The following is a 72089-nucleotide window of genomic DNA, read 5'->3' as shown; positions in this document are numbered from 1 at the left end:
ATTTTCTAAAGTCCAGTTCACGATTTCCAAAGTTTCCCTTTCTTCAAGAATATTTTCCAAGTTAGAAAATGATTTTTCAAGTATCCCCATTTTCCAAATATTTTCAAATATTTGAAGCATATACTATGTTTTCAATCTGCATTTTCAAAAATTCATAGCACATGTCTGATTCTTTGTGCATTTAAGAATAGAACCACGATTTAGACAGTTGAGTAAAGCAAAGCATAAGGTTGATCTTTGGTTTGATTACCTCTGGTTATGGTGCCATGAAGAGTTGAACCTCGTACCGATAGACGAGTCCCATTCTACGGAATTTTCCCATATTTTAAAATAGAGGTAAGTTATTTTTAAAATCTGTTTCAAAAGGCTAGTTTGACTTGCAAAAGTAAAATTTTATAATGATAACAGGTTTGGTGACCGTGATGGGACATGTCTTCGCCTGATCAAACTTGTGCTTTGCTCTATTCAACTTGTCAAAATCGTGTTCTATAATGTTAGCTTTATATCTTGTGAACCCAAGAGCCTAAAATCAAACTCAGCTGACATGGATTGCATGTAGGCTTAGGTATGGTTTGGTAGGACCGATTGAGGAGGCATTATTCATGTTCACATAGACTTAGGTCAAATACAATCCTCCTCAATCTAGGAATTGCTTGGAAACATTGTTTGCTTCTCAAATTTTTCAAAAATCTACTTCTTTAGGTCATTAGAGCCTTATGTTTTCTTGCATGTTGATCATATTTCAAAAACAACCCCACCTATTTTTACCTAGCCACCACGTTGCTGGGCTTTCTTCCTGAACCATAGTTTGAGACAAAGCCTCACAACTGGTCAATCTATTTGGGTTGATCCCCTCTGCCACGCACCAAGGGTCATAGTCCAAAGTATATCGGCAGACGCTCAAGGATGTTGGAAAACATGAGCCTAGAACCAGAGAAATTCTTTTATGCCACGTACATCAAACCTCGGCTAGAGTATATCGGCATAGCATGATTAGACACAGATGATCTGAGCTTTAGAGTTAGGATTAGGATCCTACAACTATTTCAAAACTTGTGCATCTAGAGTCAACTTTTTAAAGAATTTTGTATGAGCATACTTGACTGTGTAGGATGTGATTGAATGCATTTTTTTTAATTGTTTTCCTTTATTCTTTTTGTTTCCTTATATTTTTCTATAATTTTTCAGAAATTATTGGACGATTTTTAAAATCCCCGATTTTCCATTTATTTTCATGTATTACCTAACATTCCCTTTTATTTTCTCAAACCCTAGACGATTTTTGCAATTCCTCTGCTTTTTCTCAAAACTCCAGGCAATTTTCCCTCCCTCCTTTCTTTTGAATCTCGAACTTTCAGCATTATTTTGATTCTGTCTGTGTTTTTTCTCAAGTCTTGTTTTGATCTCCTCTTTATTTTCCAGTCTATTCTGATGGCATCCAGTCAGCTTGATTTCATCTTTCTTGAGGGTCATATCTCTTACGAGGTGCGACAAGGTCTCTCTGATCATCAGACTCTTAACATCAGATATTTACTTCTCCGGTGGTACTATTCTTGGCTAAAAAACTTCTCTCGTATGTTTCTGGAGCATCTAAGCGATTGCGGATTGTAACTTGCATCATTAGTGGGAGAGGTGATCATTAATGGGAATTTGGTTCAAGGATTAGCAGAGTGGTGGAATCCGTGTACCTGTACCTTCTGGTTCTCGTGGGAAGAGGTGACTCTACTACTGAACGGATTTTTAGAGATTATGGATCTATCTGAGTCAGCTGGTCAGTCAGAAGATCCATTAAAGCAGCAGTTTTTTATCAATGTCAAGGGACTTAACCCCCGAGATGCTTCAGCCCAAATAACTAGACGCAGATCCTGACCACTAATAGAAGTCTATGAGACTCAGTGTGTTGACTTGTTCAAGTTGTACCGACAGTATAGAAATTTTGAACAAGTCGACTCCTTATCCCGATCAACATAAGAAAGGATACAATATGCAATTATTTTCTGCACAGTAGGATTAGCCTTCTTCCAGGATGGATAGAACTACGTTGACATCAGAGCAGTGTCACTTTTGCAAAGATGGAGAAGTCGGCAGACCAACCATCTCTCGATCGCCATGGCCGCACTCGCCTTCTTATACCATGGATTGACTCATTTCATGCTCAAGGATTCGATCTTAGTAGAAGGGTGCATCTATGCCTTGCAGTATTGGTTCTTTCGGCATGTGCCAACTCGAGCCAGCTCATTCAAATATAACAGTAAGAAGCCACTACCTACCTCTAGGTACAGATTCTTGATCGAGAACCTCCATGAAGAACAAATTGTGTGGGACTACTTTGACCGTCTGGAGTCACCCCCTCGATACACTTATGCATATGGCAAGCAATTCAAATTGCTCAGACCCTTCTTCTTCGTCTATTACCAACAAAAGCGATGTGTCAAGCAGTTCTCGCAGAGGCAGAAGCATATTAAGGCTCAATTATTATCAAGCAGTGTGCCAAAGTTTGATCTAAAGTCTGCTCAGTGGTTCAGCTGGGATTCTTTTGTCACCCTTACGGTTTTTCTGGTCCTCGAGTGTCTTCCAATTATCTTGAGTGATGGCAGATCATTTGTCTGCCCCCTCTTTGTTAAGTTTATTATTAATAAAATCATTTTCGTTCAACAATTCTCATTTTATCATGGTTTGACGACCTCGCTTAGGTAACAAGGCATATTTTAGTTGTTTATTTCTTTTACAAGAATAACAACACAGTTGTCGTAATTTCAGCGATGACCTAATCCTTGGTAATGGGATATTCTTCAAATTGTCAACCTGATCTTCATCAAATATTCTTCCTCTATTTGTTTTATCCCAAATCATTCTTCAAAGTCTAATAATTCATCTTATTCTGCAGAGAGCATTTGCAATTATATATGGTTCAGACAAGGTCCGACAAGAAAACCGCACTCGTCCAGCACATCAATGACTCTTTCGCATCTGAATAAGAAATGTCATCTCCATGATCTGCCAGAGATCAGGGCCAGCAAGACAATGATGATGTTGATCCTCAGATGTATTCATTGTTCTGAAATATGATGAACAAAATGTTGACCGAACAGGCAGAGGCTAGTTCAGTCAAGATCCCCAGCAAGAAGAAGGTTAAAGGTCGTACAGTGAAGAAGCATCTGAAAATCTCAAAGAAGCGAGTTCAGCACGAGGATACCTCTGACGAATCTGAATCAGTGCAAGACTCCAATGAAGAGCGTGAGGCTCAACAGGCATTTCGAAGATCAACTCTGGAGCATAAGTCAGTGAACAAATCCAATGAACAATCAGGGGATGATCTGGTTCAAGCACAACTGAAGGAGATGGCCAAGATGGTTAAGGATATGCAGGCCCGTGACAAGGGCAAGAAAGTTTTCACAAGTGAATATTTTTATGATGGTTTAGACGGGGATGACAATCTCAACAATCTTTCCAGAAAATTTATCAAGTTTGATGGTTCTGGTGATCCTAAAGCCCACCTCGTCATATTTTTCGCCGAATGTGCCAAGGTCAAGTGAAACAATCGAGCTCTATTCATTTGTTTCCCTTACAACCTAGAGGGAACAACTGCTAAGTGGTATTTAGAATATATCAACCCCATCGAGTTGAAGGAATTCGACAAGGTGGTCAACCTTTTTATTGAACAGTTCTTGTTCAACACAGAAGCACTTCCTACATTAAACCATCTCTGCAATCTTAAGGAGAAGGATAATGAAAAAGTCAGAGACTTGATCCGCAGATGGAGGGGTATCTGCAATAAGATAAGAAACCTGATCTCGAAGGAGCATGCACTCCAAATTATCTTGAACAACTTCTCACAGCCTCTGAGAAGCCTTATTTTCGCCTCACCTTCCAAGTCTTTTATTGAGCTTACTGAATGGGCCGAATGGTTCGAGATGGAAATGGAAAACAGAGTCTACGATGGCATTACTTTCATAAAAAATAGTCAGGACTCGAGGAAGAAGACAATTTTCACTTTCTCCACCAATTCTAGCAACAATAACGCCAATAATAGCAAAGGAAGCAAGGACAACCATACAAGTTAGAAGGAGAAGTCTTCTAAGTAGAACGACAAGCATGTTCAGTCCAACTCTAAATAGAAAGAAAAGATAAAGTATGATGGTTGGGGTAACGATCGCAAGTTCACTCCTTTAAATCATCCGCTCGAAGAGGTTCTTGAATATATACTGACCAAGGAGATGGTCAAGCACCCAAAAGTCCCTGATCCACACATTGTTATAGGAAAATTTAAGCATCAATTCTGCAAGTTTCACCAGACAATGGGTCTTGACACTAAACATTGCTTTGTCTTCAAAAACATCGTTCAAGACTGCATTGACAAGAATCTCCTTGTTGAAGATAAAAAAGACACCAGTCAGTCGTCTTGATTGAGCTTTTTCTTGATCATTCAAGAAACTGACAATGCCAATGCTTTCTTGTTTCTCATCTTGCTTTTGTCATTTTCAAGGGATGATGTAATCCCGTTTTTCTTTCCTTGATTTGTCATTCTCCATTCAATGCGTCAATAATATTATCAATTTTCTTCATAGCTTGACACCATCCTTTGTACTTCTCCTTCTTTGCAAAATGTCTACTTGCGAGGAGTGACCTCTTTTAGAGCACCTTCCAAATCAATCAAGAAGTGCATCGTCAATCTTTCCCTTGTTATCTTCAAAGAAAGATTGTCAAATATCAATTACTTATCGTTTCGTCCAACATCTTAGTCCCTAGTTACACTGGAGTATTTTTTAAAAATTTATCTTTACTTTAAAATGTCTTATATGCAGGCAAGATCAAACAAAATCTTTCATCTGCATTCATTTGCATCTATCTGCATTCATTTGCATTTATTTGCATCCATTTGCATTTGCATCAAATCATTACTCATTCAGGATAAGGGATACATTCTGAGACTCCCGGCAGTTGTCCAGGTCATCGTGAGGGTGAAGATTGAAAATCTTTCATCACAATCAACAAGCACTTTCAGAACACCAGTCTTTTTCGAATTCGACCTTTGGGTCAAACCTTTTATCTAAACCATTTTTGCCAATCATATCAAAATTAACCTTCGAGTTAAACTGATCCTAAATCCGATTTTTACTGGTCAAACTCTCTAAATCCAGTTTTTACTGGTCGAACTATTCCAAAATTCAGTCTTTGCATCGATTGAGCTTTCAAGACAATTTTCAAATCCAACTTTCAAGTTGGTCCAGTTTTCTTTCAATGATCCGAGCCCCGTCTCGAGTTTCCCAACTTCCTAATTCGGTCTAGTTTTTTCTTCGGGATTCGAGTTTCGACTCAAATCTTCTTTCCTTTAAATCTTAATCTGGTCTAGTTTTTCCTTTAGGATTCGAGTTTTGACTCAAATTTTCTTTCCTTTAAAATCTAATTGGTTTAGTTTTTCCTTCGTGATTCAGGTTCGGAGTCGAATTTTTTTCCTTAAAATCTGAATTGGTCTAATTTTTCTTTGGGATTCGAGTTCCGACTCAAATTTTCTTTCTTTAAACTCCAAACTAGTCTAGTTTTCTTTTGAAAATTTGAGTTTTGACTCAAATTTTCTTTCCTTCAAATTCAAGAATTCGTCTAGAAGATCCGAATTTTGATTCAATTTTTTTTTAAATCCAATTTGTCTAGTTTTCTTTCAAAGATTTGAGTCCCGACTCGAACTTTTCTGTCAAACCTAGTTTTTACACTGGTCCTGTCAAATCCAATTTTTGAATTGGTCCTTTCACCAAAATTCATCTTTGCTTTAGTTCTTTTGTCGAACCCAATTATTGTGTTGGTCCTCTCATCGGGTTCAGTCCTTATTCTGGTTCCGCATTAAGATTCAGGTTCGATACCAAATTTTCAGACCTTCGGGTCAATCATTTTATCAGAGAGACCTCCGGGTCGCCCGTGTTTATCAATCAGAGAAAATATGACATTTCATAAAGAGATGTTCATCTTCATGACTCATATGATTCATTATTGTGATACCGGATAGCATGTGAACCCACATGAACAACTACGTCGAGATAACGGTATGAACCTCGATTTTGTGTCTTTTTGTGTCAATAAGTCAAGTGGGAGAATGTTACATTCCGGATCGGGTCCAACTGTACGTGTGACCCAGTTTGACACTAATGAAGGTATTAGTAGGACATTAGTGGGAATTAGTGACGAAAGGGCTACTTGAATGTGAAAGGGTTCATATTCAATATGGCATGTGAAGGGTTCACATGCATGAATGTCATGTATGTAACACCCCCCCCCCCCACACACACACACACACTTTCCTCCCCCTGTAAATTGAGGCATGGCTGCTTGATGAGAGCTACCAAGGTGTCCTCAGTTTTTTCATTGGGTTTAGGGTCCTGTTCACCATCGACTTGATGGCCTGGCCTCATCGTGGGCGTCAATGCTCTCTCGTCCATGGCTTCAACCGGTATGAATGTTGTTACTTTTACATTCAGGTTATGATTTCACATGAACGCCAACATGTCCTGCTTAAAATAGACATAAATATAAAATAAACAGCTGCTGGAGATAAAAGTTTATTACAGATTTTATCTTGGGACATTTATCTTTTCTATTTTATTAATCTTTTATTTGATGAAGTCTTCATTGTATTCCTTTTCTGACAGTAATTTTGACTGGAGTCGTTCTACAACTTTTCCTTTTACAGCTTGTGTTTAGCACTGATCTCAAGAAATCTTTCACAAAATTAGCATTCCTTCAAAAGAAAAAGTTGGTCATTAATTTCTTGTTGAAACTTGCTGATGGTTGGCAACCTAAAAAGAGAAGTTTTGAGAATGTGGTTGGAAGTGCCGCAGAGCTTGTGAAGCACCATAAGATCGAAGGCCTTTATCTTATCTTATATGGACGGTTGATGTCATAAGGGACTCCATTCTTGTACAAGTATTGAAGGTTTGGGATATTTTGCCTCCATCTGGTATACCAAAACTTGTCAAGCGGCTTGAGAGCATCTTTTTGATGATTACCGACATCTATACAAATTATTGCTAGGCAAGAAATGTTGAAAGGTACGTAAATTATGCATATTGGTCTTTTTTATGCTTTAAAAATTTATCGTGTGTGCATTTAAATTTTGCTTCATTATTTTCTTTGGATAAAAAAGATATATTCTTTTTAGCTGATAACATTCAAAGAGGGTGCATATCGTTATTCTAAGGGAGGAATAATTCATATAAGGAGCAATGCTGGCCATATCATTTTCAAATTTTACTGTATCTGCAGTTTGCTTAATGATCATTCCTTAGTCAGATAAATTATATGTTTTTTTTAACATGAAACAGATGAGCTCCATGTATTCTATTGTCTCCATGTTTGAATGATTGTCTCTTACTTCTATGTTTATTTAAATTCTTTTAGGAAATAGTGTATGTTTTGTTTTGGTTGCACCTTGGAGTTTGTTACCAACAAATCCCAAGGGTCCCAGTTCTGCAAAGGGTTTGGTGGTATCCTTCGCTATCAACTTGATATAAGATCGTTTGATGACCTATCCGATGATGGAGAAGTGTACGAGGATATAGATTAGCAATTAATTTATTCAAAACAGGGCTTGTGCAGGGTTATCCTGTGCTGGCCAAAGCATTGGTTGTCACATGATTCCCATTTTTGTAGTTACGAATCTCAAAGTCCTGTATCTTGTTCTTCTTATCCTTATTCTTTTGTATTTGCATACTCTTTGAGATGGATGAGTGTGAAACAGGCATTCATGGACATTTTGAATGTTTCAAGTGGATTCAGCTTTAATTTGTTCTTTAAAAATTAGGGCCTAAATTAAGAATCATTCCTTCTGTATTCGGCTCCAGTTCATGTTGAATTTAAAGTTGTCATTTTCATACGCATCTATAGATGGTGCATTTATTGAGCATTTTATTTCAAATTTGGTTTTGATTCGTTGTGCTAAATCACGACAGATGTGGCAATCAATTGCATGTGGAGATCAATGCAGCTGGACAAGCAGTGCCAATGGGTTGGTTGATGCATCTTGATGTGACAACATGCTTTCTTGACAATTCATCACATTACAGACTTCTTTAAATTAGGGCCGAGTTGTAAGTCTGAACTTGGCTAGAAGAATAGCAGTTTTTGCTGTCAAATTTCTATTGAAATGTAGCAATTACAATAAAATCTTGCATTCTTGTATTTTTGCATTACTTAGAGATGCATTTAAGTCATCTTGTCTATGTTTTTTTTTTTCAGCTTTTGTGCTTGCTATTTTGAGGTTACAAACATGGTAGGTGGAATTGCAGTTTCAAACTAGCTCTTTACTGTAGTTTGTGGTAGATGCCACTCATCAGTGGTTGGTTCCCCGTCCCAAGTATTAGATGTTCCTTGTGAGGTGAATTTTGTAGCTTCTGAGGACTGGTTTATTACTTGTCCATAATCATCATAATCCTACACCAATATGGCTTTACTGGCTATTCCTTTGAAAACTAGTGAAGTATGCTAACCCTAACCTATCATAGATAGGATGGAAAAACAAGCCTAACCAGAGTGACAGTATCTGCAGAAAGCTGAAAGAAGAGTCGAATTTAGTTACTTCATGTTTTATACTGTAGACAAAAGGTGTTATACAGAATTTTACTATTTCCAACAGGGTAGTCTGTAGAAAACTTCTTCAATTTTATGATCCTGAGGGTTGATAATGATAATGATGGTTGATGATAACAGAATTATTTTTTTCCATATTTTGCCTGTGGAAACTGCGTCCAGGATTGGAGACAATGTCGCCATCCCGAGCGGCGTAAAACGCCTGGGCTAGTTGTCTCAGATGAGTGTTAGGGTGATAATGTTGGTAAGTGTGAAAAAAAAATGATGATAATGATGAAGACCAAGTTTAAAGTGATGCCAGATGATACTAGTATCATCTGGTTTAAGCATGTATGTTCCTATTTTTTTACCAACGGGAGCTTCGCTTGTTTGGTAGGAGCAGCTAGTGCACGTCACCTTGTGTTGGGACGTTGCACGTTCAAATCTTAATGATATAGTTGTATAATTTGTAGGGGTCTCACTACTCCCAGCCAGCCTTTCAAAAAAAAGTGTATGTTCCCATTTTCCGAAGGAGTCTGATCTGTGTAGGCTCCAAAAGGCAATACTTACAAGTAAATGATGTTGCGTTTGGTTTGGACGGGTTTAGTTCACTGAATAGAAAAAGTGCTTTTTTTTGGTCTCTCTTTTTTTACCTGATGAAGATGGAAACCATCAGGCTTGGCTCGGTTACCATAAAGACCAGCCCGAGCTGGTTCGCATGAAAATTACAGGCTACTTTTTTGCAACTAAAAACAATGGGACTCAAACAGCTGACCTCTACCTGCCATATCCACTAACCAACTGTGCAATACATGTTACACTAAGCGCTATATATTATTTCTCCGCGAGCTGAACACCACGAGTTTAGGCTCGACTCATTTATGCTTAACGAGCAGCTCGTGGCTCGGCTTACCATCCACACAATTTGATCACAAATGAGTTCGGAACAACCCGAACTGAGTGGATCCACGAACTGCACGGTTTGCTTCCCATCCCTCTATTTAGTAAGTCTTTACAAACAAAAGGCTGATACAACTTACAGGCACGTTCGCTTGTGGTGCGTATTCATGCGCAGGCTTCTAGTGTTCAGCAGAAGCAGTCATGTTATTTGAGACCTTGAAGGTAGGGGTGGCAAAACCTGACACGACCCGCCAACCCGACCTGCCAACCCGCTTCTTAGGCGGGTTCGGGTTTGGCTTAAACGGGTTCATGTCATAAACGGGTCGACCCACTTAACCCGATTATTAAAACGGGTCGGGTTCGTGTTAGGGGTATGCCAACCCGCCAACCCGGCTGACCCGTTTAATAAATGGGTTAGGCAGGTGGGTCAACCTGTTTACCCGAACCCGACCCAACCTGTTTATTAAACGGGTTAACCGGGTCGTGTCGAGTTACCCGTTTAATAAATAGGTCAGGTTCGTGTTTGCCACAGCCGACCTGTTTAATAAACGGGTCGGGTTCATGTTGAGGTATGCTGACCCACCAACCTGCCGACCAAACCCGATTGCCACCCCTACTTGAAGCAGGCAAGGATTTATCTTGGAAAAAAAAAGACCTACCAATACTGATAACCATGCTATTTGTTGTGGTATTTATAGCAGTGACGACAATCCTTACGGATAGCATTTGGGAGATGATTTAGGCATCTAGGTTCTAGGGTTTGAAAAGTGTGGATGCAGGTGCTATCTGGGGTCTCGGGTCTTGTGATATGTGATATCACCAAATTTTGATGATATTTCATATGTACCACCGATTCAGTGGGCCTGCCAAGAGGAACAGATGTGTGGTACATAAGCAATATCAATAAATCGCCAAAATTTGGTAATATTGCAGATTGCTTGTTCAGTTGTCCTGTGTAGACGTAGGTCAGCCTTTTCCAAAAACCTTGATGTCCTTTATGTAATTATTAGGGTGTGTTTGATTGAATGTTCAAGATTCCACAGAACACATGTTGTGTCTGTTCTGTAACAACTACAGCATTAGTTTAGACTCAAATAGGAAATCATGTTTTTTCTACTAGAAAATAAATAAACAGCAAGAAAAATAAGTCAAAATAAACCATAAATTCAAAGAAACTATAAATAAACCATAAAATTAATTATAAAAGATACTAATTCAAACCCTAGACAAAGAAAAAAAACTCTAATTAAAGAAATTTGATTCAAAGTCCTAATCAAAAAAATTTCTTATTTTTTATATTTAATTCAAACCATAAAATTAAAATCAAAGAAAATCCCTAATTCAAACCCTAAATCAAAAATCTTGAATTTGAAACCATAATTCAAACCCTAATTTTAAAATTCATAATTCAAACCCTAATGAGATAGAGAAGAACAAGGACTAAGGGGACTGAACTCAGAAACATCATAAATCTGACTTGATTTACATCCAACCCATAACCAATTTAACGCGTTAAATATCCGACAATTTGAAACTTGAAGCCTCTAACCTGAATGGATATCAAATAAATAGTATCTCCAAACTTGAACCCAGTTCATATTGGTTTGGGTTTGGGTCCAATTTCAAACCTGACTCAAAATCGGACATTATGAAACCTGATGCAAACCACCACCTACACTACACAGTCAATGGGCTGGGTTTTACGACAAATATGTAGCTTTAGACCATTTATCTTCCGAACCATCCCAGACCCTTACATATTTGTATGTTTTTTTGCTTAATCCAAACCTGAAATATCATTGTTTATTCACTAAAAAATATGCTTTTGATTGAATTATTTTAACAAGAATTCTTGATTTTTAGTTAATCAAGTTTTTTGTGTAATATGAACCGTTATTTTTTTTTTGTTAAGTTAAAAATACATTTAAACATAAAAAATGTTTAAACTGATACATGTTTTCTATAAAAATAAAGCTTAAAAATCATGCTTCCATGAGTTTAGATTAAGTGAAAAGCACATGCAAGTATATTTTCTAAAAGGTTTTGAGATGGTCTGGGAGATAAATGGTCTGGAAGCTACACATTATACTCGGGTTTTAGTCGTTCCAACACTCTTACTGGGCACAAATTGGACTTGCTTGCACATAGGCAGATATGATGAGTTAATCCAGCTGGGTTTGATGGACCAATATGTCTCAAGCCGGTCCTGGCTTGAGCCTATGCAAGCCGGACCCATTTCCGAACCAAGGTCCCAATTATACCCACCTTGTTTATGTTTAAAATCCTTCCAATTAGTTAGGGGTTATAGTTGAACATGGGTGTAACTAAGCCCAGAAACCTTTAGAGCTGATGCGGTTGTTTCAAGCCTACTCTTAGTGTTGACCCTCCACGACTGATCTGAGTCTGACTCATGAAAACATCACATCCTATGTTAGAAATATCGTCGATATTTTGAAAATATCAGGATAAAATCAATAGATTTGGGAAAGCCGATATAATATAAAAACACACACTATTTTCAAAATATTGTTTCTTTGCAAATGTCATGTTTTTTATCAATATATTAACGTGGTAAAAGCGTATTTTTCTGTAATTGATATTTTTGCATTTTTACACACGATGATATTTTTTTACCCAAACATTTAAAATATCATAAGATTTTCACTTATCGAGATTTAGCTGAGAACAAGATTTGCACGTGGGTGTCAACCGATACCGAAACTAATAAGATCTAGGTTTAATATTAAATAAAGAGGTTCGACAAAGAATATGGTTTATAAAATTTCATACCAGAGCCGAGTCTAACCAAGCCCCCAAATACTAGGGCTGGTAAACGAACCAAACTTGGGCTGTTCGGGCTGGGAGGTGCGCTTCATCGCGCGTTTGATCGTGCTGGATGCCACGAAAATCAAACGCCAGCATTCCGCAGCGTTCATGGAACAATGATTCACCGTTCGGCATTCCGTGGTATCCGTGGAACGATGATTCACCGTTCTACACACCCTCTGTTACCCTACCCTGAGAACGGGACAGGGGGAACACCAATTAAAAAAAGTTTGGGTGGAGGGGGGATTTAACCCCGCCTCTCTCTCTCTCTCTCTCTCTCTCTCTCTCTCTCTCTCTCTCTCTCTATATATATATATATATATATATATATATATATATATATATATATATATATATATATATATATATATATATATATATACCAGACAGTAAGGCCAGCAGCAAAGGCCTTCGCTCTCTCTCCCCACTTTTCTTCTTAACTTCTTCTTCGTTCATATCACTATCTACCCCTCTTTCTCCCCCTTGTTATTTTTTAAAGAACTCTCTCCTCCTTGGTTCCTCATTTTTATTTGAATAGCATTTTTTTAATTTTCTTTGAGTAGGGCTTTGAATAAAAAAAATTTAATTAAGGCTTCTTATAATTAATTTGGTTAGGGCTTTTCTTGTATTTGATTAAGGTTGTTTTTTTTATTTTATTTTATTAGAGTTTGAATTAAAGCTTTTATATTTAATTTTATGGTTTATTTGTGGGGGGTGGGGGGTTATTTTATGGTTTATTTTTCTTGCATATTAGGATTTTTGGTTTATTTATGATTTTTTTTTTGCATTTGAGGGTTTTATGATTTATTTATGGTTTAGCATTTGTATATAAAAAAATAAATTTTTTTCCTCAATTACTCAAAATTTAAACATTTTTTTGTACTTGGATCTAGTTTGAGATCCATATTCGAGACTAAAATCCATAATTTTGTTTATAAACTTTCATAATTAGATCCAATATAACGCTGATTAAAATATTTATATATTAAAAATATATCAAATCGTATTTTTTCAAATTTTAGACATTTTTTATTTTATAAATTCATATCGAACTAAAATCCATAATAAACATGTTAAAACACTTATATGGTGGGGCAAACCAAAGTCGAACAATCCAAAATGAAGTTATCTGACCCATTATCGTTATGTGTCTCAGTTGTCCCCACAACATAAAAGTCAAATGCCGAACAAAAGAAACACAACTCTTTGTCCAATCGAAACAAACGGTAGACATAATACAGTTGTTACATATCAGACATAACATGTGTTTTGTCTGTTACGTTATGTTGTTTCATCCAATCTTGGACAAGCAATCAAACACACCCAAAAGATACACCTCATCTTTATCTTAGCTTGTGTCAAGCAAAGCAAGACAATAAGGAGTTGCTTTAAAAAATATTTAAAGTATTTTTTAAGCTTAATAGTAAATAAAATATATTATGTATAATATATATATATATATAATGTATAAAAAATGATTGTATTGTATGTTAAAAATGATGTGTTGTCCTAAAAACCCCATAATTTATGATATTCTCCTCATATCCAAAATTGCAAATAGCCAACATTAGAATGTCTCTTTTACCCTTCACATGCGCGTAACTGATGAAGTTCACACGATATATCATTCCGCTCTTCGGGTGCCACATTTGTCCGCTTAAAATGAGGTTCAAAAGTTTTTTTTTGTGGACAAAGTTCGCATAAAATTATATATGAACTTCATGTCAAACTTGAACAAAATGAGGAAGTCCACATATATTTTATATGGACTTCCTCAAGTCCGCCTATATTTTATGAAGACTTCCTCAAGTATGCGTATATTTTATGTGAACTTTCTCATCCTCGCCTATATTCATTGTTTGCATATTTAGGATTAATAGTCTATCTTTGAGATGGTGTTTTTTCACAATCGTTCAACAGATCAAGATAATCTTAGTGGCAATGAAAAGTTAACATTCTGATTTGTCTCTTTCTTTTCTTTCATTTTTTTAGATTTTTGATGCATGTAGATAGAAAACAACATAGAACAGACGAAAAATGTAAAACTATAAAGGGTGCAGAGCATGTTTCTATTCCGGTTTTGGAACTCATAAATGAAAAACTTAGAAGGGTTTTTGGTTCTAACTCAAAACATGAAAATCATAAGTTTGTGTCTTAGCTTTTCAAGACTGTAAAAACATAAGTTTTCAAAATTTGATCACAGAGATACAAATATGAGAACAAAGATTATTCTGTAAAAAACAATCACATATTTGGGAGGAAGTTCACATATATAGGAGAAGTTCACATGTGTGAAGGGTAAAAAGGTCTTTTCCAAATTTAGATATTTGTGATTTTGAACATTGGGGGAGAATATAAAAAATTGTAGGGTTTTTAGAAAATACATCAAATTACTCATATAATACAAGTATCTTTCATATAATATATGTATAATAAATATATAATATATAATATATAAAACAAGTTGAGCCAAGTCGATCTTGTCATGTTCGTGCTTGGCTCATTTACCTTAATGAGCTAGCTCATAGCTCTTTCATCGAGTTGAGTTGAACGACGAGTTGCTTATCTCGTTTCCCAATCTTACCAAGTACCATCTTGCAATTTTTTTTTTGTGTAAAATACATAAAAGCATTGTTTTACTCAGCATCTAACAAGTCTAGTTTATGTAATCCTCATATGAAGCAGTGTGATTTTTAATGTGGTAGGTTTGATTGGACCCGTGTTTGGACAAGCACCTCAAAGTTGGATATGGGTCCAAACTCATCAGGGTCAGGTGAAGCTCTGACCCGTTCACACCCTATTACCTAGTTCATAGGATATGACCCACTTTTACAGGATCTGTCACAAAGGCACGTGGAAACAAGAGCACGTGAAGCTGATTCGACTCACAAGTTTGGGAATTTTTTGGCAAATAGGACACATTTTTTAAATTTTTAATCAATAAAAGCTATTTTTTTATATTTTAATGTTAAAAATATATGTTTATTGAAACAAACTTTAAATCAAAACATTAAAAAAACAATAAAATGGTATTCAAATATTTTATGTACATGTATGTGCCTACCTGTCGAGTGTGTCTGCTCGTGTCGCCAAGAACATGGCACGTCTGTATGCCCACAAGTACAACCTAGATTACCACATTCTTGTTGGGAGGGTGTAATCAATCCAACATGGGATCTTGCTCTGCCTGTTCTAGTCTCTATTGATGACCCAACATATTTTTCTCCAATTGCATTAGAGGGGTAGATCCATTCTACTACATTTGAAGGGTCATGCCTTCTGCTCAATCAGTTTCATATCGAGGGACTGTGGCAAATCCGCCTGCAACTAGATCCAATGTTAATCCCTGCAATAAACTCAATTGATCGAGTTTAAGTCTCATCTTACCAGCCCAAGAGACCCATTGTTTCAGAAAAGGGAGAGGAGTTGTTGCAAAAGAGACTAAGGATTGGTTGTTGCTGAAGAAACAAAGAGATTGCACTTGATTGATGAAAGGACCCATATGCGTGGGATGAGAAGTTCAAACCTCCAACAAAACAATCAGAAGAGAAGGAGAAAACCATCTTTGTCTTTTATACCATTTATATATCAAATTACTGAAATTTATACTTAAAATTGAAAATGGCGGATTAAAGCATTTATATATCAAAACATATCAATTCATATTTTTACTCAAATTACTCAAATTTGAAACATTTTTTGTATTCATGTAATATCCAAAAAATTTGATAAATACTTAATTGAAAACATAAAGAAAATTTTGAAGTATATTTTGTTGTTTTCGAGTTTATCATTGCATTTGTATAGAAATTTTGAGAAGGACAGTCTTTATTTAGTAAAAATCGAAGTTGAAATGAGTTCAGGATATGCCCGATAAGTTTTGAGGGCAAAACAATCATTTTAGAAAATTTATGAGGACACTTATGACCTGAAAGTCATAGTCATCCATTATAGTGAAGGTCATTAATTTTTTACTTAATGGTTTATTAGTATATTCTTTCTTTTGGGGATGTATGAAGAAATTTCATTATATTAAGAGGGTATTCTTCAACCTAGTTATCCTAACTAAACTAAAACTTAGTTAGCGAAACCAGCCACTAAACCTAACCAAACTATATTAGATTCCTATTGAACATGGATTTAATCTAACTAGGATCCAATCCAGACCCAAATAACCGCTTCTAAAACAGCCAATTGTTTTTGCACCTTGGATTTCAAAAGGAAAATACATATTCACTTTCCTCCCTCCACTTGCTCTCTCCCCTTTTGCATGTGTAGGCCCTCCTTTGCCACATGTCTCACCTCACCCCCCTTGCATGGCTATAAATACAAAATGTCTCTCCCTATTTTCATCTCATTCCCTCACTCTCACTCATGTGCACCTCACCCTACCATTCTTTCTTCCTCCCTCTCTCCCTTTCATCACAACCCTAACTTCCTCTTTTGGTAGTTGCAACCACCTCTTTGATGAGCCATCACCTTAGGTGGTGGTGCTGACCCCAACCCAGCCTTCTTCTCTCCCTTTTTTGCTTCCTCAAACAGCCCCTCCACCACCATTGGTGGTGTTGCCCATCCAACGTCCTAGCCAATGCCACCCACAACTCATCTTGTCACTACTCACTTCTACCACCATCTACAATATTTACACCACCATTGCCGCCCATTCCAATTGTTTACCGCCACATTCGTTAGGACTATTCATACTGCCCTTACCTACTCCATCACAACAATAAACCGCTTCACCTTCGTAAAAAATTTAGAGCTTCTTTCAGGTAGGTATTCTTATGCATATTGCCTGAAATTATGTGAGATAAAAATGTGTGTGTGTATGTTTGTAATGCACACCTTCGTCACGTGAAATTACCTTGAAAAATTAGTAAAAACTTCTGATTTTGAATAAAAAAACCATATTGTAAAGCTTAGAAGTCGATTCCTGCAGGCCAGGGTTGACCCTTCTTTACTTCACATAGTGGTTAGACAACCCAAGAGTCGACCCTTGCATATGAAGAGTCGACCTCTTGCTGGGAATGTCAATTCTTTTGAAAAAGAGTCGACCCTTGTTCTGAAGGGTTGACCCTTGCTAACTTTGCTCACAGTTTTCAAACACGAACTCATAAGGGTCGACCTTTGGTTCTGAATGATCAGCCCCTACTTGTAATGAATATCAAAGACCATGTAAGGGTCGACCCTTGATCCTTATGGGTCGACCTCTACTTAAAGAAGACCCAGGTGGGTCGACTCCTTGCTTCCTAGGAGTAAACTCTTACTGAGTATAAGACTTGGGGTACTTAGAAATCAACTCTTCTGGAAGAAGAGTCAACCCTTGTATTTGTGTATCGATGACTCTTCTAAGAAGAGAGTCGACCCTTGAGTGTTGTGAATCGATCCTTGTAAACAAGAATCAACCCCAAATCATTGTGAGTTTAACCTAGAGTTGGATGAGCCGACTCCTAGCTTGTAAAGACAACTCCTTTAACCCTAAATGCATGTATATAATGATATGTCCCTAGGTAAATGATGTATACATACTGGATATGTACTAAATATTGTTGGCTCATATGGAGCTCGTGGTTCAAGAAACCAAACTGAGGTCTTGATCGCTATAAGGTGTAGCATGTGTTTGGTACTAAGACATGTAATGCATTCATATACCGATGTTAGCTCTATAGCAAGTTTGAGGTTATGAAGAACCCTTGTGGGTGCAAAGATACACATGTTTAACATGCATACCTAAATAAACAATAAAACCATCACTGGCGAAATGCTCAAATGGTTCAAGGTACTAGAGCAAAAACGAATAGTTGTGAGATAGAAAACCATCATAACCATTACGTGTGCATAAGCTATCTTGGAGATGATAGGTGGTACAAACCTCGAGTGACCTCAATAAATTGGTAATTTATAAAAGCAAAGCATCCCAATGGATCTCTATTCATTTGAAGGTTAGGAGGCCAAAACTATCAATGTGTCATAGGTGATAGTGTCTATCTAATGCAGTTAGTTCATGATGCATTATAATTCTTGTCAAGCGAGAACTATCTTGTGGTCATGGGCTGCCCGCTTGGACTCTTGTGTAGAAAGACCTTCAAACAATGTAAAACACCATAGTATAATAAGCGCCCAAAGTGTTCTATTCTGTTTTGATGTCACATTCCTTGAGTACTCGAGAGAACCTTCAAATCAAGAGAAACAAAAACCTTTCAAATCAAACAACTTTGTATTGATATACGTTCAATTAATCTATACCTATTTATAATCAATGTTTAACCTGTACGAGTTTAAAGTAAGTTTATGAATGAGGTCATACTGAATGATAGCATATTAAATTGCTTTTGTCATATCGTTTCATAATTGTTTTATGGATTTTTTCCCTGCTATCTGAATGAGTATATATGTTTGAATGTCACGTAGTTCCTTGTGAAATTGGTATATATACCTACTAAGCTTTCACTAATATGACCCTTTAAAGGAAATACAAGTGAGCAATGACCTCTTCGCAGTGTAGGCCAAGATGCGAGTCAGGGACGACAGACCAAGACTCCTAGGTTCATTGTATTTTTTATATTTTGGCTTCATTTTGTTGATAAATATGTTATTATTCTCTAACTTTGAAAATATTTAAACCTTGAAGCACATTTTTTGAATGTTAATTGTTCTTGTTTTATTTCCCTACATTTAAATTACTTGATTTGTTGAAACAACTAAGGGGTTGGGATTCTAAGTGGAATCCTCATTGTTAAACCAAGATTCATACTCTATTGGGGAGTTGGATCTAAGCCTACACAGTTCACCTTTCTCTTGTAATAGAGTTTGCTAATTTAGGCCAACCAAAATGATTTTTCGTTGTACTTTAACCTCGTTCTACGTCACCAAATAAAATTTTAATTTTTTCTTAAATTTTTTAAGTTAAAAAACTTGAGGTGTTACAATTCAAATCCAATCCGAGATTCATATTTGGGGATAGAATCAAACATAAAAATGTTAAAACACAAAGTGGGGTAGACAGAGTGATACCAAAATGAAGTTATCAATGTGTATATAAAATTCAAACACAAATCACGAAGAACACATATTCTCGCGTTAAATATATATTTTTTAAGAGTAAAAAAAAAAGAGAATGGAGGAAGGAAGGCGTTCCGACTCGTGGCTGTCGACGAACGCACGTGCGACGGTCCCCCCGGTTTTGAAAGGAGTCGTGCTTCCCTCGCTGCAGAGTGGCAGCTGGCGCGCGCTCCGCCACTACTGCATCAGCAGCTCCCCTCCGGTGATGAACCTCTGCTTTGGCCATCCCCGGCCCCTCTTCCCCCACAAGCGGCACTCCGTAGAGAACCCTAACTCCCTCCTCCCTCTTCTCTTTCTCCGTAACAAACTCACCGTTCCAGTCGTCCCTCTCCTTCTTCTCAGAAACCACAGAGCTTTACAGACCAGACCACTCAGAAACAATGGGAATGGCAGACTCTGGAAACCCGAAGAAGAAGAAGAAGAAAAAGAAGAAGAAGCGGAGAAGGCGGTGCAGTGCGAGGTGGATGTGATCTCGTGGAGGGAACGCAGAGTCAGAGCTTCGATAACGGTCTCGACCGACGAGCAGACCGTCTGGGACGTTCTCACCGACTACGAACGCCTCGCCGATTTCGTCCCCAATCTCATCGGCAGGTTGTTGTTGCGTTTCTTTTACGGTCCTTTTTCGATTCTTCTGTTCGTTTTTTGTTCGCTGAATCCGTTTTTTTCCGGCAGCGAGAGGATCCCGTGTCCGCACCCCGGACGGATCTGGTTGATGCAGAAGGGCATGCAGCGGGCGTTATATTGGCATATCGAGGCCCGGGTGGTATTGGACCTCCAAGAGCTTCCTAATGCTGTAACTCTCTCAACCTTTTCACATGACTGCAACGGAGAAACCTGCCTCTAACGCGTTCTGTTGTTTATGAAAAATTGATTTTTCTGCGAAATCTCAAGAATTGTTCAAACAGGCAAGCTATTTTGAATCTTGTGAATCGGATACTATTGCACTCGGAGTAGGACTCTTGAGCTTTCATTTGGATGTGCTAGTTAGTGTATGCATGATTGTCTGGAGGAAACGTGTGAGGTACCTGACCAGCACGCCGGAAATCCCTAGAGTGATTGAGGTGTGTAAAGATAAGTCATTGAACCACCATGATTAACTGTAGAAGCAACTATGCAGGTAGATCATTCGTTGTAAAATAAAAACTCAGTGGTCTTTTGTGGAATTAATCGTTAATAATTAGTTGTAAAAGATGGGATAACCCTGGTTAAAATTGGAAACTGAGACCCTTGGCTCAGATATTGTATTTTTTGCCATTCCAACTGTTAACAGAAGGCAGTGAAGTGTGTAGTGTAAGTATTGTAACAAATTGTAGAGAAAAAACCCAGTCTTAATCTAAGATGGAAAATTAATTAAAGATAAGAAAAAACTGAGAAGCGTGTCAAAGTTTTTGGTGAGATGAAGAATAAGTTCTCTTTGCTTTTCTTCTGTGTTGTTTTTGGTGATACCAAACTAGAACATGAGTTTCTTGCTTTTGTACTTCATTCTCCACATTTGCATGTCCAACCAACTGCATCAGTATTTATTTGACTTATTTAGTTTGATACCTTTCTTCAATTTCATATAATGTGTTTCTTTTTAATGTTTAAAAACTGAAAATGTTAAGCACCAGTACTAATTCTCCTGCTGTTTTACTAATGGAAGCATATTTTGTCACAATTAAACCGCTGATAATAGCTAAAGCTTCCAAGATATAAGTGTCAGAGTCCATTCCAAGTATTGCTTTGTTCTTTTTATATGGCCATCTTATTGCCTAGAAAAAATGTCTAGATTGATTTACTTTGCCTTTTCCATTCATCTTTATTGCACAAGAGTGGAAACTTAAAACTTGGGAAGTGTGTATGCATGTGTGTGCTTGTGTATGTGTGTGTCTTCATGAATGTCATATATTTATATTTTTATAGGCATGTAACACACACATATGCACAATCACGCACACTCGAACATAGTTTGTGGACTTTTTCACTAAATACTCTTGAATGAGTTTGTGATTTTTTTTTGTTTTTTTGCTTTAATTGAATATATTTTGTTGTTTTTTTGTGTAGCTTTAAACAAGAAGACATCATGATTTATTTTCATGTTTATTTTGTTGCTTCCGTGTTTGTGATTTGGAACTTGGGCATCAAACATTTTTGCATATGTCCAACTTTAGTCATGGAGAAAGTAGATTATAGTTTACCTGGTTCAATATGCTATAGGAAACAGGTAAGGAGCTACATTTCTGTATGGTTGATGGTGACTTCATGAAGTTTGAGGGAAAGTGGTCCTTGAAAGCTGGTGTAAGGTAATCTTGGATGAGCAGACTCTTGCTCTTTATTGATGTCAATCGATAATTTAGTTTTCTGATGAAAAGTTCACCATTTCTTTTGACTGTTGCTTCTTGGATGTGAATATGTATAAGCTTTCATGCATTCATGTCTTGCTTTCACATTGGTTGGCTTTTTTTTATCAATAAGTTTTGGAAAACATATAATTTATTTATTGTTGTATGTTCAATTATTACGATTAGTAGCCTATTAATGTTTTATACAATCATGTTTCAACTGTTCTTTCATTTCAACCATAGTCACCAGTATCGTTTCAAGGTAATTTCTCACTCAGGGTTTTTCTTGGAGTTTTTTCCAATAACTGGTTTTTCTTGGGAAAATCTCAGAAAAATCTCAGGAGTTTTAATAAATGAAAAATAATAGGTTTTGTATCATTTTTCTTGCAAAAATAAAAGGAAATATGTTTGAAAAGTTTTTAAAATACAAAAATGCAAAAAATAGAAAAACTAGGCTTAAAATTGATAAAAAAATTCAAAAAAGATTATGATAATACTGCAATATTGTCATGATATTTTGAATTGTGGACATATTTTGAAAATATTGTGATATTTTTCTGATATTATTGGCTTATGTTAAATTGCTGAGAATATCTTGATATTTTCAAAATATCAGTGATATCAGTGATTGATTTTGACAATACTATTTATATTTTTAGTCCTTTGTTGATGTTCCTTGGTAGTCTGTTTTACTTGAAATTTTGAGCTACTGGTTTTTGTTCTTAAAGCACATTTGCTGTGCTTGAGATTTTGTGCTTCTGATTTTTGTTCTTAAAGTACATTTGCAGGCCCTCTACTACAATTTTATCATATGAACTAAATGTAATACCAAGATTCAACTACCCTGCCATATTCATAGAGAGAATCATCAGATCTGATCTTCCAGTGAATCTTAAAGCCATAGCATCTCGAGCCCAAAAAGGCTGTGGAGTAAGTCAAAGAACAGTAATTGATGAGAATATCCTGGATAAAAATGACAAAGCTAATGTTGTTCCCAACGACATGGACAAGCCATCTTCTTTGGAAAGTGCCGAGACTTCATTAAGTAATTCAACCAGCAACTATGCTAGGAGTAAGCTTGGCCCCTTGTTGGCTCCATCTTTTGAGGAATTTAACAGTAACTGGGGTGTATTTGGAAAGGTTTGCAGATTGGACAGGCTCTGTATGGCAGATGAAGTTCATCTTCGCAGATGTGATGACCTACTGGTAAGTTAAACTTTAGACTGGTCAAGGACTTAAATGTTTAAATTCTCTCTCTTTCATTTTAACATAGTAGTATTCCAAAGAAAATGTTCAAATAACATGTGTCATGCAGGAAAATGGTGGTGTTCACCGAAGTGTGGCTGCAAGTATTACTGTGAAGGCCCCTGTACGTAGAGTATGGAATGTTCTTACTGATTATGAAACTTTGCCTGAGTAAGTGTATATATTGCTACTCTCCTCGATGAACTCTTGTATGTTCCATTTAGTCTATTAGCATATAAACCTTCATATCGTTTCAACTTGTCAAATTCACCATGATTAACCAGAAAATGTGCATGTTTTAATATCTTGAACTCTTGCATGTTGGTTTTAATTTGAATTATTTTATTGGTATATAAATGTTTCTCTTGTTTCACTAACTTGTGAGTTTAGTGCAGGCCAAGTTTTGGCCCAGTAGATATACCCTACCCCCTATTCACCTCTTTCATGTAAGCCCTTGCCTTTTGTAACTCTAAAGAACAACTACCAATTAAATTTTGTCTTTCCACCTTAGTTAGATAGACAAGCTTCAAGTTCATATGAATTATGTCATTGGACTTTCGTCTAGATTAACCTTCATGGTTTTGTTTTGTGGTAGTAAATTACTTCTGTTCCAATCTAGTTTCCTTTTCGTCTTTTCTTTTTGGTACAGAAAAAGTGTTACATCATCTTGGCTGCATCCTACTTTTTTTTTGTCATAATAGGCAAACTGGGGGATACTGTTAAAATATATATATATATATATATATATATGTATATATATATGTATATATACATATATTCTTCATTTCTCAATTCAAATACCAGATCGGGGTATTTTTGTAGTTTTCTTGTACTGTTTTACTTTTAGGTTTTTATTTTTATTTTCTTTTTTCCTTTTTTCTTTTTATTTTTTTATATCATTGTAATAGGACCACTAGGGGCCCCACCATCTAGTCGTTGGGGCTCCCAACGACTAAAAGGGAGCCCCAAGTGGTCCCTCTCTCTACCTTTTTCTCTTCTATAAAAAGAGGGCTCTCCCTCTTGCATTGTAAGGGTTTTTTAGCCCACTTTCTCTCTCTCTCTCTCTTCAATATATTTTTGCCTTTAAGGCACTTTACCCCTTAGTGGTTTATTTGTGCACTTTACGTGCTTGTGTTCTTGGCTCTTTGTTTGACTCTTTTAAAGAGTTCATTGGATCATTGGGGCTTCCGCTATTTTCATTACATGGTATCAAAGCCATTGAATTTTCTATACTCTTGAAAGATCTTTGGAGCTCTTCATATTCTATCCTTCCCGTCATCAATGGAGCATGAATCAAGAGTTGAGCTCTCCTTCAAACTCAATGGTGCAAACTATCTTATGTGGGCATTGACTATGGAAAATCATCTAAGAGGTAAGAAGTTGTGGGGCTTTGTGATGGGCACCACTCTTGAGCCCACCTTAAAGCAAACCAAAATTGAAGGAGGTGTTGAGAGAGCTCTAGATGGTGATGACCGCATCAAAGCCATTGATGAGCACCAATCCAAGGTAGAAGATTGAGAAAGTAACCATGCCAAGATTTTGGCATGGTTTATGAACAATGTTGATATTAAAAATTGTGCCAACATTGCTAAATTTAGGAGAGCCAATGAAGCATGGTTCTTACCTAAGGGCATGTATACCCCAAAAAATCTAGCTAGACAATTTTTTTGTCAAGAAAAAATTAGATCTACTAGACAAGTGGACATGAGTGTCCGTGATTATTTTAATACTCTAACCCCTCTTTGGGATGAGCTCGCTCTTCTTGAACCCAAATGGGTGGCTCCGGAAGATATTGAGCTTAGAAGAGAATAAATTGAAAAAGAGCATTTCTTTCAATTTCTTCATGGGCTTAGGCCCGAATTTGAACAAGTTAGGGCATCTCTCCTTCATAGAAGTAAAGCCTTACCTATTGAAGATGCTCTTGTCGAAGTATGCCAAACGGAAACTCGTCTTGGCATAAGTCTTAAGAATGATGAAATTTTGGTCGTTACTAGACCGAGAACAAATGTAAAAGCATATAGACCTTCTCATTTTCCAAAACTAATGGGTACAGAAAGGGAGTGATTTGTCACTATTGTAATGAACCGGGGCATATTAAGCCGGTTTGTCCAAAGCTTAAAGAAAAGGTGGCCGCGGTTGGACAAAACACTCCAAAGAAGGAAGAAGAAAATATCAATGGAGGAGATATCAAAGAAACTCTTTGCCAATTTTTTAAAGTCCTCCAACATCTTCTCAAGACATCTTCAACATCAACTTCTGGAGCCGCCATAGCCTATTCATCATCACCTCCAGGTATGTGGATACTAGACTCCAGTGCTTCTTTTCATATGACATCTTATAAAAGTTCTCTTTCGAATGTTTTTTCCGACCCTATATCTTCGTATGTTTCAACGGCCGATAGAACATCTTTAAAAATCGAAAGTATTGGAACACTTGACTTGAAATCCTCTCAAAATTTTTTTGTCCCTAAAGAGTTGTTCCAAAAGTTAACTTAAATATTTTTTCGGTCTCTCAAATTACCGATCATGGTTGCCAAGTCTCTTTCTCACCTAAAGATTGCACCGTGCAGGATCTCCGGTCAGGGAAGCTGATTGGGCAAGGCCATAGGAGGGACGATCTTTATTTTATAGATTTTTTGTCTCTTCCATCCAAGTCATTTTGTAATTTTGTAAATGTCAAAAGTATTGAAGTTTGATACAAGAGACTTGGTCATCCAAATTTTTTAAAGATGTCTCTTTTTCCTTTTTTGGACAATACTTGTAAAGACAAACACATGACATAAAGATTGTATTTTTGGGAAATCTAAAGCTATTCCATTTCCTCAAAGAAATTATGTTTCCACACGGTCGTTCGAACTTATTCATTCTGATGTATGAGGTCTTTTTCCTGTTATATCCAAAGGAGGCTTCTCATATTATGTTGTCTTTGTTGACGATTTTACTCGATTTACATGGATTTACTTCCTAAATCGTAAATATGAGGTTTTCTCTTTTTTCAAAGATTTTCATGCAATGGTTAAAAATCAATTTTTAGGAAACCTCTTTGTTCTTAGATCTGACTCAGGAGGTGAATACATGTCCAATGATTTTCAAACATATTTAAAAGAAAATAAATTTTTTCATCAACGTTCTTGTCCTAACACTCCACAACAAAATGGTCTTGCGGAAAGAAAGCATAGACACATAATAGAGACAACAAAAACTCTATTAGTTTCCAAAAATATTCCAAAATCCTTTTGGACCGAAGTTGTTTTGACTTCAACATATTTAATTAATAGAACACCCTCAGCTTCTTTGAAAAATCTTTCTCCATTTAAATAACTTTATAATGTCTCCCGACTATAAAAGACTAAGAGTTTTTGGATGTAAGTGTTTTGTTCTAACTCACAAAAATGATAAACTTTCTTCAAGGGCAATTGAATGTATTTTCTTAGGATATGGCAAAAAACAAAAAGGTTATCGCTGCTTTGACCTACTAAATAACAAACTTTATATTTCAAAAGATGTCACTTTTATAGAAGAAGAAAATGGTTTTTCGCATAATCTAAATGAAAATATTGATTATTCATTTTTATTTGACTTGTTACCCCAAGAAAAATGCATTGACAATCATGTTGAATCTATTGATCCTCCTGAAGCTATCATTGAGGATCATATTGAACTTTAAAATGATGAGCAACATGATCTACATGAAAACCTAAATGAAAATATAACAAGTCACACACAAGTTTATACTAGAAGAAATGAAAATAATCTTCCTTGTGCGCTTGAAAAATTCTCTTAAAACGAATCGCTAGAAGAATCCTCTCAAAGAAGATCAAATTGTATTTTTAAAATACCTGATAGATTTGTATCTTATGATTCTTTTTCTCTTAATTTTCGAGCTTGTTTGTTAGTTCTTCATTCTTTTCATGATCCATCCCATTATAATGATGCCAAACAATATGCCCATTGGAATGAAGCAATGCAACTTGAACTTAATGCACTTAACAAAGCACAAACTTGGAAAATCATTGATCCTCCTAATGGCAAGAAACCCATTGGATGTAGATGGGTTTTTAACATGGTTTTAAAACTCGCTGAGTCAACTCGGTGACTCGGCTGACTCGGCTCGGCTCGGCCCTCCAACGAGTCAACTCGGCAAGCTAAACTCGTTCTGCGAAAACTCGGGTTGACTCGGGCGAGTTTTGGGCACTTTTTTCTTTTTTCATTTTTCAAAGGCTATGGGCATTTTTTTCATATGTAAGTGTTCATTTTTCAAAGAACAAATAGCATAATAACAATAGGCTTACCAACTTAATATAAAATCACAAAATTAGTAAAAGTCAATCAAATTTCACATGTCCATCATTCATTCCTTTTGGTAGCTCCAGGTAAGGAATCAAACCCAGTACCCCTCAATGAACATAGAGTGAATCCACTAATCCAGCTAACATAATTGATCCCTCATGCAACCATCTCTGAGACCTACACAATAGTTGGCAGCCAGCCTGTTCAAAACCAACAGCATAAAATGTCCATATTTATCATTATAATATATATACATCACATCATTCTCATTATCCAAAGCTTATATGCATTTATGTGCAGATATATAAGGCATGGTCCAATCAACTCTACATCAGAAACACACTTACAAATATCAAGATAAAGTTCAATGTTCCCAAAATTTTGCAAGGATTTTCTGAGGCCCTGCAACACAACAACTATGTCCATATATTCAGGATGTAAACCATGATCGAGCATGGCTATTAAAGTTCTTGAAGCTAGTAATTAAGTCATTCTTTATATATCGTCTTGAAAGACTTGCTCCTGCTTGTGTAATTTCTTTAGTAAATGTGAGATTTGAATTAAGAGTAGTTTTACTTGATGTTATTTTACTTATTAATCAATTAAACTAGTAATTAAGTCATTCTACAAACCTTTATATGTTTAAATGACAATTTATATATTGTCTTTGTTTTAAAATCAAAAGTTAACAAAACCCGGTCTGAGTCACCGAGTTGACCCGCCGAGTCATGAGTCAATAAAGAACGAGTCGAGTTCTGAGTCACGGGTTTTAAAACCTTGGTTTTTAAAGTAAAAACTAAAAGTGATGGTTCTTTAGAAAGATTTAAGGCTCGATTAGTAGCCAAAGGATATGCCCAAGAATATGGGGTGGATTATGATGAGACTTTTGCCTCTGTTGCTCGAATGACTAGTGTTTGAACCCTTATTGCAATAGCCTCTATTAAAAAATGACCTATTTTTCAACTTGATGTCAATAATGCCTTTTTAAATAGAGAGCTGGGTGAAAAAGTCTATATGGAACCACCTCCTGGCATGAATTTAAATGATAAAATTTTGAAATTAAAAAAAGCATTATATGGCCTTAAGTAAGCCCCCAAAGCTTGGTATGACAAGTTTAGTAATGTATTAATCTAATTTTTGTTTTATTTCTTATTATAGTGCTCTTTTTGTTTAGAAAACAGGTGACTCCATTGTTATTCTACTTCTGTATGTTGATGATATGATCTTCACTGAAAGTGACAAAAAGTGAGTAAATTATGTTAAAACTATGTTAAAGAAAACTTTTGATATGTCTGACTTGGGGTTTTTGAGATATTTTTTAGGTATTGAAGTGACATATTCTCCTTGAGGATACATTTTATCTCAAATGAAGTTAGCAGCAGACATCTGTACTAAATCAGGAGTTTCAGATGAAAAGAAATTTAAAACTTCTGAAGTTATAAATGCAAAGTTGAGACTTGAAGATGACGTTCTTCTTGAGGATCCTACTCCTTATCGGCAATTGATTGGATTCCTTACTTATCCATCACCCGTCCAGATATTGCTCATGCGGTTCATGCTGCAAGTCAATTTCAGCATGCTCCTACTACAGTTCACATGGCAACCATGATGTGAGTTGTGCGATACATCAAGAACACCATCTCCAAAGGGCTTTTCTTATCCTCTTCTTCATCTCTTGAATTAATTGTTTTTACTGATGCAGACTGAGGAGGAAATCCCATTGATCGTATTTCAACTACTGGTTTTTGCATTTTCTTAGGAGAATCTCTTATTTCGTGGAGATGTAAGAAGCAACAAAAAGTCTCTCTATCATCCACTGAAGCTGAATATCGGGCCATGGAGATGACAACTATGGAAATTGTGTGGCTTAGAAGTCTCCTTTGTGACATGGGCGTCCTCATTTCTTCTTCCACCAAGATATGTTGTGATAACAAAAGCGCGATTTACATCGCAAGCAATCATACATTCCACGAGCGTTCCAAGCATATTGAAATGAATTGTCACTATGTTCAAGATGAATTTCTCAAAGGAACCATCACATTACCATATGTTACTTCAGAATATCAGTTGGCTGACTTCTTCACCAAAGCGCTTCCAACTCTGCGTTTTTTTTCTTCTTGGCAAAGTTTCGGTATTCTCCCTGTAAAGTTTGAGGAGGCGTGTTAAAATATGTATATATATAAATATATATATATATATATACATATACTTATATATATATAAGTATATATCTATATATATACATATATTCTTCATTTCTCAATTCAAATACCAGATAGGGGTATTTTTGTAATTTTCCTGTAATTTTTTACTTTTAGGTTTTTATTTTTATTTTCTTTTTCCTTTTCTTTTTTCCCTTTTTTTTTATTTTTTTATATCATTGTAACAGGACTACTAGGGGCCCCACCATCTAGTCGTGGGGCCCCAACGGTCATTAATATGACCGTTGGGGCTCCCAACGACTAGAAGGGAGCCCCAAGTGGTCCCTCTCTCTACCTTTTTCTCCTCTATAAAAAGAGGGCTCTCCCTCTTGCATTGTAAGGGTTTTTCAGCCCACTTTCTCTCTCTCTCTCTTCAATATATTTTTGCCTTTAAGGCACTTTACCCCTTAGTGGGTTATTTGTGCACTTTGCGTGCTTGTGTTCTTGGCTCTTTGTTTGACTCTTTTAAAGAGTTCATTGGATCATTGGTGCTTCCGCTATTTTCATTACAGATACCTCATGAGTACATCCTGCCTTGTCTACTCATACCTTATGGTATTGTGCAGTACACACACCTATACTTTTGCTTCGTCCTTTTTCTTGGGTTTCTATATATCCTTTTTCGTCATTTTGATTATAATGTGCTGTAATGAACTATCAATAATTGCTGAAAAAGAGGTTGTGGACATTTTTAAAACTCAAGATTGGTTACTCAGTCATCATATTCATTCAGAAGCTGACTGCTAGTCTGCTCAATGTTCTTTTAATTTATCAGCAGGGAAATATCTGAGTTTTTCCTCTGGAAGATCTTCATAAAATCTTTACAAACTTCATGCAAGAAGAAAAAACATAAAATAAATGTTGTTTCTACAGTTCAAAAGCTTTTTCATAGTATTCAAGTAACTTTGTGATAGGAATGGACAACGGGCTGGGCTGGCCTTGGTCCAGAAGCAGGCCCAGGACCAGCCCAGACAGGTGAGGCCACAGGCCACTGGACCTGTTGTCCACCCCTACTCTGATATTATCATGATAATATCAAGTTAGCACCAAGAACCTTATTAATGTTTTCAAAACATCGGGCTATTTCAGATTCAGAAAATCTCAATTAAATGAGTAGGTAACTAATCCCCCTTTTCTTTCGGATAGTTGACTATCATATTAGAGGATAGTATCCCCTGGATAAGATGCAATAAGTGTTTACTTTTCAGCTTTCTTTGCAGCAGCTTCTGTTGTACATTTACTTGAACAATTTTTGTTCACCATGGTGATGCATTAGAGTGTGATGAATGAAACCTGGACCTATATTGTAGTATTACATGCATCCGGACAACCTCATACCCATGTATTGTTTCTCCATTTGCAAGCCATATTTGCATTTCAGTCTATCCAGTGCATCTCATATTTTGTAGCATCTTTTCTTTCTTCCTTCTGGTTCATGGGTCTGATCCAGTAATTTTGAGCAGTATAGTTCATTCTTTCTGTTGTTAATTCTGATGTAATCAAGTTCTTTCTTATATCACACACTTATGATTTATGATACGGTGTAGGTTTGTTCTCAAATCCAAATTATTGATGCTAGAATGTTCTCTTTTGACCTTGATGCATGCCAAGTCATCTGTTGCTCATAAGATTTTTATTCTCAGGTTTGTTCCAAATTTAGCTATCAGTAAGATTTTATCTCGAGAGAAGAACAAGGTTCGCATTCTTCAGGTATGCAAAACTCACATCCTTTTAGTACATTCTTGTTAAGTAAACTATGCCTTTTGCTTATTCTATCTTTTGGCTTTTAGAATCTTGTATAAGAGTCACATAATGAAATATATCAAGGAAAAGATTAGAGTGACCTTCAAGGGTCTAAAACCAATAATCTAGGCACTAGAATCTTTGATACCTAAGTATCATGCTAGTGACACAAGACTTAAATTATATTAAAGGTATTCCATCTTGATCTTTTGAACATATGAAATTAGTACATGGGATGTTGTTGATAGACCAAACAATAAGATTTCTGGGATATAAGTGGGCATATTTAGTGAAGTTCAAATATATTGTATTTTGCATTGTTTTTTTGGTGGTGTTTATATTGGCTGTATACAAAGAATGCATTATTACATGGTAAGTTTAAGCATGAGGTTTATGTGGAACGGCCTCAAGGTTCCAATTCCATCAACACATTCACATACTTCGACGACTTTTTTTTTGTAATGCACTGCAAGATTGAGAAATTTTCCAGGCAACAATAGATTGTACTCTTTCCATGCAAAAGAATCACTAACATTAATATGTGAATACTATTATAGTGACATAATTCTTCAAGCTTAATTAAAGCTCTCTGCAAAAAAAACAATGAAAGACTTGAGAGGGTTGAAATGTTTTTTTAAGAAGTAAAGGTTCCAACCAGAAATTAAAATTGTCACAAAAAAAATATGCCACAGATATGTTAGGGAAAAATAATGTGGTAAGCTGTAAACTGGTTGATATTTCATTTTCATTATGGATTTGAAGCCTAATATGAAGTTTAGTGCTCAAGTTCAACCTGAAAAAACTATCTATATACAAATTAGGTGGCAAGTGTACTTTTTTGGGATTACATCTTAGAATGCCAAGAACTTTTTGTAGGATAATTGTTGTACCCTTCAGATTTTTCTAGTTGGACGAATCGGAGATGGGCCCAGTTAGGAGACCTAGATTCGCAATGGACGGGTAGGTCAATTTGAGTCCCATGGACTCAAGCGGACCGAACCTGCTGGTCTTTAGGCATTGGGGTTTATGGGTTACATGTCTTAAGGTCAACACCCTATTGACACGGTCGGGAAGTTCCTCGTTGTTGCGAACGAAGAACGGTAGGACTAGGTCAATCAACTAGCTGGGTAGATGCGGTTTGGGTTTGGGTTCGGTGAGTGGTTCAGTTAGGGGTCTAGGTCCAGAACTTGTAGGACTTGGTCCAGAGGGTCTAGAAGTGTCTTGGGACGTGTGAAGAGGTCTGATACATGTTTCAGAGGTCTGGGATAGCAGGTAAGGCTTCAAAGAGGGTTGGTGAGGTCAGACGGTCAAAATTGCATGTTATTTCCTAATCAGTAAGACCACTTTGGGTTGACTTAGGGAGTTCAGGTCAAGGGACTGTCACTAGAGTTCAGCAAAGCTTCTCGGGGTTGATGACAGGGGTTTAGGGTGTTGATTTGTAGGTGAGGCCATTGGTGTAATATCGTGTGTTTTTCCATGGTTTTTAAATTCTGAAATTCTGAAATTTTGGATGAGTGTTTTATAAAGTTGATAAAAATCATGGAAAATAACTTTGATTATAGGTGACATCAGCTGGGTCTGGGCATGGCTCAGGGCCTACTGAGAAGACCAAAATGAGGGGAATGATATTTGTAAAACTTTTTGTTTTCAACCTTTAAATTCGAGCAAAAATCATGCGAAATTCAGGTTAAATTTGGGCGAAATTCGGAGGTGAAAATCAGGTAAGTGTACCGTTAGATGCATCGCGTAATTTTGAGAACATTGGTATTTTGTTTTTTAGAAATCGGGTTGTAGTTGGCCCAAAAATCGTGTTTTTAAAAAATAACCCTCATTTATTTTTTACCATTTTCTAGATTGGATCGGATCAGATCGGATCCGATCTATCTGATTTGAGTTGATATGGATCTGGACCCAATCCAAGACCCATATTAACTAGGATTTGGTCCAGGTTGGGATCCATATGGATTTTGGATATGGATTTGAATCTTGGATCCGGATTCAAAATCCAAGAGTAACCAATTTAAAGCTTTAAAATCAATTTAAAAGTTAAATTAAGAGAGACTTTTGCTATGAGAGGACTTCCAGAGGGGGGCGATTGTAACACCCTAAAATTTCAAATTATTGATAACATCAGTGTGTTTTCATTACAAACTCTCTTACCTTTTGTGTTTCCTCCTATTATGCCTCTTATCTAAGTGTCATTATATTTAGACAAAAGATGTTTATTCACACTTTCGTGTGTGTTTGGAACACCATAAAATCCTAAATTTGTAATCTTTTAGAAAAAATTTAAATGGTTTGCAATCAATCATTTTCAGAGTTTAAAATTGCAGTTCAGCGGAAAATAGTGTTTGAAATAACAAGTCAACGGACCTTAGGTGCATTACATGCGAACTTTGCTTTATGTAATGGATTTGTATCTTCATATAAGCATTGAAACCATGTAGATTCAAAATAAGGTTTTTAATAATTAAAGTTTACTCGAAAAGAGGAATTTCAAATAATAACCCTTATATAAAGTTACAAAACATCCTCAGGAGCGACACAATAGAGAAAGAGTGGGATCTTGATATCATCATGTTATCACGCCATCGCCTGATATATTGACCTAATCGTCACCTGTATCTCATAAAATGGGTCAGACTTACAAAAATCTAGTAGGTGCATAAATATCAAAATTCAGAACAAGACTAATATATGCATGGTTCCTTTTGTGATGTGCATTTCAGAATAAGTATAATGAGCATGATAATCTTGTTCCGATAATTAACTGACCTGAGGGTACACACAAGATAAACGTAGAAACAACTGAGATTATTTGGGAGTTTATTATTCTATATATTTTGATATCCCGGACAACTTGCTGAGTCCGCTCCTAAAGGGATGGCCAGTGACCGAGAGAGAATTTTTCAGAGGCATACATGACAAGGGATGCATCCGAACTTCTACAGAATCCAATGAGGTTTATTATTCTATATATTTTAATATCCCGGACAACTAACTGAGTCCGCTCCTAAGGGGATGACCAATGACTGAGAGATAATTCCCCAAAGGCATACATGGCAAGGGATGCATCCGAACTTCTGCGGAAGCCAATGGGATTTACCACCTAAGATAATTTTTGGTAGCCCCGTCCCTTAACTCCGATGACGGGAGACACCGAGTCATTGCTATTCGAGGAGCGTAGTTGTTAACAACTTGTTTATTGGAGTTTTTGTATCATCTTATCCTCTCTCTTGACGGAACCAAAGAGACGACTGAATATGTCAAGTTCTATTTTAATTGACGACCCCATTCTCCATGGTCTTTTATAAACCAAATCGAGTATCTTGTCTGTGAAGACGATCATCACCATTTATGTGATTTTCTTTTAATCAACATGCATTTTCACATTACGAGGTTACCATAAACCTCCAGTCCAATCATCATAGTACTAACTGTGAAATTGTCTACGAAGAGACAATACGCATACAAGCATAAATACTTAAAAAAGAAGTGCACGAAGGCACTCTCACAACACTTGAACACAATACGCAAAAAGCGTATAAATAATAAACATGCAATAATGCATGTATTTCATAAAAAGAAAGCAAGTGCTTGAGACTCTCAAGCTTATTTTACAACAAGGGGGAACACCCCTATTTATACAAGAAAGAAGAGGTGCAAGAGAGGGCTCCCCAAAGGAGTCGTTGGGGAGCTCCCAACGACTCTATTGGGGAGACCCCCAATGCACCTTTTTGAATATGCAAAAAGGAAAAAATAAATTAAAAAGAATTACAAAAATAAAAGAAAAAAATACAGCATATTCCAAATGGAATATGTGCAAAATGTAAAAAGACTGAAATACCCTTTTCGGGTAAAAAGAGAAAAATGTATAAATATATATACTTATATATAGAGATATATATACATATAACATATGTATACGTATCCCTGCCTTAGATTTTTTAGTAAATAGAGCAGTGTCAGTATAACATGAGGAGAAACCATTTTCCTACATTACACTGGTAAATCTGTCATACCAGGCTTTGGGAGCCTGTTTCAAACCATAGAGAGCCTTTCGAAGACGACGAACTTTATCTTTAGGAATCTTCATGCCTGGTGGGGCATCCATATACACTTCTTCGTTAAGATCACCATTTAAAAAAGCATTTTTCACATCCATTTGAAAAATGTTCCAATTTTTAATAGATGCAATAGTAATGAGACATCTAACTGTAACCATTCGGACTACGGGAGCAAAAGTTTATTCATAATCAATTCCATACTCTTGCCCATACCCTTTTGCAACTAAGCGAGATTTATACCTTTCCAGGGATCCGTCGCTTTTAGTTTTAACTTTAAAAACCCATCGACAACCTATAGTTTTCTTTCCTATGGGTAGAGTTTGGAAATTTCAAGTTTCAGCCCTTTTGAGAGCACTAAGTTCATTTTGCATGGCTTCTTGCCATTCTATACATTTTTTTGGTTCTTCAAAATTCCTTGGCTCAAAATAAGAGTGAATGGCACTAAGACAAGCCCTATACCTGGGTGAAAAAGAATCAAAAGAGACAAAACGAGTTGGCGGTCTCCTATTCCTCTCAGATCTTCGGTGATCGAGAGTAGGTACAAGCTCACTATATTGGTCAATGGCACTTCTAAAGGTGTCTTGGTTTCTACGGGAGTAGGTTATCGGATCACTTGAAATCCTGTTTTCTTGATCATTGAGAGGGTTATGTTCTTCAACATCACCATCATTTTCCTCATCGTGATTTGATGATACATCATCATCACTAGATATATCATTATTACTAGCCAATAAATAAAAAAAGAATGAGTAATCAAAATTTTCTTGTTGAGAAACATTTTTTTCAAATCCACTCTCATTTTCTAAAAACGTTACATTTCTAGAAACATATAACTTATCATCTCGAAGATCATAGCAACGAAACCCTTTTTGAGTTTCGGAATACCCAAGAAAGGCGCAGGGGATAGCTTTGGGAGAGCGCTTGTCATTTTTATTCGTAGGTATAAAACATTTATACCCAAAAACACGTAACCTATTATAATCAGGTTCAAGTTTATATAAGATCTCAAAATGGGATATTTTTCCTAATATCCTAGATGGTAAGCGGTTTATCAGATAAACAGAAGCGAGGGCTGCTTCAGCCCAAAAGTTCTTAGGAATGTTTTGAGAAATAAGCAGGGTCCTAGTGGTCTCAATGATGTGCCTATGTTTTCTTTCGGCCAACCCATTCTGTTGAGGGGTTTTAGGACATGACCTTTGGTGAATAATTCCGTGATCCTCAAGATATGTTTTAAATTGGTTGAAGAGATATTCTCCTCCCGAATCACTTTTAAAAATCTTTATATTACTGTTGAATTGATTCTTGATCATTGAGTGGAAGGTTTTAAAACATGTAAAAACTTCATGTTTGTACTTTAGGAAATAGATCCATGAATACCTGGAGAAATCATCCACAAAAATAACATAGTAAGAAAAGCCTTCTTTTGAAACAACAGGTGCGGGTCCTCAAACATCGGAATGAACAATTTCGAAGGTTTTAGATGAGAACATAGTTCTTTGCTCAAAAGGTAAACTTTGCATTTTTCCGAGAATACAATCATTACAGGAAAATGAACTTTTACATAGATCCTTTGCAAAATGTAAATAAGATAACTTGGTGACATTAGGATGACCAAGTCTTTTGTGCCATATGTTTATATCTTTGTTCTGGGCAACATTACAAAATGATTTTGGAACTTGAAGAGATTCCATATAGTATAAGTCTCCTTTTCTAAAGCCTTTCACAATCAATTTCCCGGACCGGCGATCCTGTATTAAACATTTGTCACATGAAAATTTAATATCGCATCCATGGTCCGAGAGTTGAGAAACAGAGAGAAGGTTTAAGTTAAGTTTAGGTATAAATCTAATTTTTGGAATGGAAAAATATTGAGTTTCAAAATTATCTATTCCTTTAATTTCAAGAGAGGTTCCATCCGCAGTGGAAACAAAGGATGGAGAAACATTTTTTGAAAAATCGGAAAGTAAAAACATGTTTGGGGACATATGAAAAGATGCACCTGAGTCCAAAAGCCAAGAGACTTTACCTGGAATGGAAGAGGTAGACACGACGGCATCGGATGTAGCTCCCTTGAGAAGAGGTTGAAGGGCTTCCACTATTTGATTCAACGAGAGTGACCCACTTGATGATGCATCTTCCTTTTGTGGTACACCGGTGGTGGCCATAGCGAGAAGCCTCTTCCATTTGGGACATACGGGCTTGATATGCCCCGGTTCCTTACAAAAGTGACAAATAGTCTTGCTATAGTCCCTCTTTCCTCTTTGTCCACCATCTCCTCCTTGATTTTGGAATTTGAAATGAGGAGGACGATACGTCTTTACATTATTTCCGGGTCTTGATATGGCATTGACCTCATTGTTTTCTTCATGATTACAAGGAACCACAAGAACATTTGATCCTTGTTTACATAAACTCATACGAGTCTCCTCACCACTTAATTTGGTGAGAACATCTTCAAGAGATGGATGAGTAAATGAGGATAGAAGTGATGACCTTATTTGCTCAAATTCCAGTCTTAACCCATTCAAAAAGTTGAAGAACCGATCTTCTTCAAGTTGCTTGTGGCGGAGTTCAATTGCCTCTCCACTCCGTTTTGGTTCAAGCATGGAAAACTCATCCCAAATGGAGGAGAGGTCGGCATAATATTCCCTAATGGACATTTCACCTTGAGTAAGGGAGAAGGCCTTCTTTTGAAGGTAATACTTATGAGATAGATCTCTTGATGTATACATTTTCTCGAGATAATGCCAAGCTTCCGATGCTTTCTTGAACTTGATAATGTTGGCATTAATCTTTGTTTCGACGGATGCGAAGAACCAAGAAAGAATCTTGAAGTTCTTCATTTCCCATTCGTCGTGCTTGTTGGAGTATTCTTCAAGAGCTTTGATCCTTTCCTCTCCCTCAAGAATCTTGATTTCATTTCCGTCCATCACGGTTATTTTGGGTTCCGGTTCCGAAATTGTGCCTTGCACATAACCCCATAATCCTTTACCTTTTATGTGAGCCTCCATGTTCCCGGCTCAAATATGGTAGTTGGACCCATTCAACTTGAAGCCAAGAGCGAAGTGAGACTCTTTTTCACCCATTAAGGAGTAAACAAAAGGAGAAGGAGGCGTACCAACACAATGCTTCAACTTCTAGCTTGCACAAGATCCTTCTAAAATATTTGAGAAGCAAGATCCACCACTTTAACTTCTAAGAATCTGAAGGCACGGTTTTCGAGGCACTCGAAAAAAGAAGAATCCCACGATCCTTAATCACCAACCGAGCTCTGATACCATGTGAAATTGTCTACGAAGAGACAATATGCATACAAGCATAAATACTTAAAAAAGAAGTGCACTAAGGCACTCTCACAACACTTGAACACAATACGCAAAAAGCGTATAAATAATAAACATGCAATAATGCATATATTTCATAAAAAGGAAGCAAGTGCCTGAGACTCTCAAGCTTATTTTACAACAAGGGGGAACACCCCTATTTATACAAGAAAGAAGAGGTGCAAGAGGGGGCTCCCCAAAGGAGTCATTGGGGAGCTCCCAACGGTCACAATTGTGACCGTTGGGGGCTCCTCAACGACTCTATTGGGGAGACCCCCAATGCACCTTTTTGAATATGCAAAAAGGAAAAAATAAATTAAAAAGAATTACAAAAATAAAAGGAAAAAATACAGCATATTCCAAATGGAATATGCGCAAAATATAAAAGACTGAAATACCCTTTTCGGGTAAAAAGAGAAAAATGTATAAATATATATACTTATATATAGAGATACGTGTACATATAACATATGTATACGTATCTCTATGTATATAAGTATATATATTTATACTTACAATAAGGTTTTTGAGTATACATTTTAACACTAACATGCCGTGCATGTCTGATAGTACCACTATGATGAGAAAGATATCGATTTTTCAGAAAGAAACCCCAACATTTATTTAGAAATTTCAATATTTCATGCTTTAAATTGGAGAATATCCGAGTCATTTTGGATACCAAAGAGGACCGGATGTACGTAACACCTAGGGCTACGTAGTCGAAGCCCTTCTGTTATGTAGGTTTCAGGAAAAAACTCAGTTGCGAAAACACAAACGCTAAATACTTGTTTTGCTTTTCGAGATAACGAATAATATGAGCTTGAAATCTTGCATGTGAAATCCTTTTAAAAATAGAGACTTGGTGATGATGCACAAATTTGTGTCTTTAAATGCATGCACGCGTAATCTAAAGTAGGCAGGAGTACGTGAAAATGCATACCTTATAAAGTTATATATATGTATATGAAATACATATATAGTAAAGCATTAGCCTGTGCACATTACAGGGCGACAACAAAATAAATGACATAAAGTAAGGCTCGATGTCCGAAACCACACATCGAGCTAAATAAATTACGTTAGCGATGCATGATGTATAAAATCATATATCGGCTAAATAAATTGCATAAGCAGGAGCTTGTGCACATTTCAGCGCTACAACAAAGTAAATGACATAATTTAAATGGACAAGAATATACAAAATTGCATCCTTGAGTTAAAAGCATATATATATATATATATAATTTTACGTATAAGTTAGAAGTATTTCGTCATTTGTCTTCGTATGCAACTTTTTCCTATCTCAGAGATGGTCTGACTCGTTGACGATTCCGAGCGTAGGTTCTTAAAGGTTCGTGCCTTGGTAAACGTGTCTCATCCGTTGTGCTGAAGTGGTACGCTGCAAATGATTTTTATTGTATTGTGTTAAGTTCTTAGAATTTAGGGAAAGCATCGATGGTTGCGTCGCAATGGTCGAACTTGAGCCCAGTTCGAACGAACTGAATTGAGTCGGGCTTGGAGTAACCGAGTCAAACTCGATGCACTCGAGCCAGCTTCGGTGAGCGGGACCGAATCAGGCTAACCCAGTATGGCTTGACTCGAGACGGTAGCAGCAGTAGCTGTTGCTGCTCGGGTAAGGCAATGAGACGAGGGGTGGGCTCGGTGGTTAGGCCGAGCCCGGCCTGGTCCCAACCTTATGACAGGACCGAGCCTTGCTTGGTCCTTCAACGAGGGGGGGTGACAGAAGGGGTGACATGGGAGTGGACTCAGCCACCCCCTATCGTCTGTCCCTACCATAGCAACAACAACAGCCTATGATTGCTGCTACGGCTGCTGTTGGAATCGAAAAGGAGAAGGAAAAGAAGAGGGGATGTAATATCACGTATTTTCACACTTAGTCATTTTGAGATTTTTTAAAAAATTGGCCAAGTATAGTGAAAAAATCGGTAGATTCTCGATTTTAGGCCGATGCTTTTGAGTCTGGGCTTGGCCCAGGTCTCATCGACAAGGCCTAACGAGCCACTTAATGTGAGAAAAAGTTTTTTTTCAACCTTTAAATTCAAGCGAAATTTGAGCAAAATTCAGGTTATTCTCGTACAAATTCCAGGGCAAAATTCAAGTTATATACTGTTGGATGCGTCTCAAAATTCTGAGCGTGATGATATTTTACTTGTTTGGTTTTGGACTACGGTTAGCCCGAAAATCACATTTTTTTCAAAAAAAGACTGCCTCGACGGGTCGGGTTCGGATTTGGATCAGACTGGATCCAATGCTTTTGATCCAAATTAATATGGATTTGGACTCTATCCAAGACCTATATTAATTAAGAATTGGTCCAGCCGGGGATCCAATTAGTTGTTGGACATGGATTTGGATTTTGGATCCAGATCCAAAACCCATGCCCAACGAAAATTCAACTTTAAATTCACTTTTTATATTTAAACTGAGGTTATTTAGATTTAAAAAGACTCACTGAGGGATAAGGTAACCTCTGAAAGTTTCTAGATATATAATTATTAATAATTAATTATTAATTAATTAATTTTAATTAATTCCAAAATTTAGTTTTAGTTACTAATTGGACTTTTTAAGAGAGTCCTTAAATTGTTGAGAGAGAGGAGATTAAAAGAGTTACAAAAACAAGAAAGACTTTTAAAAAAATAGAAACTTTGAAAAGTCAAGGAAAGAATTTTAAAATTTTTGGAAAGTGAGAGAGTGAGAGTCCCAAAAGGGGAGAGAGCTATCTCTCTCAAGCCCATCTAGAAGGAGCTGGAGAGGGGGGCGTCACCCCCCTTGTGGCCTATATATATATATATATATATATATACTCTAAGAGAGAAAGGGAGAAAGAGAGAAGGAGAGTAAAAGATAAGGAGGAAGAGGAAGATCAAGGAGGAGATCTTTTCATCTCCAACCATTCGGTGTTTTCATCCATCCAGCCTTAGTTTTCTTTCAATCTACAGTTAATGTACGGGTCTTTCTCTTGTTTCAAATGAGAAATAGAGCATGGATTTGAATTTCATGCAAGATTTTAGTGAAAACCCATGAGAAAAGAGTAAATCTGAATATTTACTCTAAGATCCAAGGTTGAAATTAATGTATTTTTTCTTTTTCGAATTTATTTTGGAACAAAAATATGCGTGTAAGTATATATATATATATTTATATATTTAATGTGTCGCAGGTCTAGGGTGCTAATGTTTTGAAAAAAAGAAAAGTGGGTTGCGATCTGCATATAGTTGTATCTTTTTATGCATACTTTCTGTTTATGACCGTTCTTATGTTAAAACAGAATTTTTACCATGCTAGGACGATGAATGGGTATTAATATACATATATGAACATAAAATCTGACTTGCATGAATATTGGCTATATGAATTTGTTATGCATGCATATCCGAAACAGAACTTGACTGGTTTCCTGCACGTTGAAGCTTTATATATACCTTCCTTTTTGTAATGTTGATGGGCTGACTGGCAACCCAACCGAGTCATACTCGGTTGGCCTGTCAGGCCCTGGCAGACCTGCACAGGTTCAGCCTGTGCAGGGTCATTGCAGGAATTTTAAAACCCCAGCCGACTGCCAGTCGGCTGGGTATGCATATATTTTGCCTTTGGGCCGGCTGGCCTGTCAGGCTTGGGCGATCCTGTTTAAGCCTAGTCATTTGTTGGTTGGGCATGGTATAAGAATATATATATATATATATATATATATATATATATATATATATATATATATATATATATATATATATATAATAGTAAAATTTGTAAAGCCCCTTTTAGTGGGTTGGCTGGCAGCCCAGCCGAATCAGTTTCGGCTGGGTTGATTCAGGGTCTGTCAGGCCCAGCCGAACTCGGTTCGGCTGGGTAAGGCAGGGCCTGTCAGGCCGAGCCGAACTCGGTTCGGTTGGGGCTGGGCCAGGCAACTGTGCTATTACGAGAAAAGAAACAGGAAACACTTTTAAACAAAAAATTTATTTTCCGTTTCCTTATGTTAAGCAATTAGGGCCTCAGCGGACCCACTGTCGGCTGGGCTATTTTGGCCAAGTCAGCCCCAACCGTCTGGGTCGGCTTGGCAGAGGGCCTGATCCAGCCGACTGAGTCGGCTGGGTGGGTTTGACAGTGTACCAGACCCAGCCGGCTGGGTCGGCTAAGTCATTTGTCTACAAATGCTTTTTTGTTAAAGACAATAACAATGCTTGTCATTCTTTTGACATTAATTGTAGAGACTTTTGACTAAATAATGTGGATTGTTACGTAATCGAATCTTTTAGTTCATGCATATTACTTATACATGTGTAGCTTGTATAAAACCTAGTTTGGCATGTAAATTTCAAGAATTACTAATTGTATTAGACTTGGCTTTATGCATGCAAAAGAATGAAATTTTCATATGCTTAGACTTGATATATTATGCTGAATCAAAGCATTATTGCAAGGTTATTTTCTTGTGTTGTGCATGTGCATACATTAAATTGATGTGTTTTGGCACGTGCACCATTGTATGATTGTTCACTTGTTTTCTTTGAGAAAGTTTATGAATGGAAGCATGTAAATGACATGATTATGTGAACACGTGCATATGAATATTGTTGTTCATGCACATCCCTAAATTAGCATATATGATTGTGCATTGAAAAGCATGTGAAAAGAATGCATAAGTGGCATGTTCTTTGTGATTTTTGCATATGGATGCATCAATGATCAGAAAAGGATCATGGTAGGTTGTTGCTCATTGTGCTAGTTGTTTATGCATAGCAAAAACCAAACTTGATATTATTGTTCTAATTGCACTGTTCCATGTTGGCATGGGTTGTGGTCCCGTTATGAGATTTGCATGTTGATTTGCGAATCTGTGTTATTAATTTTGCATGATGATTTGCAAAATAAAGAAGTTAAATTAATAACAAGATAAAAGAAGATAACAGTGTAATCTACGCTTTCTTGATGTTTCTTCTTTAATATGAGAATCCTGAACTTTGCAGTTTTGGAGAAGCGTGAGGATACTAAAACTTCATGTACGTTGTTATGCCCATGAACCCGATATTGATGTTCACTTCTTGACCACAGTTTTAGGGAGATTTCGCCACTTTGCCTAGGGGTGGTGTGTAGACACAACTGTTGTTTTGGTATACCAAGAAAGTGGCATTATGGTTGTTAATTTTCATAGTGTCCCAGCATTAGATATTGATTTCTAATGTTCCGATGGATGGTGTTGATTCCTGATATCGGTCAAGGGCTAATTGTGAAACTTAGTAATAAAATACAAGTTATGTGTTAAGCTACAACTGAGAATCTAGCTTGACCTCGAAAATTGTTTACCCGTTTTAATTATCCGTGGGCAACAGTAATAAAAAGAGGAACTAAAGTTTGCGTGCATTTAATAAGTACATGCATATAAAAGAAACATTTGATAAAAGATAATAATTTATTCATGTATGTGCACTGAAATCATGCATATTCGTGTTATGCATTAGATCTTGCATGACCTCGAAAATTGTTTACCCGTTTTAATTATCCGCGGGCAACAGTAATAAAAAGATGAACTAAAGTTTGCGTGCATTTAATAAGTATATGCATATAAAAGAAACATTTGATAAAAGATAATAATTTATTCATGCATGTGCACTGAAATCATGCATATTCGTGTTATGCATTAGATCTTGCATATTTACTTGTTTCCGTACTTGTGCTAAATTAATAGTTGTATGATATATGTTTTCTATTGCATGATAAATTTTCTCTATTACTTAATTGATGTTTCCTATTGCTTAATAATTATTTTCTAATGCTTAAATGATTATTTGGATTATGAATTTGTCATAGTTGCATCTCTCTAAAATATTGCAGTATTCTTATTTATGTTCTTTTTACTTATTTGATTCATTAGAGGGACCTGTACACATGATGTTTTATTCTGACACTCTTACTTTTGTGTTTTTTACAGCCTTTGAGGTCGAGTGAGGGAAACTGCTATTGCGAAGAGCCACAAGGGCTGCATGACTACTTGACAGATTCTTTTTAGGACAACGTGGCTCTACCTTTTACTTTATTATATTCATTTGCTTTTGTTTTTAGACTATATGAATTCAATTAATAAAGTTGGTTTGGTTTGGATGATGGTAGTATAAGTTCCCTTGTGGATGTGGATATGTTATAACTGTAAAGGTCCCGGGTATCCAGGAATGTTGCCGCAATTATTTAAAAAAAAAAATTGCCACTTTTTAATGGGTATGAGTTGGGGTCGTTACATGGAAGGGTGTTCGGCACCCTCCCTCATGGCGAGCTAGAGTGGAGGAAGGAGAGGGTGCCGACCCTCTCTCCTAGTTGGATTGTCGACTAGAGAAAACAACAGGGAGGTGGGTTGCGGCTTCAGCCGCCTCACTTGGTCAGCAAGAGAAAAAAAAAGAGAGGGGAGGGTGCCGAGCATCCTCTCTCCTGGCAAGCCAGAGCCACCAATGGTGGCTCTGGTTTGCTAGCGATAAATAGGGAAGAGGAGGGAGGAAAGGGTGGTCGACACCCTCCCTCTCAGCGAGGTCTAGTCTGTCGGCGACTGTCAGGGAAAAAGAGGCGGCATCTGAGTGGTGCCGCCACCTCTGAAAAAGGAACAACGGGACCCGAGTGGTGTCGCTACTTCCAACAGGGCGGCAACACCGAGCGATGCTGCCACCACTGAGAAAAAGAGGAAAGAAAAAAGTGGGGAGGATCTAAGAAAGAGAGAGAGGGTTCGGTTGGCTCTCGTGAACTACGAGAGGCAAGAGAGAGAGGGTTCTGGTGGCTCCCGTGAACCACGAGAGGCAAGAGAGAGATGACAAAGGGAGAGAGACAAAGATAGTGAAAGAGAGAGGAGGGGGGATCATACCTGAGGGAGAGAGACGGTGTCGGGGCCAGGTGCACTGGCGAGAGGGGGAAAGAGGGAAATAGAGAGGCGGAAGGTGAGCAAGGGGTTTCAACGAGGAGAAAGAGATGAGAGGGGGTGTCAGGTTGCGCCGACGAGGGGTGAGCAGGGGCTCCGGTGAGGAGCAAGGACGAGGCATCGAGGTCTCCGTCAAGGGGGTGTCAGGGGCTCGGTGGTGAGCAGGGGTGGCTCATGGAAGAATCGGGAGGGGGTTCTGGTTTTGTAAAAAGACCCCCCCTCTGTGGGGGTTTAAATAGACCACGTAGGGCATGGTTGCGACCCGGATCCGGTCGGATTCAAACAAGAATTTTTTTTTGAGAAAAAGCTCGTCTTATAGTGTTTTAGCCCATTGTTGGTGTTGTGATTGTACTCTTGATCTAGTTGTTGATACACTTGATTTTTGAGTATCATTATATGTAGACAAGATATGTTTATTCACACCTTTGTGTGTGATTCTAGCCCATTATTGACATTATACTCTTGATCTAGTCGTTGATACACTTGATTTTTTGTGTCATTACATGTAGACAATAGATGTTTATTCACACCTTCATGTGTGATTTTAGCCCATCGTTGGCATTATACTCTTGATCTAGTTGTTGATACACTTGATTTTTTAGTGTCATTATATGTAGACAAGTTGTTTATTCACACCTTCGTGTGTGATTTTAGACCATTGTTGGCATTATGCTCTTGTTGTAGTCGTTGATACACTTGTTTTTAAGTGTCATTATATGTAGATAAGAGATGTTTATACACACCGTGTGTGTCTTTGGCCCTTTAGTGACATTATGTCTATGCTCTTGTTGTAGTCGTTGATACACTTGATTTTTGAGGTTTGGAGGCTTAGTGAGGTGATTGCTTGTGGTGGTCAAACTATTGTTGAAGTTTGCAAGATATCACTTCTTGATATTTGTGAGAATTTAAATCTCTTCATATTTTTCGCAAATTGGTGTTGATTTGCAAATATCATTCTCTTTGTTACGTGAGATTTTTAAAATCTCTCTTTAAAATTTTTAAACTTTTACTTGTTTTTATGGAAGATGTTTATAGATAAAAACTTCAAGCATTTTATATACTTATGATAATCATATTCTTTATATTGTGAGCCTTCTTTTGTGTGCCCCTTTGTGGGTTTTTATGCATAATTGTTTATCTCTTCTTGATGATTCATATGTCCGTTAATGATCAAATTTTTTATGATCAATGTTATGCCTTCTTGAAAAATATGTTGATTTTAAGATTATGGTTTAATTTCATAAAAATTTATCCTTGAGGAATATTCCTCTTATCTTTCTTAATGATTATCTAAAAAAAATTGTTACTACTTTGTTTGAAAAAATCTACTTAAGTGTTATTCTTGTTTTTAAAATATATTGGTTTTAAAACTTTATAACTATTGGGTTAGGATATTTTCCTTGTATAGTTGAAATTATATCAGGTTGTGGGTGTTGGGGTTTCTCTTTCGACTGTATCATCCCACCTTGAGATCAGAGAGGATGTGCAAGGCCTGGGTAATAAAATACAAGTTGACTGAATATACCCTTAGGCCAAGCCTTTAATTCGTATATCTATGTCGCAGCCGCTTGACTATTGTTGCTTGAACCACCAGTTTCGTCAGTACAACCACCTCCATAGCCATCAACTACCATTTGTTGATGCCTCCATTGTGGCCTCCCTCTTTCCACCAATCGAACCATCACCACTACAGCTCCTTCCACACCACTGCCACCATATCTGCCACCAACCATCACCAAACCCAACATCGACAGCCTCCCTGCCGCCTCCACTGTCACCACCATCTAGTTGCCACCTTGTTCGCCATTGCCACCATTCACCTTCCTAGTCGACACACCTCTGTTACCCCACTGTTGCCTTGTCGTGCGCAGGCCACATCGTCGGCTTCCTCCTTCCCTTCTGATTTTGGTAGGCGCAGTTGGTGCTAGCCCAGCCAATGCCACCCCTGCAGTTAGCCTCTTCGCTGCCACTCGACGCCAACAAGCTGTCGGTAGTGCCACTGCTCCAGCCAACGGGTCCTCGGCTCAGCCGAGCATCGGAGGAACCACTTCCTTCGCTTGTATTTTGCCGAACCATGGCTCGGCCCAATCCGAGCACTGCCCAATCTGGTTTCCTTTGCCTTCCCTTGTGTTTTTGGTGGGATTGCTCACATATTTGTCGTTGGACCATCGGCGTACACAATCCATGACACACTATCGAAGAGGATCCCTAAGGCTATTTTGGGATTTCTCCATTTCTCATAAGATCACATGCACTTCGAGGTGGGTTTATGATAACATATGTGCGTAGTTTTAGGTTTCTTGAAATACGTGGATTTTCATATTTGCATAGTTAAAAATTTATATATATATATATGTGGTTTCAAAAATTATTCATGTTGCATATTTTTCGAAAAATGTATATTTATGAAACCATTAGATTTTATGAGCAAAAATATGTGTATAAAAACTTTCAAAATTATCCATATGGGAATATCTCAAATATGTTTTCAATAAAGACATATATGTTCAAGCTTTAAAGCATATTCACGTATTTTGAATTTTTACGAACATGCACCTATGAGTGTATTTCAGAATTTACGATACATGTTAGCATGATGTTTATGCTTATGATGAAATGCATATTGAATGATGTATGTATGTATCAAATAAATATTCATTATGAAAAATATGTTATGAAATTATTATATCTCGAGCCTAGATGAGTGGCTCCTGACCTTGTACACAGTCAACTGGACCGATATGTGATAGTACTCCAAATGGGTGGCTGAAAGCCTTATGATAAAGTTAATTGAAAGCATATGTGCATATGCTTGGTAGAGATTGTTGAAGCTGTAAAAGATTAATTATTATTTAAAGCTTGTATATCAAGAGAGTTAATCAAATGATAAAGAATATGTATAATAATCATGTATGTCAAGAGAGTTAATTAAATGATAAAGAATATGTATAATAATTCTAATTTGATGGGGAGTGTTAAGTTGTATATATATATATATATATATATATATGTATGTATATATATTATTTATAATAATGTAATAGGTAAATATCCTCTAGGTGTATTTTCGTCTTTTCACTAGTCATGTAATAGTTTGTGCACATTAGGGGCAGAGTAGTCTTTTATTTATTTTTTGTACAAACTAGATATTTGGTTTGTAGTTGAGGGCATAGTGGTTAAAACCACAAAGTTGTTGGGACCTCCCCAACGGCTCCATTTCTAGCCATTGGGGAGTGTCCCAAGGGCTCTATGGCTCCTTTGTGTGTATAAATAGGGGTGTTCCTCCTCCTTGTAACTTCTCTCAAGCATTTATGCTCAATAAAGATGAATATTTTTTATATTTTGTATTTATATGCATTTAGTTCTTGTATTGTTGCCCCTTAATGGTTATTGTTTTGTGCTAGTGGACTTGTGCTTATGCACATTGTGTTACGATCTTGTAAGCCCTTAATGGCATTGATTTGTGCTTATGCACTTTTGTGATCACAATCTTGTAAAGCCCTTAGTGACATTGTTTTTGTATTTTTCGCTATTTAATTACATCCCTATCCCTCACTTTTTAAAAAGGAGTTGACACCCCCTCTTGCCTTTCTTCTCCTTCTTCCAAATTGGCCCCTCATGGGCTTCACTAGCTTAACTCTCTTTCATTTTGGTGTGTACATGTCTTTTGATTTTTCTTCTTGGAGAGGAGCCATATGATCTGTCACATCACCTCCTTGGGCCTCATTTTGTCTTGGGAATACCCCTTGACTTGATGAGGGCATCGTTTGGATCTTGGAGTAACGGTTTTGACGTCAACTCTGGATCTAGGACCACAATAATAACTTTGTGAATGTTTCAATTTTATGGGCAAAGGCCAAAAAAAAGGATATGGTTACACTCAAGTTTTACTTGTTCCCATGAGCTTTCCATTGGAGTACTTTGTCTCTCTCTACACCCCTAGCGTGGTTGGATCCAATTGGATATAGATCTTTATAGATCAAGTCCAGGCATCACTCAATAACCACCAGCTCGCTCTCATAATTGGATCAGGTTTTGATTTTTTTCGTTGATTAATCCAATTTTCAGGTTCAATGTAAGTCAGACCTAAGTTTTATTTGACCAAGTTTTGATCCATTATGGCAATTTGTGATCCACAACCTACACAAACCTTTCCTGACCCCCCAAGACACATGCATATTCTATTGAAATCACTGATGAAGAAACACCTGGATATAATAAATTTTCTTGCACTAGTTGCTAACCTTACTTCTAGTGATAGGATAAAACACAATTTTTCTTTAGGCAAAAGAGAAGTATTATTAAATAACAATAAAAGGAAAAAAGGATGACGAGAAGTCACCCAATACAAAGCAAAGGATATGCAAGTTGTATTCAAATTGATTGTCATAAGTTATATTTACAAAAGACTATCCAAAGCATAACACATTTTATGTGTAGGTTGTACTTGTTTAGAAATGATGTACAACTTGAGAGGAAGTTATGGATTAGCATCTAATGAGGGGTATCTTGTAATTCAAGTTATAATAAGCTGAACTGATGACAATATTATAAACATTAAATATGTGATAACCGTTTGTCTATAACTCAATGTGGTTTTTTGTATGAGTACATGCTAATGTAAATCTTACCAATTGGGAATAGTAGGGGAGCTAAATCTTCCCCTAAAGCCATCACCCCTAATTTTTTTCTTATGCAAGAAATCAGATTATCAGAGACAGGTCTATATAGATCATTGTTGTTGGACTTATGTTGGACACTAACCATTTCTGAACAGCTTGTAGTCATATGTGTGAATCTCATATTATTTGACAATCCTCAAATCTCTCTTAATCATCCAGTCCAGCAGCTGGCACTGTTTGTTGCCTGAACTTTGTGTAATGAATCAAGAGACTTCAATCACGAGCAAAGTGTCCACCAAGGATCAAAATGGACAAGCACAAAAGTGGCCTCTAAGAGCACACTCACAAAACCCACAAAGGGCACACACAAGAAGGCTCACAAATGTAAAAAATATTAATTTATTAATAACCAAATATGCAAAAAAGCATACATAGAATGAGGGGTCTCACACCCTTTTATATACACACAATGGGATCCAAAATAGACGTTGGAGCTAGTCCAACGGCTATATTTCTAGCCATTGGACTAGCCCCAACGGCTAGTCAAATCTAGTCAACTTTATGTTGACTAGTCAAAAAGACTAAAACAAATACAAAAAAGTTTACAAAAAATATTGTAAATATATTACACACACATATATGTATATAATATGTATACATACATAGGTATGTATACGTATAGATACTTGTATACATTATATGTATATACAATTTAAATTTTAACACTTTTGTGGGATGGTCTGAACTCATGTGTGATGCGATCAATTTTATTTTAGACATGTGAGTTATATGTGTCAAAGCACCATGTTTTGTCTTTGTAAAATTCCAAAAGATTTAAGGCATGTTTGCAATGCCCTGTGACTCTTGGATTTTCTCAAGATCATCCTGTGATTGTAAATCACAATTGCAACACTTTCTCAAGGTTAATTTTTTTTATGACGAGAACCCTCACCGAAGCGAGGAAAACCATGGATGGGACCCCACAACCACCCTGCTTTTTCAAGGTTGATGAAACATGAAAAAAGTATAACTTGTGGTTGTGATTGCCAGCTGTAATTGTTCTTGCCTTGAATCTTGTGAAAGTTGGTCACAAGATTGGCCAACAATCACAGCTTCTACTTTCTTAGCTGTGATTGTTCATTCCCACATGCAACCAAAGCAAACATGCCCTTAGTGAAATTGCATGTGAATGTGTTTCTATTGCATAATATTAGTTTGAGCCTGATATTAATACTATGTTAAGGTCTATCTCATGAAGTGTATGGATTCTTCTACACAGAAGTCATATTATGGTTTGCCTGTGCTTGACTTCCTTTTTTCATAACCTTATGTTTTTATTCTGGATCTTTGTGACATTGGCTTTTCTCTATCTGAGTGTTCTTTAGGAAGGATGCAAGGGCTTGCTGTACATGGTGCTTCATGCACGAGTTGTTCTGGATCTTTGTGAAATGTTTGAGCAGGAGGTTAGTTTTAAGCAAGTTGAAGGAGACTTTGACTCATTTCAAGGGAAATGGATTCTTGAGCAACTTGGGAATCAGCATACATTGCTCAAGTATGTGATTGAGTCGAAAATGCAGAAAAATTCATTCCTTTCAGAGGCCATTGTTGAAGAGGTACAACGATCACATGTTCTGCCTTCTTATATGTAGAATGTACCTGAGACTGTGCACCAGTGTGCACACACACATATTGATGACTTATACACAGAAATGACTGCTTATATGCACGTGCGCACATTCTTCACAACATAATTTACACTGGGAAAAGATTGCAAGAATGATAATGAAAGCATTCAAGTGGAAGAATATAGTGATTTGAAGATTCTGAAGACTGATAGGAGATCTATGAGTTATCAGATATGGTTGCTTTAGTACAATAAAGTAGTGACTGCTTCAAAAAATTCTGAGCTGTAGGTTTGATAAAAATCATTTTTTTTAATGTTCACTATTCTATTTTCAGGCTGTTGTGTATTGTCGTGTATTTTTCACACCTAGTTAAATTTGAGACTCTCGAAAATTTGGCTAAGTCTGGAAGAAAAATCGTTTGAGCCTCAATTTTTTAATCGATGCTTTTGAGTCTGGGTTTGACCCAGGTCTCATTTTCTAGGTCTAAACGAGCCAATCGAAATGTGAGAACAAGTTTTATTTTTGACCTTTAAATTCAAGCGAATTTCGGGTTATTTTTGGGCGAATTTCAGAAGTGAAATTCGAGTTATATATCGTTAGATGCGTCTCAAAATTCTGAGTGTAATGATATTTTATTTTCTTCGATTCGGGCTGCGGTTGGCCTGAAAATCACATTTTTTCAAAAATTGAGCAGTTTGTCGGTTCGGATCCGAACTTGGATCAGACCGGATCTGATGGATTTGATCCAAATTAATATAGATTTGGACTCTATCCAAGACCCATATTAATCTGGATTTGATCCGGTTCAAGACCCATTTGGATTTTTTGAGATGAATTTGGATCTTGGATTCGGATCCCGATCCAAACTCATACCCAATGATTTTTTCAACTTTAAATTCGTCAAAGACCTTTAAATTGGGGTTTATTAATGTTTATAAGCCTCCTAGGTTGATTTGGTAATTTTTGAAAGCTTCTGAAAATTTATTTATTTTTTTATATTAAATAAATAATTAATTAATTAATTTAATGCAATTCCGAAAATTTATTTTGAGGTTTGTTTAGGACTCTTGAGAGAGCCCTTAAACATTTCTAGAAACATCTAAGAAGGTTTGAGAATTAAGGAGTTCCAAATAAAACAAAATGTTGAAAAATTCAAACTTTAAGAGTTCCGAAATTTTTGGAACTCTAGGAGAGAAGAGAGTTACAGCTGGGGCTGCACTCTCTTCTCCAGCCCACCTAGAGCCCTATAAATAGATCAAAAAAAAAAGAGAAGAGAGAGAAAAGCAAGGGAAGAAAGAAAAGAGAGAGAAAAAGAGAGAAAGAGGGAAAAGGAGAGGAAAAGAGAGGAAGCAAAAGAAGGGGAGGAGATCCTATCTTCTCCAGCCATCCATCCGCGTTCTATCATTGTTTTCTTCGTTTTATATACATGGTACGGGTTCCTCTTTTGTTTCGAATGAGAAAAAGAGCATGGATTTGTATTCCATGCAATATTTTCGATAAAAATCCATGAGAAAGAATAAATCTGGATATTTACTCTAAGATTCATGGTGGAAATCAAAGTATTTCTTTCTTTTCGAATTTATTTTGGAGCAAAAAATATGCACGGAAGCCTATATATATATATATATATATATATATATATATATATATATATATATATATATATATAAAGGTAGTGCGGATCTAGGGTGACGATGTCTTGAAAAGCAAGGTGCATTGTGATTTTTGCATGTAGACATTCTTTTTACGCATATTTGCTGTCCATGATGTTTTTATATTAAACCAGAATTTTTACCTTGATATAACGGTATGTTTAAAAGCATATTTCATGACAAACGATTGTGTAATGGGGTTATGTAAAGGCTGATTAAAAAAAAACAATGTGTGCATGCGTATTTGCAAGTTATTTGCTCATCTGTGTTTACCAAATGAAAGTCTGCATACGTGTGCCTGTGAATGGGTATGTATAACCATGGTCTGAACTTGGCATCTTGTTTTGGCCCAACCATTCGTTGGCTGGGCAGGATGTTCATTAGGTAAACCAATGAAAAAAAAAACTGAAGGCTGCAGTGTGTGCCTGGCAGCCCAACCGAGCTGGGCTCGGTTGGGGTAGGTCTCGGCCTTGCCAGGTCAGCCTGTCGGCAGGCCTGGCAGACCTGCCAGGCTAGCCATTCAGCTGCCAGGCCTGGCAGTCACTGCCAGGCCAGCCACACGGTGTAAGAAAGGAGCCCTTGTTCTTCAGCACAGGCCTGTCATCGAGAGAGAGAGAGAGAGAGAGAGAGAGAGAGAGAGAGAGAGAGAGAGAGAAGGGCAGTCGATCATGACTGCACCTCTCATTCTATTAATGTATTAAGTGTGTAAAACTAGGGTACGAAAATACCCCTTAATAGAATGTTAATTTACATTATACACTAATTGGGTCTGGACCCGATCCATTATATAAATGGATCGGGACAGACATATACATAATGACGATAATGACGTCTTCTTTTCAGCCTCCCTCAAGTTGTGCATGGTGCTGAACCATGAACAACTTGTTTTTCAGAAACCAAAATCTATCCTTTGTCAACCCTTTAGCGAGGATGTCAACAACTTGTTCTTCAGTTGGCACATACATAGACTCAATCTCTTTGTCTTCAACCTTTTTTCTAATAAAATGTTGATCTATTTCAATGAGCTTTGCTCGACTATGGTGGATGGGATTGAAGGACATGTTGATGGCACTTTGATTGTCACACAACAACAATGACCGAGCAATCGGTTCTCCCATTTCTGTCAGGAGATGTCTTATCCATGTACCCTCGACCGTGGCAGTGGCCATCGATTTGTATTCAGCCTCAGTGCTTGATCTAGCAACCGCCTTTTGTTTTCTACTGCTCCAGGATACCAAGTTTGACCCAATGAAGCTGCAATAACCAGATACTGATCGTCGTTCGTCTGGATCACCCGCCCAATCAGCATCAGCATAAGTGACGATCTCATGGCCCTCATGGCCTCCGCCTGGATCTAATTCTCTTTTCTTGTATACCAGCCCATCACCAACTGTACCCTTCAGGTAGCGAAGTATACGTTTGACTGCCTCCATATGTGACATACGAGGTTCATGCATAAACTCGGATACCTGATTAACCGAATATACTATGTCAGGTCTAGTAAAAGTCAGGTATTGCAACATGCCAACTAAGCTGCGATACTTAGTGGGATCTCCATATATATCCCCTTCCTTTGAACTCAATTTCTGATGAATGACACTTGGAGTTGTTAACGACTTACAATCTGCCATGCCTGCTCTGCCGAGAATGTCCAACGTATATTTGTGTTGAGTAAGGGTGAGTGTATCATTTCTTTTATCAACTTCTACCTCAAGAAAATATCGCAGCTCTCCCAAATCTTTCATCTTAAATCTCTGATTTAATAACTTCTTCACCTGCTCAATGTGACTTTTACAGTTCCCTGTGATGATGATGTCATCTACATATATTAACAGAAGAGTAGTGACTCCTTGTTCATTGTGAATAAATAATGAGTGATCCAGAAGGGACCGAGAGAAGCCATGCCATTGTATTTCTAGAGAAAAACTGTCGAACCAGGAACGAGAAGCTTGTTTTAAACCATAGAGTGCTCTCTTTAACTTGCATACATATTTTTTGGCGTCTCGTTCTGCATATCCAGTGGGTTGTTCCATGTAGACCTCTTCTTTTAAATCCCCGTGCAGAAATGCATTTTTTACATCCAGCTGACTCAATGTCCATCCATGTTTAATGGCTAGACTTAACACAATGCGAATGGTCCCCATTTTAACTACAGGACTAAAGGTTTCATCAAAGTCTTGGCCTTCCTCTTGTGTGAATCCCTTGGCTACAAGTCTAGCCTTGTACCTTTCGATGCTCCCGTCTGGTTTATACTTTATCTTGTACACCCATTTTGACCCAACAACATTTCTGTTTAGTGGTCTAGGTACAGTCTCCCATGTCCCACATTCATGTAAGGCCTCCATTTCTTCATTCATTGCTTCTACCCATCTTCTAGAGCTCGCAGCTTGATAGAACATGAGAGGCTCATCCTCTTTACTTATGGATGTCAAGAATAACTGAAAATCCAATGAATTTTTTTTATAACTTACCCACCTGTCAAGCGGATGTCGAATCCGTGAGGATCTTCTGATATCCATCATCTGCGAAGCGGATGATCCAGATGGATCCGTATTCGTACAAGAAATGAATGAGGGCTTTTTCTCTCGTCGGGTGTACACAATACCCTTATACCTTGTTGGCTCCAAGTCATGTGTAACAGTCTCCTCCGTTTGAGTCTCATTGGCTGATTCCTCATGTGTCTCCTTCTGACTGCAATTTTCTGGACAGTCTACTTTACCATTGGAAAAGAGTTCTGAATTTAACCATGGGTAGTATACCTCAATGCTGGAGCTTGAGTTATCAACATGAAGGGTTGAATTAGCATCCTGATCATCAAAGTTCATTTCATCGAAAATTACATTCCTTGATATTTTGACACGCTTACTCAGGGGATCATAGCACCTGTACCCTTTGTAGTCTTCTGCATATCCTATAAACCTGCATTTTAAGGCCTTATCTTGGAACTTGTGCCTGAGTGAGCTGTCAATGTGAACATAGCAAACATACCCAAACACACGTAATTCATGATAATCAGGTTGTATGCCAAAAAGAGAGAAGTATGGTGACTTATTTTCTAAGATACTCATGAGCAATCGATTTATCACATGAACTGTGGAGTGGAAGGCCTCAGTCCATAATGATACAGGGAGATTGCTCCCGTGCATCATGCTCATTGCAGTCTCAACAATATGTCAATGCTTCCTCTCAGCAATCCCATTTTGTTGAGGTGTATGCGGGCAAGATACTCTTCTCTTTATCCCATTATGTTGAAGGAAACTAACAAAGTCACTCGAGGAGAATTCACCTCCTCCATCACACTGGAAATTGAGAATGTTGGTAGAGAAATGATTTTGAACAAAAGAATGAAATCTTTGAAACAATCCAAAGACTTCTGATTTGTGCTTCATAAAAAATATCCAAGTATAACGTGAGTAACTATCAATGAAAATAAGATAGTATTTACTGCTAGAAAGAGAAGTAATTGAGGCAGGACCCCAGACATCTGAACAAATGACCTCAAATGGCCTTGAAGCTCTTTTATTAATAGAAGCAAAAGGTAAAGCATGACTCTTACATAAATGACAACTAAAACACTTTGTATCAACGACTTCTGAACTCGGACTGGACTTAGGAATAAGATTATTCAAGACAAGTTTTTCAATAAAATGGCGACCACAATGGCCAAGACGACTATGCCAAAGTCTTGGCTTATTACTTTCAGAAATAGTAAATATAAAATCAGGATAAAAAATTTGACGTTGGTGAGGCTTCAAGGATAAATAGTTGGAATGAATGGAGGAAGGATCTTCTTGAAAGATGTACATGTTGCCCCATCATTTTCCTTCAGCGAATGTCTTCCTCGTGCGAAGATCCTTGACATAAATAGAAGAGGGAGTAAATTCAACTGAAGCATTAGCATCATCAACAAGTTTTGAGACAGAAACAATGTTCTTTTGAATATTAAGCACATGGATGACACTTGGAAGTTTAAGAGAGGACTTTAACATGTGTATAATGGCATTTCCAGTATGTGAGATTGCATGATGAGATCCATCTCCTGTGACTATGCTATTCTTACCAACATAAGGAGTAAGAGTCAAGAGTTTACCTACATCACCCATAACATGAGTAGCTGCTCCGGAGTCGACATACCAAATTCCTTTGTCATTTTGCTTCATATTCAATCCTGCCAAGGCTGCCAACAGCAACTCCTTTACTTCTCCATCCTTCCTAGCCTCTGCTTGTGGAGCTTTCTCTTTGTTTTGAGGATTAAACCAACAATTTGCTTTAATGTGCCCTTTCTTGTTGCATAGGAAACAGGTGGGAATGGGTCTTTGTCTCTGTATATTGGGTGTTGGAAGTATGCCACGACCTCCATAGGTATTTCTCCCTTGGCCTCATTTTCCTCGAAAAGAATTTCTTCGTCCTCGACCATAACTCATTCCCATAGCCAGCACATCTTGTGTTCCTGAATACCCATGAGAATCTTCAGAAGATCCTTTCAGAGTCATCTCATATTGCAATAATTTCGCACGAAGATCTTCAAACTTTGGAAGTTCTGGTAAACATAGTAAGGTTGTCGTCATAACATGATAGTCTGGCCCCAATTCACTCAAGGTTTGTTGTACTTTATCTTTTTCACTGACAAGACACCCAACAACAGCCAGCTGGTCTGTGATGCCTTTCATTTTATTCAGGTATTCCATAATAGACATGGAATCTTTCTTCAGCATTTGAAACTCTAGCTTAAGAAACATAATTCTTGCCTCAGAAATTTGTGAATATGTTTGAACTAACGTATCCCATAGTTCCTTTGCCGAACAATCATCAGGAAGAGCAATAAGGACCTCCTGTGAGAGAGTTGAAGTGATGTATGCCACTAGCGATTGATCCCTCTTCATCCAAGCAACATATTCTGGATTCTTGTGAAGAACAACAGATTGTTCTCCTTTATCGTCCACTTTTTCCTGCGAAAAGAATTCTGGAGGCGGTGGAACCGATCCATCCAGATGACCATAGAGGTCCTGACTCTTTATAAATGGGATGATCTGTCTTTTCTAGGTTAAGAAATTACAATTATTCAGTTTTTCAGAGACTAGTTGACCGAGAAAACTTGAGGACAGACATGATTGCGCATGAGTAAAATCCATTTGAGGGAAAACCTGAACTGACACTTAGGTATGAAAAACAAAACAGAGGGCTCGACTAACAGAACACTCGGCTGATAGATGATAGATGATAGATGATAGATGACAGATGACAGATGACAGATGACAGAACACTCGGCTAACAGAACACTAGGCTGACAGATGAGAGAAAACAGATGACAAACGAGAGAAAACAAGGTCACGTGGTTAGCAGGTGATACTCGGCAGGCTGATACACCAGGTGATATCAGTTCACGTGGTTTCCAGGTGATATCAGTTCACGTGGTTTCCAGGTAATACTCGGCAGGTGATACTCGGCAGGCGGAAAAACAAAAATAATTTCAGAACCAACGAAAAACAACAGTGATAAACAAAAAAAAACACAGATTAACATAAATTTCAGAAGTGCGGATTGTAGAAAATCAAAGAGAATCACAGTGATCTGAAATAAAAAAACAGATTCACGTTTCTAACCAAGTCGAGTTTCTCACAGAGAGAAAGAGGATCACAGAAAATCAAATAGAATCACAGAGGTCGAGTTTTTCACAAAAAGAAAGAGGAACCTGGTCGAGTTTTTCACAGGAGGAAAGGGGAACCTGTTATCGTGAAACCGAGATCAACCTCTTTACACCCAGACTTGGTTAGATCCACGCACCTGTACTTTACGTTCCCAGATTCACGTTGATAGACTGAAAACGAGGCAGCCCTTCACTCCCAGACGTCACGCTGCTCTGATACCATGTAAGAAAGGAGTCCTTGTTCTTCAGCACAGGCTTGTCATCGAGAGAGAGAGAGGTTCCAGAGAAAAGGGGGGTCAGTCGATCGTGACTGCACCTCTCATTCTATTAATGTGTTAAGTGTGTAAAACTAGGGTACGTAAATACCCCTTAATAGAATGTTAATTTACATTATACACTAATTGGGTCTGGACCCGATCCATTATATAAATGGATCGGGTCAGACATATACATAATGACGATAATGACGTCTTCTTTTCACACGGCCTGGGTAATTAAAAAAAAAAGTGTTTTTGGCATGGGCCGGCTGGCAGGCAGCCGAATGACACTTGGTTGACTGCCAGGCTTTGGCAAGTGTTGCGCAGGCCCACCCTGTGCCCTTCAGTGCCCTGCCAGGCCCAGCCGACTGCCGACTCAGTCGGCTGGACTGGATCAGGGCCCAGCCAGTCAGCCGTGTGCTGGCAGCTTCTTACAAAAAAAAGTTTATTTTTTTGTGTGTGCTGCCTGTCAGACCAGCCGATCCAGTTCGGCTGGCCTGATTTGCCGAGCCTTGTGGGCAGCCGAGCCCAGCCGAGTAGTTGGCTGGGCATGTACAAAAAAAATGTGTGTGTGGGTGTATTTGAATACAGGGTGTAGTGTATTTTTCTTTCCAGATTTTCTAGTAAGTGGGTGTATTCAAATGCATGCTAATGAATGGCATTTATACTTGATATGATATGTTGAATCAAGGTAACCTTGGTGTATGCACTCATTTAACTGATGAGTTTGACATGTGCATCATTACTTGAATGTTCACATGCTTGATTAATATGTGTATAGCATGAAAACATGTATGTGACATGAACATGTAAGTTAAAGCATGCATTGACATGAATGCCTAGACTAAATGAAATCATGCATGGGACATGAACATGCCTATTGAATGAAAACATGCAATTAAAATGAAGTTGTGAATTCATGCACATGTATATGTATGTTATTCATACACATCTGTAAATTGTTATAAATGAATGTGCATTGAGAAGCATGGAAAGAATGCATAATGGCATGTTATTCATGATTTTTGCATACGAATGCATTGATGATCAAATGAATCATCATGGGTTGTGTGAGCTTTGAGCATGTGTTGCTCTTTGTTTTAGTTTCATGCATTGCAAAAATCAAATGTGATATTATTGTTTTAGTGCTTTCCATTAAATTTGATTGGGACTACTGTCACTACTTCTTTGTCGGTCATGAAACCAAAGAATTTAAAGCAAGAGAGAAGAATAAATATTTGAGTCAACTTTCAACTTCTTTTGAAGCACCAATGTCTTTACGCATTCACGAGATGACCAATCTTCAAGAAAGGTGGTAGGCATGCTGCCCGAGGCAAGGCCCAATCTTCACACCACTTCAAATATGCTTGAAGAAAAGTTTAATATCACCAAGGAGTCGGTCTTGCTCTGATACTATGTCACGAACTGAAGTATGTGTCTTGTTATGCCACTTATGGGTAGGGGTGGCAAAATCTAACACGACCCGCCAACCTGCTTCTTAGCCGGGTTCGGGTTTGGCTTAAACGGGTTCGTGTCGTAAATGGGTCGACCCGCCTAACCCGTTTATTAAACGGGTCGGGTTCGTGTTAGGGGTATGTCAACCCGCCAACCCGTTTAATAAACGGGTTAGGCAGGCGGGTCAACCCGTTTACACGAACCCGCAACCCGCAACTTGTTTACACGGGTTAGGCGGGCGGGTCACCCCATGGTCCATTCCCAAATGCCCACCGCTACCCATCACCGCACACACACTCTCTCCTACCCGCCTCCGCCACCCTCCTCCGTCGGCAACGCCTCCCGCACTGGCCACTCACCCCTCCCTCCTCCACCGATGCTCACTGCTATCCCACATCAAGCAAGCCCATGCTCAGATCGTCACCTCCGGCCTCGCCGGCGTCACCGCCGCCGCAGGCCCGCTCATCGTCGCCTGCTCGCTCTCCCCCTCCTCCTCGCCGGACTACGCCCTGGTCGTCTTCCACCGCATCCGCAACCTCGACACCTTCGCCTGGAACACGCTCATCCGGGGCTTCGCCGAACGTGGGGACCCTCTCCGAGGGGTCGCCCTCTACGCCCAATTCGTCTCCTGCGGCGTCTCCCCGAACAACTACACCTTTCTCTTTGTCCTCAAGGTCTGCGCACGCGCCTCTGCCTTGTTGGAAGGCGAGCAGATCCACGGGCACGTTGCAAAGTTCGGGTTTGTTGCCGACGTCTTCGTCGCGAACGCGTTGATCCATTTCTACGGTTGCTGTGGGAGATTCCGATCTGCTCAGCAAGTGTTTGACGAAATGCCTCAACGTGATGTGGTTTCTTGGAACACTTTGCTTGGGGTTTATCATTTATGTTTGTGACAGCCAGATCGAACCCGCAACACGTCGTGTCGTGTAATCGTGTCGGGTCGACCCGACCCATTTATTAAACGGGTTAACCGTGTCGGGTCGAGTTACCCGTTTAATAAATGGGCCGTGTTCGTTTTGCCACATCCGACCCATTTAATAAACGGGTCGGGTTGAGGTGTTCTGACCTGTCGACCCAACAGGATTGCCACCCCTACTTATGGGCAAGAAAACACTTTGAGAATACGACCTCTTATGGGTCAACACAAGAATGAGCCACTAAGGGCTGAGAACACAAAAAAATAATTAATGTTATTGGGGAATAATCCCTTGGAGAAGACTTACAATGAATGGGGGTTAACCCCATATTTATATACAGAGAGGAGGTTGAAAGGAGCCGTTGGGTAGAGTCCAATGACTCCTTTTGGGATGTTTCCAACAAGCCCTTGAGGCTGGAAATAATTACAACAATAAAAATACAAAAAAAGATAAAAATGTATTGATTTTGTACATGTGAAAAGACTAAAATGCCTTCCTAAGATATGTATGTACAAAAATACATATATATATATATATTAACATCAACAACTACATCAATGAAGTCAATGAGTATCTGGTGCAATGGAAAGGTCTACTAGAGAGTGAAGCCACCTAGGAAAAAGCTACGCACATGTTGCATCATCGTCAACTTGTGGAGGACTACCATGAACGATTGGAGCCGAGGATGGCACTATCTTAGGAGGGGGAGCGTGTTTCGGACTGTCATGTTTTTCACTTTTTGCATTTGTTGTGTATACACCTTTGTCACTCTCTCGTGCCATATAAATGGCCTTTGTCCTAGCGCCCCCGTATACTTCGGTAACGGGCCTCCTCCCCCCCCCCCCCCCTCTCTCTCTTTGTACTTATAATTGTTATAAAGAAGTTTATGCCTTCATATCTCCTTGCTCTCTATGTGTTTGTGTATGCCCGTACTTTTGCTTATGCTCCTGCCCATGTGTTGAGAGCTAGCTTGTGTGCTCAAAAGGCCTGCTGTCAGTGTTAAGATTTACTGAGGCGACGTCACGGGGGTCTCCGCTTTTAAGCCCGTGACATAAATATTGTCACAAAGAAAAGAGAATGACGAATGAGGATAGTGAACTATATCACATACACATGGACAGGCTTGGTGTGAAATAAGAGTTTTGTGAAACTAGGACAAGGGAACAATTGTGCATTGTATGTATGCATGTTTGTCTGTGAATTCTAAAGCAATAAAGCATGAAAGCCATTTTAAAAAGTGCTAATTCTAGAACAACAATTTTAAGTCATTACGATCAATACAACAACAACAACAACTACGCCTTCATCCCAAAACAATTGGGGTCGGCGATATGAACCAAAAAAGAAAATCATTCTGGGTCTTCCACATGAATCCTTCTCCTCCAATCATTTTTATCTAATGCCATGTCCTCGGTGAGGTTCAAAGCATTCATATCCTTTCCTATCATCTCCATCCATGTCTTCTTAGGCCTACCCTGACCTCTTTTAACTAATATATTTTCTCATTTCTCCATCCTTCTAACTGGAGCATCATTAGGCCTTCGCCGAATATGTCCAAACTACCGTAAACGATTCTCTCTCATCTTATTTTCAATGGGTGCAACATCTACCTTCTTACATATCTCCTCGTTCTGAATCTTATCTTTTATTGTATTTTCACACATCCATCTCAGCATACGCATCTCAGCTACACTCATTTTTTGAATATGATGTCTCTTGGCAGCCCAACATTCCGTACCATATAGTAAAGCGGGCCTAATAGTCGTCCTATAAAACTTTCCCTTCAACCGCAATGGCATTCTACGATCGCACAACACTCCAGTTGCACTTTTCCATTTCATCCACCCAACCTTTATCCTATGATTTATATCTCCATCAATTTCTCCATACTTTTGAATGATAGATCCCAAATATTTGAAACAATCATCCACCGGTATTTCTTGCTCACCAAGCTTCACTACACTCCCATCACTACTTCGTTGCTTACTAAATCAATATTCCATATATTCTGTCTTACTCTTACTCATGCTCCCAATGTCTGTCTTCATAATTCTAACTTAGCATTAACCCCAGCTCTAGACGCATCAATCAAAACAATATCATCAGCAAACAATATACACCACGACACATTTTCTTGAATTGATCTCGTAAGCTCATCCATCACTATAGCAAATAGGAAAGGGCTTAAAGCAGATCCTTGATGTAACCCAACCGTTATAGGAAAATTGGTTGTCACCCCTCCACAGGGGCGGACATTGGTTACTACTCCTTCATACATATCTTTAATTATACTAATGTACTTGAGAGAAACACCTTTCTTCATCATTGTCCACCAGAGAACGTCCCTAGGTACTCTATCGTATGCCTTCTCCAAATCAATAAAAACCATATGCAAATCTTTGTTCCTCTCTATTTCTCTCAATAAGTTGTCTAAGAAGATGAACAGCTTCCATAGCTGATCTTCCAGGCATAAAACCAAATTGATTCTCTGATATCATGACAACCTTCATCAACCTAGACTCAATCACCCTCTCCCAAAGTTTCATAGTATGACTCATGAGTTTTATACCACGATAGTTTGTGCAATCTTGTATATCACCCTTATTCTTATATAGAGGCACCAAAGTACTCTTCCTCCACTCATTAAGCATCTTATTTGTCTGCCAAATCTTGTTAAAAAGATTTGTCAACCATTCTAAACCTTTCTCTCCCAAGCATTTCCAAGCCTCGATAGGTATACCATCTGGGCCAACTGTCCTTGATTTCATTTTCTTCAAAGCCTCTGCAATTTCTTTCTTTTGAATCTTGCGCATGAAGTCACGATTCATCTCATGAAAAGCAATAGAGAAGTCTCCAAGATCCTGAGCATGACTTTCATTAAATAGTTTATCAAAATAATCTTTTCATCTCTCCTTAATCTCCTCATATTTGACTAAAACCCTTTGCGTTTCATCTTTGATACATCTAACCATACCCAAAATCCCTCGATTTCCTATCTCTCATCTTTGCAAGCCTATAAATATCCTTCTCGCCCTCTTTGGTATCCAACTTGTCATAAACCTCCTTATATACCTTATCATTCACGTTTCGAACTACTTTTTTAGCTTCCTTCTTTGCTATCATATACTTCTCCAAATTCTCATTATCACGACTCTTAGATTTCTATAACACTCTCTTTTAATCTTAATAGCTAATTTGACATCCTCGTTCCACCACGATGTATCCTTACCTAGCGGTGCACTGCCTTTAGACTCACCCAATACCTCCTTAGCCACCTTTCTCATGCCACCCGCTATCTTATTCCACATTGATTCTGAATCTTCCTCGAGACACCGATCAACTTCCTTAACTACCTGCTCTACAAACATTCCTTGTTTAGCTCCTTTCAGTGCTCACCACTTTATTCTAGGATCTATCGTATGTCTATCCCTTTTGCGGCATTGTCTAATTCTAAGATCTAAAATTAAGACTCTATGTTGTGTAGCTACACTTTCTCTCTGTATAACCTTACAATCGATGCAACAACCCCTATCTCTCTTTCTAAGTAGGAAAAAATCTATTTGACTCGTATTAACCTCACTTTTAAATGTTACTAGGTGAGACTCCATCTTCCTAAACCAAGTGTTTGCTAAGATCATATCATAGGACAACCCAAAATCTAAAATCCTTTCTCCACTTTCGTTTCTTTCTCCAATACCATAGCCTTCATGGATACTCTCAAATCCATCCCTACTAATGCCTACATGCCCATTAAGGTCACCGCCGATGAAAAGCTTTCTCCATAAGATATCCCTTGTATTACTTCATCTAAATCTTCCCAAAATTGACGCTTAATGGAATCATCTAAACCTATTTGAGGTGCATAAACACTAATAATATTAATAATATCCGTATCTAATACTAATTTAATAAGTAAAATCCTATCACCCTTCCTACAGACCTCAACTACATTATCTATAAACTCATGATTCATAACAATCCCTACTTCATTCCTATTCCTATTTATTCCTGTATACCAAATCTTATATCCCCAAGGTTCTATCACTTTTGCTTTCTCACCTACCCATTTGGTCTCTTGTAGACATAAAATATCAATCTTTCTCCTACACATAACATCTACTAACTCTACCAACTTACCAGTTAAAGACCCTATGTTCCAAGTGGCTAACCTAATTTTATGATCTTGGACTAACTTCTTTACCCCCACCCGTCCAACGAAGTGAGGGAACCCTTGCCTATTTGACACCACACCCGGGCGCCGGTGTGACGCGTCGCTTCCGGGCGACGACCTAGCAACCCTTGCCCATTTACACTGCCTCCGGGCCTATAGAGTACAACGCGTCGCTCAGTAGGGAACGCCCCAACGAAATTCTCATATTGGTTCATATTCATAGGGTATGATAAGTTTTTATGCTGGCTGTCACTGGCCTACTGCAACCCTCCCCCTTTATTCGGGCTTGGGACCGGCAGTGTATAACTACACAGGCGGAGTTAAGCCATTATGATCAATAAAAGTTAAATATTAGAAATTGAAATTTGAAATGCGCACAAGTTTAAAAATACAAAGAAAATATACAATAAAGGACCACATTCATAAAAAAAACACAAATGGAGGTCAGGACACACTGTTGACTGTTCGTCCATGAAGTGACATAATTGTCAATTTCTGTGCCAGTATCTTCTATTGATTGAAACAGGGCATACTTGTTAATGAAGTCTTTGTCACAAGTCAATAGTGAGGTGAACCAATTGAAAGCTTTGAGATCTTGACATTATCTTGTTATTGCTTATATCTCCATGGAGTATGGAAATCAAGTTTCAAACTCTAATTTGTTTCGGAGATCTTTATATTGTGGATTCCACAACAAATTGGCCTTTGTCCTCTCTTCATGGACATTGTTAGTCATAGAATAATGCATAATAGGAAGTGTTTGCATTTACATTTGATTCATAAGCAGCTGCTCTTGTTTCATTTTTGCAGGTCATTTATGAAGATCTTCCATCTAATTTATGTGCAATTCGTGATCGTATTGAAGAAAGTGACATGAGTTGGTCAAATTCTACAATGGATGGACATTCCAAAGATCAGATTAATCCAGATGAAAGCACTTCACATACGAAATCAATGAGAAATGCTGTTCAGGTCTTGAAAATTAACAAACAAAATGAAAGAAGTCAAAGGCCAAAAGTTCCTGGATTACAAAGGGATATTGAGATATTGAAATCTGAGCTTCGGAAATACATTTCAGAGCATGGGCAATCAGGGTTCATGCCATTGAGAAAACAACTGCGTTTGGATGGAAGAGTAGATCTTGAGAAAGCAATCACACACATGGGGGGGTTTAGACATGTTGCTTCGCTTATGAATCTTTCGCTTGCCTACAAACATCGCAAGCCAAAAGGCTACTGGGATAGCTTGGATAATTTGCATGAAGAGGTAATAAGAAACTAAATCAGAAATCATGCAGGTTCATACAGTGATTTTACTGCCTGATCTTTTCTCGAACAACTGCCACATGAATTTCTGGATTACTGGTATTTGGTGTTTCACATTTGTCTTTCTTAATCTTTTAATGATCTCGTCTTGCAGATCACCCATTTCCAGAGGAGTTGGGGAATGGATCCCAGTTTTATGCCTAGTAAGAAGTCCTTTGAGAGGGCAGGTGATTGCTCTGCTGCCCAATGTTTTTAGAGACCAAGCTTGTGCAGGTTACTTTGAATCTGAAATGACTTTTTTTTCAGGCCGCTATGATCTTGCCCGTGCTCTGGAGAAATGGGGTGGGCTTCACGAAGTGTCTCGACTCTTATCATTGAAATTGAGACATCCAAGAGATGGAAGCACTTCCAAGCAAAAAAAGAATGATTCCACGAGTGATCAGAATTCTCATGGCCCAGCGAAAATGTCATGTAAAGCATATGTTTCTCAGGATACACAAAAGTGGCTCATGACACTCAAGCATGTAGATATCAACTGGATAGAGTAAAATGCTCTCTCCCTCTCTCTCTCTCCCTCTCTCTCGTATGTGTGTGTGTGTGTGTGTGATAGTGAATATCTATTTGGCGACAAGATGTTTGGAAAAATGGTAGTAGTCAATTTTGTTAAAACTGTTGTCTTTATCATAGCTACCGGAAGCTTCTTGCTTCAAAAGCAGGAAACTCCTCACTTCTCCAAAATGAGGGGAAACTTTGGAAAACCCACTTCTGAAATATGAAATTCAATTCCCTTTAGTGGAAACCTAGCTTCCTTGTCTTTTTCTAAATGGATTCCATTTTGCTTCGATAATGTTTCACCTCCTTTCCAATCCTTTGCCCCACTTATATTTTTTATATGTAAAATTTATAATTTTTTTATAACAAGTTTGCATGTTAGTTTTATATCATTTTATATTTATATTCATGTCATTTCTTATCAAAAAATGATTGTACAGTACGGGTAATTTGACATCTTTCTTTAAAAATCCTACAATTTTTTGTATTTTTCTCATGTCCAAAATCACAAATATCTTGATTTAAAAAAACTTTTTTACTCTTCATACATGCAAACTTCCTCTTATATATCTAAACTTTTTTTTCAAATATATGATTTTTTTTGCAGAATAATCTTTGTTCTGATATTTGTATCTATGATTAGATGTCAAAAATTTGTGTTTAGAATTATTGAAAAGCTGAGATACAAGCTTATAACGTTCATGTTTTGAGTCGGAACCATAAACTCTTCTAGGGTTCTCATTTCTAAGTTCAAAAACCAGAATAGAAACATGCTCTGCACCCTTTAGTGTAACGACTCCAATTGACCCTCATAAAAATAGTGATTTTTTTTTTTAAATAATTACGAAAAACACTCCTAAGGATCTAAGGCACATTATAGATTTAATATACCATACTCTGAACCATACCGTGCATTGAATCAACTAAAGGAATAAATTAAACTTTATTGATCAATCAAAAAGTCAAATAGTTTAGGGACATAAAAATTGACTATCTCAAACTAATGCCATCTTGTCAGAACTTAGAACACCATTAAAATTCTCGTAGCCTCCAACTAGTCTATCTTAGACATCACTGAGCATCTGTGTTTGTAAAACAGTTTTAAGAAAACGGATAAGAACTGAAGTCCTTGTACGAATTATTCTAAAAATTCAAACAGTAAAAGAAATAGCATAAACAAATATATGCATAATTTTTTACAAGAATATCACAAGCAATTAACTTACCATAATCATTTTACCAAACATTCAACAAAATAGCATGCAAAATCAAATATTATGCAAAGCCAAATACGCATAAATTAATGCTGAATAATAAAATATGCATGATTTAATGCATGTGCATAAATAATTTATTAGAGTTGCTTTTGCATGCATATCCCTATTAAATTCACATAAGTTTAATTTTCATTTTTTTTTAAACCTGCAAATACTTAAAACATGCACAATTATCGAAGTCTAAGTTAGGTTCTCAATTGTAACTTAACAAATAATTTATATTTTATTATTGGGTTTCACACGTATTCTTTGACCAATATCAGGAATCAACATTATTCATCAGAACATTAAAATTTAGCATTTAATGTCGAGACATCAGAGAAATCAACATCCACTGATGCTATTTTCTTGGTATGCCAATAACTTCAGTTGAGTCAATAACAACACCTTTAGGCAAAGTGGTTGGATCTCGCTAAAATTGTGGTTAGGAGGTGAACCATCATATCGAGTTCAAGGGCATAATCGTAAACAGAGTTTTAGTATCTTCATGGTCTCCATGACAGCCATTCAAGATTCTCACACTATAGAAGGGACATCAAGAAATAAATTAATAATATTGTTTAGTCTCTTTTACCATTTTAAATAAATTTCAAGTTCTTTACACATGAACTATTTTGTAAATCAACATGCAAAAACATTTTCGGGATCTGGCCCTCGCAATTTAACAGTGTAATTAAGTTTGAAAATCCCATAAATTTTAAAAATAAATTTTGCAATGCATAAAAAAAATCAATAACAGTTGGAGCAACATATGCTCCTGGCCTATATGGCGCGCAATGGTTCACATCTGGACACCAATATATCTCAAAAGTAATTTATGCGTATTTGCAAAATTTTAGTGAACATGCAACACACATCGTTTCCAAACATGTTTACAATGCACATTCAAAACACAAAATATGGATGCCCATTAAGTCAAGCACGTACGCATGCGAATAAAATGCTTGCATAACATACCATTCATGATCAATTTCATGCATAATCAACCAAACATGCATATGATCACAATTATGCAAACTTCGAATATATTTCTGATTCATGCATATGATATGCACAATTGTAAATTGGACAAATCGGGATCAGGTTGATGTATTAATTTAAAAAATATATAATCTAATCACAATCATGTACGTGTATCTGCCATCACAAAACCATTCCCAGTGGGTTCGATAATCAAGCCAATAGTTGGGGCTGATCCATGAACATAATCAGAATCATGTTCATGGGTCGGCCAAGCTAAAAATGCATATTATCAGCTTGTTGGCTCGTCCATGTACATGGGTCGGCCAAACCTAAAATAAGTTCATATTCAGCATGCTCGTTGATCCATGTACATGATCATAATCATGTACATGGGTCGGTCAGACCTAAACAATTATATATGCAGCCTGATGGCTGGTCCATGTACATGATCATACTCATGTACATGGGTCGGCCAGATCTGTACCACATGGACATCAAGCTGGTTGATCCATGTACATGATTGTAATCATGTACATGGGTTAGCCAAACCTGTATACTCATATGGACAGCACATTGACTGATCCATGTACATGATTAAAATCATGTACATGGGTTGGCCAGACCAAAAAGAGTCATGTGTATAACATATACAACATGTTGGCTGCACATATACCTGAGTACAAAGCTCAATAAAAACTAAAATATGCAATTATGTTCAGGTGCATGAGCATGCAATTCGACAAATCTGAATCAAAATAATACATTCAGAAGCATGAGCATGTTACTTGATAAATCTGAATCGAAACAAAATATACACATGCATGAACATGTAACTCGACTAAATCTGAATCAAGATAAAATAATTTAATGCATAAACATGTAACTAGACATATTTGAATCAAAACAATATGTTTCAATGCATAAGCATGGAATTCGACAGATCTAAATCAAATCATTATACACATGAAACTCAACATATTTGAACCAAGTATATGCATGTAACTTGGTAGATCTGAATCAAAATAGAATATGCAAATACATGGTTATGCAACTCGGCAAACTTGAGTAAAAATATATTCAGCTATATGCATACGAAACTTGACAAATTTGAGTAAAAATATATTCAGCTGCATGCATATGAAATTCGACAAATCTGAGTAAAAATATATTCAAATGCAAGTATGTGAAACTTGACAAAATCTGAATATAAATAATATATTCAGATACAAAAGCATGCACTGGATTAATCTAGATCAAAACCATATTCATATGCATGTATATGAAACACAACCAATCTAAAACAGGAAAAAAATATTTACATGCATGATTGTCAAACTCGACAGGTTTGAAACGAGAACAAATTATATTTAGATACATGCTAAACTTGTTAAGTATGAATCACACACATATATCCAGATCTATAGAAATCGACCAACCTGAAATATATATGTATATATATATATATATATATATATATATATATATATATATATATATCCAGGTTTGTGTGAACAAGAAAACTCGTCACACCTGAATATATATATATATATATATATGCTTGAGCATGAGAAAATCGATAATATGAATTCAGATACATGGTATAAAAAATGATATGCATACCTTCAACATAAATGAACAAGGGAATTCAACAAATCATAAAAAAACCATTAACTATATATTATATATCGATAATATATATGTACATATATAGCTTTAAAAAATTCAGATTTTCCTTTTTTCCCCTAAATCTATGACCAAATTGATTTATATATATTCATTTCCATAAGAAATTAGAGAGAAACTCGTACCTTGATTTGTAGCGTGAAAAAGACTAGAAAATCGATGGATGCTTCAAAAAATAATTTTGTTTTTGTTTTCTTCTTCTTCTTCTTCTTCTCTTTCTTTTCTTTCTTCTCTATTTCCTTTTTCCTTTTTTTTTCTCCTCTAAGCCCTCACACGATTTTGCTCCTCTCTCTAGAACAAATCCTAGTCAATATGGATCCTTGATTGGGTTTAGATCTATATTAACTAGGATCAAATGGAGCAGATCCAGTCCGATCCGATCTAGAAAATTGTCAAAACTAGAAGCTGATCATTATTTTAAAAATACATTTTTCAGGCCAACCATAATCCGATTTTAGAAAAATAGGTCATCAACGCGATCTACATTCCGAGGCGGATCTGACGGTGGTCATACCTGAATCTTGCTTGAATTTAACCCAATTTTTGCT

The 72089-nt window shown here is 37.4% G+C and overlaps 1 protein-coding gene across 2 annotated transcripts; it reads left to right on the top strand.

Annotated features, from left to right (window-relative positions):
- The first annotated feature begins 19499 nt into the window (after positions 1-19499).
- On the top strand, positions 19500-67730 carry LOC149817084 (polyketide cyclase/dehydrase/lipid transporter). Of its 2 annotated transcripts, XM_089986670.1 has the most exons (10): positions 19500-19935; positions 20017-20137; positions 21541-21626; positions 22454-22871; positions 22981-23081; positions 31044-31110; positions 51463-51690; positions 66612-67067; positions 67221-67293; positions 67373-67730. In XM_089986670.1, the coding sequence occupies exons 1-10, from the start codon at positions 19550-19552 to the stop codon at positions 67612-67614; spliced, it is 2178 nt and encodes a 725-aa protein (XP_089842796.1). In that variant the 5' UTR covers positions 19500-19549; the 3' UTR covers positions 67615-67730. The 2 variants fall into 2 exon arrangements, with proteins under 2 accessions (XP_089842796.1, XP_089842797.1); XM_089986671.1 differs by lacking the exon at positions 51463-51690 and having other exon boundaries at positions 19503-19935.
- The last annotated feature ends 4359 nt before the right edge of the window (positions 67731-72089 follow it).

The sequence above is a fragment of the Nuphar pumila genome, chromosome 14 (assembly GCF_984573655.1).
Source record: "Nuphar pumila chromosome 14, dmNupPumi1.hap1.1, whole genome shotgun sequence".
Classification (NCBI taxonomy): domain Eukaryota; kingdom Viridiplantae; phylum Streptophyta; class Magnoliopsida; order Nymphaeales; family Nymphaeaceae; genus Nuphar; species Nuphar pumila.
The sequence above is the reverse complement of the archived record's forward strand: the minus strand, read 5'-3'. Positions and strand labels throughout refer to the sequence as shown.

What these genes read in the sequence shown, in the direction of transcription:
- LOC149817084 (XM_089986670.1), top strand. Translation starts at nt 19,550, where the DNA reads ATGAACCTCTGCTTTGGCCATCCCCGGCCCCTCTTCCCCCACAAGCGG. An exon ending in ACAAGGTTCGCATTCTTCAG is followed by an intron (nt 31,111 to 51,462) that starts GTATGCAAAACT and finishes AGTGTTCTTTAG; the next exon opens with GAAGGATGCAAGGGCTTGCT. An exon ending in TGGATAATTTGCATGAAGAG is followed by an intron (nt 67,068 to 67,220) that starts GTAATAAGAAAC and finishes CTCGTCTTGCAG; the next exon opens with ATCACCCATTTCCAGAGGAG.